Raw genomic sequence first — 72,089 nt, 5'->3', positions numbered from 1 at the left:
AACATTCATTCAACGTATTCATGCATGTGGTCATAGCACTTGTCATTAGGTTGTTTAACGGAATTCTCATTCATTCGGAATAAGAATTTGAATCCTTAATATAGATTATAGCCTAATCATCTGTTGAAATCGAAAGAGTCAATAGAATTTAAGAGTGAACTTAGCACGGAGTTATCCCGAATAATAGTTGATCACATATCTTGTCAAAACCCTTATTTCTCACATTCATATTCAATCATTGCTACTTAGCTACCAATTTCCATTATTCGTTCATAACTAATAATCTTAGTTTTTACTTTTAGTTCGTTGATAAATCAAAATCAAAGGTTTATTTTTCTGAATAATGTTAAGCTGAAGGTTTCTTTGAACATTATCTAAACAATTCCTATGGAGACGATTTAATACTATATTATCTTTGACTATCAAGCCTAAGTTATATAAACCGGTTTTGCGGGCATCAAATTTTGGCGCCATTGCCGGGATTGGTGATCAATAGTATTCAAAATAATTTTTTGTTCTAATTCGAGAATTAATTTTTTTTTTTTTTTATTTTTATCATTTAACCTTTCTTCAAGATTTATTTTTAGCACCTAATAAGTGACAAGGAGAAAGCTTGAAGAATTATTCTTCATATTGAACTCTAAATGTTGTGAAGATGGAACACAACCAGTCTAAGAAAACGGTTGCAGAGTTAGCAGCTGAACACTATCACAAATCTGCTATTTGTTTTATATGTAGTAAAAATCATCTATGGGTTGACTGTCAAGAAGGTAAGTATTCGTCGTATAGTTCATATTTTGAAAAGTCCCATTCTATTTCTAGTCCATACATGTATGACGTTTCATATGGGCATAATTTTAACTCTGGTTGGGATGAATACCCGTATTATAGCTTGAATAAAAACGAAGTGAGACAACCACCTCAAAAGGAGAATGGTAGTTTAGAAAAGCTTATGTATAAGTTCATGAATAATGTTGAAGAAAGATTTATACAAAATCAAGAAAGACTTATACAAAATGCTGAAGTCATTAAGAACCTAATAACGCAAGTGAGTCAAATAGTAAGTATACTCTCAAAAAGCTCATTTCATTGTGATGATGAATATATGGAGAAGATACCTTGTGAGAACAAGTCTAACCAACAGGATGAAAATTTACAAAGAGAGCCTTCCACTCTGCGAGAGGAATCTAATTCAACTGAAAGGATTGAAAATAAGGTTCTACTTGAATGTGAAGAAATGAAAAAAGAGTTCAAACACCCATCCACATTTTCACATTTACAATCTTTAGTAAAAGAGAATGAGAAACAAATGGTCTTGAGCATACCAGAGGAATATTCACATGACCTTTCCTATTTATTTTCATATTCTAACATTGATCATTTGGATTTTATTTTTGGGGATTTACAGAAATATGCAAGGTTTGATCCTATGAAGGAACACAGGAACAAGTTGAAGATCATCTTGAAGGAGCAATTCACCGCTCAAAATGAGGCCAACCAAGAAAGAAAAGAACGGGCCTTACACATATCCTCAAATGAATTTGGACTAATGAGATCTATAAAGAGTTCCAAGGAGCAGAAACGAGAAATGAATTCAGAACTAGGGGTTCATTTCGTAAGTTCTCTAAAGAGGAAACATTTTGGGGGAGTTTCCTTTACCTCCTACTTTTTACTTGTGTGTCATAGGGACATGTCACAATTTAAAGTGTGGGGGTGAAGGTTGTAAATAACTATTAAAATCATTCCAAAAATATTTTTTTATTTTTTTTAGGATAACTTCTTTACTTGTACTTCCATGGGTTTCTTGTTTGGTTCTTTATCATGATCATAATATTTTGAATGAAATACTTTCTAGAGTATATTTTTATTTCTTTGAGATAAGTTTAGAAAAGTTGTTGATGGTTGGCAAATTTAACTATGCCTGACTTGTGGGGTGCATGATCATGTCCTTGTGAGTCAAAGAGACCATTGGTGACTGCGGTCTGAATTGAGTACCTATCCAAAATACTATGTGTGGTGAGATGAATGTTTGCTTGGTAATCATGCCTGACAGGGTCTAGAACTTGGCTTGGTTGTGACTCAAGGCGAAATCATAGGTAATAGTTGAGTTGGAGATGATTGTAGGCCTTTTTTGATAGACATTTTTCTGTTGCTTTGATCCCTCCTAAGAACTAAAAAAGTTATCTGTAGTTAGCCCAACTGAGCCTAATTCTCTCTTCATTTGGCAACCACATTACAACCTGAACCTGTAGCCGTCCCTAAGCACTTGAATGCCTTGTGTGTGATTCTAAAAGATGAAAAGAGTTAAGTGTGGGGGGTGGGGGTTGGTTTTGAGTGAAACCAACGAGAAGTGAAAAGGAGTGCACCATCATGAATGTATGTGAGGTACGCGAGCAAGGGATTATAAAAAGCGGGGAAAAAAAGAAAAAAATCAAAAAACAAAAAGAGAAACGGGATTAATACTCTCATGTTGAGTAAAGAAATAAAAGTGAATATTCCCCTGCTCATGTAATGTCCTTGTATGTTGTGCTTAAAGAAATGAAAACTGGGTGTTATTCTGAATTGGAAGTTTGGGGGCAATTGTCACTGTAAAAGGTGTAGGTCAGGTGTGAAGTTGTAGGTATTAAAGTGCTTAGAAAGGTGCGGATACTCTTATGCAGATTATATCCAACCTATCTCATAGCCGACGTTACAACCAAATGCAAAGCCCTACATGATCTAGACGAGACTGTTCCTACATTAGTGCAGAGTTACATGATAGCCAAGCTTATGGTACTCTTAAATACATGATTCACTTATTTTGTGAAGGTGAGCGATTGTTGCTTTATTGCACTATATTTTTCTCATAATTAATGTGGGAATGGTCATGTTCCTTTCTTGTGAGGTGTGAGGATTTGACACCGATTTGACCACGACACTAGTGAGATATCATGACTGGGATTAAGCTTGAATGTGACCATAGGATGGTGTCCAGTTGATTCTGGCCGGCCGCTTATCTAAGGAGGTTATAGTGATAGGAGCAATTTATTTCTAGATTTGCTCGGGACGAACAAAATCTAAGTGTGGGGGTGTTTGATGAGCTTAATATTGAGGGTTTTATTTCGTTATATTTCAGGTGGTTATTAGATTTTTGGTGAGTAATTTGGTGATAATTTTATTAGAAAACTCACATTTGTATTTTGTTAATGTGCAGGCAAATTCTAAGTATAGATGTGAGAAGAAAAAGGTAAAAAGGTCCAAGAATATACAAAAGATAGCAAAGGAGAGTTTTTGATGATTGAATACGATGTTTTAGAAGTCAAATGGTGATAAGGAATAAAGATTCAAGCAATGGATAGTAGGATTTAGAGGTTGGAGCAAAAGTTTCTCTCTAGAAATATATGATCCAATTTCAACACATGATATCTCCCGATTTACAAGTATTTTTATCATTATTCTTATGGAAAAATGTATATTTTTGAGTCTAGTTTCTAACAGTTCAAACGGCTCGTCGTTTCGACTCCCCTACACAAAGTTATGGTATTTTTACTGGACACTGCCATAGATGCGTGGCCACATGCGCGCCCAAGCTTCCATGTGCGCGATCGCACACGTACATCTCCAGGAAATATTAATCAAGCCTATTTTTATAAATTGTGGGCAATACCCTTAACCTATATAAAGCCTAAGCTCGTCCCAAACTAGGTATCTTGGATTTTGGAGCAACTTTTGGAGAAAAGAAGGCAAGAAAATAACATAGACTTTGAATACTTCATCTGAGTCATTCAATACGATAGTTTGTTTGAATTCGTGGGTTGTAATATTTTCTTGTTCGCTTAATACTCTTGTGATGAATAATTTCTCTACTATGGAATAATCTTTCTTAGGGTTATTGACAGATATTGTAACTTGATTATTGTTTGTGGGTTGATTTATGTTAGTTTCTTGAATTTGTTAAACGAGTTTCTAATTAATTGCAAGGTTAATATTAGTTCTACTTTAATCGAAAGAGAAGTGTTACTGCAATTCACATTGTATTATCTTGTTTGGGTTAATTTCATGACTCTCATAGGTAATTGAAAGAACTTGTAGAGTTATCAATTGACCCAATTAAGAGAAATAGTCGAGTGACGTTCTTCGTAAGAACATTCATTCAACGTATTCCTGCATGTGTTTATAGCACTTGTCATAAGGTTGTTTAACAAAACTCTCATTCATTCGGAAGAAGAGCTTGAATCCTTAATATAGCCTAATCATCTGTTGAAATCGAAAAAGTAAATAGAATTTAAGAGTTAACTTAGCACAGAGTTATCCCGAATAATAGTTGATCACACATCTTGTCAAGGACCTTATTTTTCACATTGATATTCAATCGTTTCTACTTAGCTACCAATTTTCATTATTCATTCAAAATTGATAATCTTAGTTTTTACTTTTATTTCTTTGATAACTCAAAATCAAAGGTTATTTCTCCTGAATAGTGTTAAGCTGAAAATTTCTTTGAACATTATTTAAACCAATCCCTGTGGATACAATTTAATATTATACTATCTTTGACTAGAGATCCTAAGTTTTATATGCCGGGTTTGCGCTCGTCAGATATTCGACTTAAAGTGTGTATATTTATATGCATGTCGCCTCACATTTTACTCGTATTTTATGGAATTTGGATGTGTAATGTAATTATTTTTTTTAATTCAAGCTATTTTTTATGTGTAGGAGTACCCCAGTAGAAATATGGGATGAAAGTACACGAAGAGAAGCGAAAAGAGAACAAAAGAAGAAAACAGGGCAGTGTAGCGCCAAGGCTAGCACTCAGTGCTGCCTGGGGCTCAACTTTTAGAAGGAACAAATTTTCCAGCGCCCCGCGCTATCCTGGGCACTGGGTGACAGGAAACTATCCCACTTCACCCGGGACAAGGCTATTTCGGCCTACACACCCCAACACGTATAAAAAAAGTCTAAACCTACTTTGGAGGGAGAGACGCCACTTTGAGAGGAAAATACAAGCACAAAATACTCAGAAGCAAGGATTCTCAATTTTTCTTCATCTTTCTTAGCATGTTCAACTATTCAAACACTTGTGGAATTTTTTAACCTTATCATGAGTAGATAAAACCCATAAGTTCTGGGGTTGTGATTTAGCCATGAATATTGTTGTTTGAAGTTGACTTGACGTTAATTATAATTTGTTAATATATGGTTTGGTGACTTTGGCACCCCTTTTCTTTGGTATAGAAAACTTTGCTGGCCAGACAGAGTCATCTTCTCCATCCACTTCAACAACATGTTCCAACATTGCAACTTTCTTCTTAGGCTTCTTTGCACTTCTAGGCTCCTTTAGGATTTGTGCATCAACAGCCTTTCTTTTACTCCTTGTCAGGGGAGTTCTAGCAGGAAGAACTACTACTTTTCTTATTGAGACTGCTGACTTGGTAGCATTCACAGTAGTCTTCTTAGAATTTTTTCCTACCTCAGATAGAGGCATATTATCTTCATTACTGCTAACTTCTTCATCTCCAATGAAAGGAGTTAACAGAGACCCAGTTTCTTGAGCCCTTGTCTCTTCACTAATTTCTTCTGAAGGGGTTATGACAATGTTTCCAATTGTCGTGGAACCTTCAGATTCCTCACTCCCATTCCCCTCTTCTTCCTCACTTTCGTCATTACCTCCTTCACTCTCACTCATCTCTTCCTGATCCTCATCCTTACTTTAAGAAACCCCATCTTCTTCACTATGATTTTCTTCTTCTGCAGAATCATTAGCATATTCACCTGTCTTATCCTCTGTATCACTCTCCTTCTCATCTCCAGATACTCCCTCATTCTCACGCTTTTCTTCTTCATTGGGTATGTTTTGAGCATCATGTTTCTCATGATTGTTCACAGTTTCTTCTTCTTTTTTTACCTTCATCACCTTTCTCATCCCCAGTCCAACTAAAATCAAGGTCATTAAAAGCCTCATTTTGCACTGGTTCATTAAGTCATCCCCCCTCCCAAAACCACAGACTCCACATCCGTTGTATTCACCTCTTTTCCTAGATTCCTTGCACTCTTCTATTGTGAATTTCTCCACTGGTGACTTCTCACTCCTGGGTGGAAGAATATCTAGGGGTGCAACATCTATAGTAGAAACCAAAACATCTAACTTGGAAGTAGGATGTGGTACCTAATCAGTAGTGCCTAAACCTGATTCCCCCTGAATCACAGATTCCATGACTCGAGTGTCACCTTATGTAGCAGCCTCAGGCAACTTCTTGACAAATTTCTTGAAGTTGCTTTGAGCTTTGCTGACTTAGAGGTATTTTTTGTCGGAAGCTCAGGTGCATGGGTAGTTACTTTTGAAAGAGGGGGTACGGTGGAGGTGGGAATGATAGGAATAGGAGCAGTAGGAACATGGGAGGATATTGAAGGAAAAGGAGCAGGTGTGGGTGTGGGTTCTCTTGAAGGCTTATCATTTTTCTTCGATTTGGGCTTAAAGATTTTGGGTTTTGCTTCAGACTTGGTTGATGATTTAGCTTTAAAGGGTGTTTGACCGGCTTTAGGCATGGTTCAGATGAGAGACTCGAAGAAGAGAAAGAAAGGATTAATTCTTGATAATTGCTTTCGAATTTTTGCTTAGGGTTTGAGAGATACAGTGAGGTTAGAGAAGCTGAACATAAGAGACTTTTAAAGGCGTTACTCCTAATTTGACTGGCAAAGAGAAGGTGACTGAATTTGAGTTCTAACGGGACTCTTATAACGGTTACTTTGATCGGAAGGTTTGCAGAAGTAATTGACCTCTAATTGCACAAGGACTCTCCCTTACTCTTGGACTAGAAGACGATTAGAAGTGATTCCAACAGAATTAAAAGTCTCAGTATAATAATAATTTTAAAATATAAAGTCCTAGTGATTTAAAACAGTATGGCACATACCTGAGTCAAAGAACCAACTCATTTCCAACTCCTTATTTGATTATGCAATAAAGCTTCAGCACTTTATTTTAGTATCATGCAACACAGTTATCAGCCAGATTTTCTAAGCAAGTAGGTGAGCTTAATACAAGCACAAAGCTGAATCAAACGCATTGTACTTAATTATCTACATCTTGTTAAGCCTTTTCTAACTAATTACTGGGAGTCAACATAGTGGGAGGAGTTGATTAGACCTAGATCTAGTCTGTTCCTTTCAAAGTGATCCCTTTTCAACATTGTCTCTGAGAAAGTGATGTCTAATGTCAATGTGCTTGGTTCTCTTGTGCTGACATGGGTTTTCAGCAATGTTTATGGCACTGGTGTTATCACAGAAAATGCAAACACAATCAACAAATATACCATAGTCCCTAAACTGTTGTCTTATCCAGAGTAACTAAGCACAATAGGATGTTGCTGCCACATATTCAGCCTCAGCTATATACAGGGCCACTGAGTTTTGCTTCTTAGTTCCCCAAGACACCAGACAAGAACCTAAAAAATGAGTTGTTCCTGAAGTGGTCAACATGAAAACCTGCATAGTCAGCATCAGCATAACCAACTAGATCGAAGTTGTACCCTTTGGGATACCATAGACAGAAATCAGGGGTCCCCATGAGATATCTTAGTATCTTTTTGACAGTCTTCAGGTGAGATTTCTTGGGGTTTACCTGAAATCTTGTACATAATCCCACACTAAACACTATATCAGGCTTGCTTGTCGTGAGGTACAACAGTGACCCAATCATTCCTTTATATAGTTTCTGCTCCACACGTTTCCCTTCTTTATCAAGGTCCAACTTTGTTGCAATTGCAATGGGTGTATCAATGGACTTAGAGGAATCCATGTTGAACTTATTTAGTAGTTCTTTGATATATTTCTGCTAATGTATCATGGTTCCAGTAAGTATTTGTTTGATTTGCATCCCCAGAAAGAAGTTCAATTCACCCATCATGCTCATTTCAAACTCATTTCCCATCATCTCAGCAAATTCCTTGTACATTGCTTCATTGGTAGCCCCAAAGATAATGACATCCACATACACTTGCACAATCAGAATATTCTTCCCTCTGCTCCTTAAAAATAGAGTATTGTCAACCTTTCCTCTTACAAAGTTATTGGCTAAGAGGAATTTTGAGAGCCTTTCATACCAAGCTCTTGGAGCCTATTTCAGTCCATAAAGAGCTTTATATAGTTTGAACACATAGTCAGGAAATACTTCACTTTCAAATCCAGGAGGTTGTTTGACAAACACTTTCTCCTTCAGGTAACCGTTCAAAAAGGCACTCTTTACATCCATCCGGTATAAAGTGAATTCCATGTGGGCACCAAAAGCTATCTGCATCCTTATAGCCTCCATTCTAGCTACAGGTGCAAATGTCTCATCATAGTCAATGCCCTCCTCTTGATTGTATCCCTGAACCATCAGTCTGGCCTTATTCCTTGTGATATTTCCTTGTTCATCCAACTTGTTTCTGAATACCCATCTGGTACCTATGACAGTTCTGTTCTTGGGTTTCTGTACCAGGTGCCAGACCTTGCTTCTCTCAAATTGATTTATCTTTTCTTGCATGGCTATGATCCATTCTAGATTATTTAGTGGTTCTTTAATGGCCTCAGGTTAAACCTGTGAGAGGAATATTATGAGTGCACATAGATTTCTTAGAGAAGACCTGGTGTGCACCCCTGTATTTCGATCAGAGATGATATTCTTAAGAGGATGTGAGCTTTGATCCTTCGATGGTCTGATTTGTTTACCTAGAGAAGATTCACCTTAGGAGTGACCCTAAAGGAGCAGGTTCAGTAGGTGTGGCTTCATTACTCTGATCAGCAGTTAGAGTAGTCTTCTTCTGGTTCCTCGTGATCACTGCTAATTTCCTTGTGGTTTTCAGATCTATCTTCATCAGATTCCTTTTTATCTCCATCACCAGTGAATCCTATGTCATAATCTTCATCCTGCAGACCTTTCTCAGCCAAATTGTTAGATTCATCAAAAATAACATGAATATTTTCTTCCATACACTTAGTCCTTTTATTAAAAACCTTATAGGCCTTACTATGTGGAGAGCAACCCAAGAAAATTCTCCCATCACTTCTGTCATCAAACTTACCTAGAACTTTTTACCCATTATTATGCATAAAACATTTTCACCCAAAGGATCTCAGGTGAGTGATGTTGGGTTTTCTTCTTCGAAGTAACTCATAGGGAGTTTTCTCAAGAATGGTTCTGACCATGCATTTATTTAGCAGATAGCAAGCAGTATTGATTGCCTCAGCCCAAAAATTCTTAGGCAGTCCACTAGAAATCAACATGGTCCTCCCCATATCTTCTAAGGATATATTCTTTCTTTCTACAACCCCATTTTGTTATGGAGTTCAAGGTGCAGAGAAATTATGGTCAATGTCATGTGAGCCACAGAACTCAAGGAGTTTTGAATTTTCAAATTCAGTTCCATGGTCAGTTCTTATACTTAAACATTACATCCTAGCTTTTGTTGAATTATTTTGAAAAATACACAGAAAACATCAAAGGTTTCATCTTTGGATCCCAAAAACAGAGTCCATGTATACCTTAAGAAGTCATCACAATCACAAACACATACCTCTTACCTTATCTGCTCCTTATTCTCATTGGTCCACATAGATCCATGTGAAGGAGTTCCAGAGGTTTAGAAGTACTTACAAACTTCTTAGATTTAAAGAATGACCTAACATGTTTCCCTCTAACACAGGCATCACATACCTTGTCAGAGGTGAACTCAACTTTAGGTAGCCCAAGGACCAAGTCATTTGCTGCCAACTTGTTGAGTTGAGAGAGATTGGCATGTCCTAGTCTTCTATGCCATAGAAGTGGATCATCTTCCACTACACTCAAGCATGTGTGCTCACTCTGGGTGAGTGACATAATCGATATCTTGTAGACATTATTATGTCTCTTGCCCTTTAGCACAATTTCATCAGTATCAAGCTTGGTGACAGTGCAGATTTTGGAATTGAATTTTACCTCATTTCCTTTGTCGCACATTTGAGAGATGCTAAGAAGATTGTGTTAAAGACCTACCACATAATACACATCTTCTATAGCATGAGAGAGTGATTTTCCAACCTTGCAAATACATGTTATCTTTCCCTTTTTCCCATTTTCAAATGACACACTCCATCCTTGGAAGGCTGTCAGTGAAAAGAAATTTTTCTTTTCTCCAGTCATATGTCTTGAGCATCCACTGTCTAGATACCAGTACTAATTGTTTCCTCTCACCTTAGCTTGCACCAAAATTTACAAGTTAGTTTTGGGAACCCAGACTAGCTTAAATCCCTTTTTGTTAGAAAAGGGATGAATCAGATCCCTTCTTGCCCAGAAGGGGAGAGGATTAGAAGCTATTTTCATGTTAACCTTAATTCACTTAGTATGGACAGGAGGATTAACCTTTGGATCCTATTCCTTCTTCACATTTTGAGCAATACCAAAGGTGTTTCTAAACTGGGCATGAATTAAGGCATGACAAATGTCTCTAAAGTGTCATATTCTTCTACAATGAGCGCACATGTTATTATCAGAAATTCCTACATACTTTGGACTTAGAGACAGGTTTTTTGTATCCAATTCCATATTTGTTAGAGCTACAATGTTCATTCAGCCAATTCAACGCATCAGAAGATCTATGCCATTTGCTTAGTTTAGAGAGTTCATAATTAGCCTTTTCTAGGTTTTCATGCAGGATGTTATTTCTACATTCAGCATCACAAAGATTATCATTAGCAATTTTTAATTCACTTCCAAACTTATCCTGCATGTCACTCATTTTTCCTTTGCCATGTGTATCAGCAGACTTCTCATTCTCAAAAGTAAGTTCAAGAACCTGGTTCTTAAGGTCTTTTACATGTTTTTCTAAACTAGCTTTGTCAGACTCAAGCTCTTTGATATCAAGTTTGACACAAGAAAGGCTGCTGATTAGCTGATCATTTTCATTACTCATTTTATTCATTTCATTCATTAAGGTCACAATTATGGCCATCAGTTGCTTTTTGGACATAGCATGAATATTTTCTTTCAAGTCAGATATACTTACCTGGTTTGCCTTATCTTCAGTTTTTGAATCACTCATCGCCATCATTCCGATCACTTCTTCCTCAGTTTTTGATTCTTCAATCGCCATCAGAGCCACTTCGATGTTTTCATTTCCAAAGTCAATTTCCAAGGTCCTCCATATATCATGAGCAGAGATACAAGAGGACACTCTAAGGAGGGTGGTTCTAGACAGACTTTTGTAGAGCAAGTCCTTTGCTTGAGCATTTTTCTGAACTAGCTGACGATCTTCCTCATCATATTCCTCTTCACTTTTGTTGCGCTTGTTAACTTCAACATCCAATTAGGTTTGGAGAATTGGTCCATGACTGACAATTACCCATAGGCCAAAGTCAGTAGCCTAAAGAAATGTTTCCATACGTAGCTTTCATTCATCATAGTGGTGTTCATCAAACAAAGGAGGTCTTCCAATGTGCATTCCAAGTTGTACTGGGGGTTCTGTCTTCAGAGCTTGGTATTCATCAATCACAGCATAGATACTTATAGCCTCATCCTCCTTTTCATCCTCTTGATCACTCCCACTATCCTCATATGATGCCAAGAATACCTGCTTAATTGCTTCAGTAAATCCTTTGCCTAGGATTTTTCCTTTGTTGGAACCTTTTTTCTCTCATCTTCTCTCGTTTCTCCTTTTCAACTAATTCTTTCCTCTGCTCGATTTCCCACATTGGGCATTACTTTACCATATGATCTATCTTGCCACACTTATAGCACCCATCATAGTTAGCTTTGTCGATCTGCTTGTGCGTACTATTAGAATCACTCTTGGATGCACTTTTGGAATTCTTTATAAACCTCTTGAACTTGGCAAACATTGCTAGATCAAGATCATCATAGTCAGATTCATCATCCTTAGATATTTTAAGAACCAAGGCCTTATCCTTCTTTGGTTCTTCTTTGCGCAGTTCTATCTTTCTTATTTCATGAGTTTTTAAGTTTCCAACCAACTTATCAAGTGAGATTTTATCCAATTCCTTGGCTTCCTAGATTGTAGTGACTTTTGAATCCTATGAAGCTGGAAGGATTCTTAGAACTTTGCTAACCAACTCTTCTTAGGTAAATACCTTTCCAAGTGATTTCAGTTCATTGGTCATTATATTGAACCTAGTCATCATATCCTAGATGGGCTCAGACTCCTTCATGGAGAAAAGCTCATAATTTCTCATGAGTAGTTCAATCCTTGATCTCTTTACTTGATTTGTTCCTTCATGAGCAGTTTGGAGTGCATCCCATATCTGTTTCATATTAGAGCACACAAAAATTCTATTGTACTCATCAGGACTAAGTCCACAGATAAGGATTTTCTTAGCCTTTGCATTCTTCTCCATCATTCTGAAATCTGCTGCCACAAATTCGAAAGGGTCCTTAGGAAATATTTCACTTTGTGCATTTTGTTTAGTAGGAATCAAAGGACCTTGATTAACTATGGTCCATAGTTCATAGTGTTTAGTTATCAAGAAATCTTCCATTCTTGCTTTCCACTAACTGTAATATTTTTCATTGAACAGGGTTGTCTGGTAGTTGATTGTCCTTTATTAATTTCAGGTGGAGCACTCATCTTTCTTCCAAGATCTCTCTAGGTGTTAGCCGTGTAAATGAGAGAACTCGCTCTGATACCAATTGTTAGTTTGAGTGCCCGTATGGATTACTAAAGAACTAGGTTCTTTACTGTGTTCCTTAATCGTAAAGTAAATAAGCAATAAAATAAACATAGCGATTTTACGTGAAAAATCACCCGGCTCAAAAGGTGCAAAAATCACGATCTACCATGTAGGATTTTCAACTCCAACTCCACTAGAACAATGATCCAAAATATATCAATTACAAGACTGTAAGTCAAAACTCTCCAGTAATCCTACTACTCTTATTTGATTCACAAGTTACTCTAACTTGTAAAATAAAATACTCACTCTAACTTATCAACTATTTATGACGTTTAATTATAACTCAATTTCCTAAAACACATTCACTAGACTGACTCACAAGAATACAAAGCAAGTACACAATGCTAGAAAAAATAATTTATGACACTTTAGTTGATGTGTAAAAGGATAGTTCAGAAGTCCAAAATCAATCCTATTTAAAACACACTTGATACTTTCTAGGAGTCTTATTCATAATCAGCTTCCTCTTTGATAGGACTCCTATTGTTCCAAGGATACCACAAGCTTTGGGACTTTGAGATAAGGTTACTGTTTAGTACATACGTACAAGTATCAATCATGAGGAGCTGATCCTTTAACCTGAGGAGCTGGTTCTTCACAACAGTTAAGCAGCTACATTGATGACCTGGTTCTTTGAGTAGTTAGTCACACTTTGTTAATCATCAAAACTTTAATACGCAACAAAGGGCCTATAAGGTGCACTAAAGTTATGAAAAATACCACTATCCAATAAACCTTAATGTATGGAGTGTATGTAGAAAAAAAAAAGAGAAAACAAAATTGCAAGAAAAAAATATAAACAATGTTGATAGTCAAGAAGTAAACAAAACACACTTCCTAATCTTACTAAGCTATGCTAGTGGTAATATAGAAGTGCTTCATTGAAGAAAGAGCTATGTTGTGTATGGTTTGTGGCAAGTGAATTTATTGAGAAGAATATGTGCTCGATTCTTAAGTGTAGTGTATTAAAGTTCTTAGGAGTGTTAGTCACTATTCCTAAATGTATTATACATGTCCCTTAGCCTACATTACAACCCATAAAGTCCTAATTGATCCTAGATTTTGCTAGCTTAGATTAGAAGAGATGTACACTACGGGCAAGATTATGGTACGACTACGCGATGCACATTAATTTCTTTGTGAGAGTGAGCGAATTTTGATCAAGTGTGTGATGTCCTTAATTTATGCTCAAAGTAATATTTGAATATGAGGGCCATTTTTATATTCACTCTTTTATTTGTTGGTAAGGGCACATAATCTCATGACGGATTGGTAATGTTGTTAACTTCTCTTGTTGGGTGAGTGCGCGAGTTGAGAATGCTTAGTGGTAACTAGCTGGCTCTTGATGTAGGGTAGTTATGGATAGGTTGTTTGAATTGGTTAAATTGAAATGTTTATACTTGGTCATGTTTAAAATGGGAAGAATGTGAATTTCGTATGTTCATGCTTCATTGTCGGTATCGACCATATTCAAAGGTAGAGTGTATGGTTGAAAAATTGAATTGCTCCTTTCTAGTTAAGATGTACGTTGTTAGGGTGTATATTATAGTTCCATTGCTCGAGGGCGAACAAGAGTCTAAGTGTGGGGTGTTGATATTCGGCTTAAAGTGTGTATATTTATATGAATGTCGCCTCACACTTTACTCGTATTTTGTGGAATTTGGATATGTAATGTAATAATTTATTTTAATTCGTGGTATTTTTTATGTGTAGGAGTCACTCGGAGCAAATGTAGGATGAAAGTGCACGAAGTGAAGCGAAAAGAGAACAAAATAAGAAAATGGGGTTGTGTAGCGCCCAGACCAATAAATTTTCCAGCGCCGAGGTTAGTGCCCCGTGCTACCCTGGGTGCTGGGTGACGGGAAACTATCCCACTTCGCCCGAAACAATGTTATTTCTGCCCTACACACCCCAACTCGTATAAAAAGAAGTCTAAGCCTATTTTGGAGGGACAGATGCCACTGTGAGAGGGAAACACAAGCATGGAACACTCAGAATCAAGGATTCTCAGTTTTTCTTCATCTTTCTTATTATTTTCAACTATTCAAATACTTGTGAAATTATTTAACCTTATCACGAGTGGATAAAACCATAAGTACTGGAGTTGTGATTTAGCCATGAATATTGTTGTTTGAAGTTGACTTGACCTTGATTATAATTCGTTAATATATGATTGTTTCTTCAATTCTGTGATTAATTGCTTAAATGTTTGGCCAAAAGTTAGGTTTTATTTACTATTTATGTTATGCTTGGGAAAGCTACGTTGAGATTAGCGAAGAATTGAAGAGGGCATGATTTTAACTCTGTATGGGGTACGGATTTGTGGTTAGGATAGGAATATATCTAGTAACCATGCTCAATTTGAATATCGTAATATTAATGTGTTTTTAACAGATGGATTCCATAGGAATATAGGCATTAATCTATTTTGAATAGGCGAGTAGAAATTCGGAAAATACTACAAGAGCAATTACTCGATTAATTAGCAACCATGAGCGAATTGTTTGAAAGGGAGAGTTGATTAGAATATAATAGGATTAGTAAATCGATCACAACCCTGGAATGTTCATCTCTACTGAATACACAACAACAACATTCTATTTGATTAATTAGTTACTTGTTAAATTATTGCTTAGTATAATCACTCTCTTAAACTCTGATTGACTCGACTGAATAACAATCTTGGTGAAATTAGTAGGTAGTTAACACAAATCTCTGTAGGTTCGACACTCAACTTTATTACTTGTACGATTACATATGACTGCGTGTGCATTTGGGAGAAATAATGGAGGATGCTTTATTAAAGGCCATCTTTCTAGTTATATGAAAGCTCGTAATCCTGAAGCGTTCTCCCTTGGTAAAGTGCTTTCATTGCTTAATGGCTTAAATATTGATAAGGTAATGGTTGAATTTGATTGTCAAGAGGTGTTCTCTATTCTTAATTCAACTCATGCATAATTTAGGATGCACTCCTATAAAAATGCTAAGCTTTACAAGGAGAAAACCAAAAGATGGCATGACAGGCGTATCAAGCCGTACCACTTTGAACCAGGCCAAAAGGTACTATTGTTCAACTCTAGGCTTAAGCTATTTTCTGGGAAGTTAAAATAAAGGTGGTCAGGTCCATTTGAGGTGGTGAGAGTCACTCCATATGGTGCAATCTCCGTGCTTTAAATGATGAAAAATAATTTTTGGTGAATGGGCAAAGAGTCAAGCACTATCGGGGAGGTGTCATTGATTGCCAGAAGACTAAAATAATACTCGATGATGAGTAAGAGAGGCCTTATGTTGTTCCACGATATTAAATCAAGCGCTTGTTGGGAGGCAACCCAATGTTTATTGCTTTTGTAGCTTAGTTTTTTTCGTCTTTTTAGTTAGAGTAAACTAGAGTTTTTCTTGTTTCTTTGTAATCATAGAAAACATAGGTAGGAATGGTGTGGGATGTGTATAATGAATGTACTAAGCGCTTAGGAGGGGGTGATCGGGGATTTATTAAAAAATAATCAAAAAAAGCTCGGACTTTTCCCGACGATGAATCTTATGGACAGCTTTCTTTTGGGATTAAGGTCCGATTAAAAATACCAAAAATATTTTCTTTTCTTTTTTTAGGATTGTTAGGTAGTATCCCTTGGTTTTTTATTGGGCGCCTGTTCTTTTCCAAGGGTGTATCTTGAACCGGTTATTTTATTTTTATCTTTTTAGGAGTTGGATGGAAAGATAACTGAGTTGCTCTAAGATACTTGTTGACATGTTTGGTACGGGCACATTAGGCTACAGAATGCGCTTTGTCTTCCTGTTATATTTGAGTTGAATTATGATGCCTTAATAAGATAAATAGCCTATTCTGTGACGCATATTCTCAGTTGTTTGACTTGTATGTCACCTAGTGCATTATTGCTTAAAAATTTTCCAACTATATGTGCTTTCTTGACTTGAGAATTAAACAGAACCGTCTTGATTGAGTCATGTGCAATGTGTGTGTGAGGATTTGTGTTATTTTGTGCTATCCAATGTAATCTAGAACTTTTCTTGTGTGTTAATCAATGCGAAATCATTAAGTTTTGCTAGTCTAGGAGATGACGTAGGCATTTCTTTGCTTGATCATAGATGTGCTTGTCCCCTACAAATAAATATTTTCGTTGCTAACCCCTTTGAGCCTATAGGCCTTTTCTTTGGCACCAACATTACAAGTCATATCCCGATTTTGTTCTTAACTTGAGCTTGTTGAACCTTTACCTCCGAAGGCACTTAGGCGCTAAAAGAAGTATGGTGAGAGATTGGGAAGTAGCTTTCAAGTTGAACCATGGAAGGGCCCATAAGGTGCACTAAAATTGTAAAAATAATATCACTAGCCGATGAACCTTAATGTATGGAGTGTGTGTAGAAGAAAAAAAGGAGAAAGAAAATTGCAAGAAAAAATACATAAATAATGTTGATAGTCAAGAAGAAAAAAAACACACCTCCTAATCTTACTAATTCGTGCTAGTGGGAATATAGAAGTGCTTAATTAAAGAAAGGGCTATGTTGTGTATGGTTTATGGCGAGTAAATTGATTAATAAGAATATGTACTTGATTCTTGAGTGTAGTGTATTAAACAGCTTAGAAGGGGTAATCACTATTCCTAAATGTATCCTACATATCCCTTAGCCTACATTACAACTCATAAAGTCCTAATTGATCCTATATTTGGCTAGTTTAGATTAGTAGATATGTACACTACGGGCAAGCTTATGATACGACCACGCGATGCACATGAATTTCTTTGTGAGAGTGAGCGAATTTCGATCAAGTGTGTGATGTCCTTAATTTATGTTCAAAGTTATATTTGAATGTGTGGACCATTTTTATATTCACTCTTTTGTTTGTTGGTAAGGGCACATGATCTCATGATGAATTGGTAATGTTGTTAACTTCTCTTGTTGGGTGAGCGCCCGAGTTGAGAGTGCTTAGTGGTAACGAATTGGCTCTTGAGGTAGGATGGTTATGGATAGGTTGTTTGAATTGGTTAAATTGAAATATTTATACTTGGTCATGTTTAAAATGGGAAGAATGTGAATTTCGTATGTTCATGCTTGATTGTCGGTATCGACCATAGACAAAGGTAGAGTGTATGGTTGAAAAATTGAATTGCTCCTTCCTAGTTAAGATATACGTTGTTGGGGTGTAGTTTATAGTTCCATTGCTCGAGAGCGAACAAGAGTCTAAGTGTGGGGTGTTGATATTCGGCTTAAAGTATGTATATTTATATGCATGTCGCCTCATATTTTACTCGCACTGCCTGGGGCGCAACTTTCATAATCAACAAATTTTCCAGCACCAGGGCTAGCACCCCACTCTACCCTGGACGTTGGGTGACGGAAAAATATCCCACTTCGCACGAGATAAGGCTATTTCGACCCTACACACCCCAACTTGTATAAAAAGAAGTCTAAACCTATTTTGGAGGGAGAGACGCCACTTTGAGAGGAAAACAAAAGCACAGAACACTCAGAAGCAAGGATTCTCAGTTTTTCTTCATCTTTCTTAGTATTTTTAACTATTCAAACACTTGTGAAATTGTTTAACCTTATCATAAGTGGCTAAAACCCATAAGTTCTGGGGTTGTGATTTAGCCATTAATATTGTTGTTTGGAGTTGACTTGACCTTAATTATATATAATGCGTTAATATATGATTATTTCTTTAATTTTGTGATTAATTGCTTAATTATTTAGCCAACAGTTAGGTTCTATTTACTATCTATGCTATACTTAGGAAAGCTACGTCTAGATTAGCGAAGAATTGAAGAGGGCGTGATCTTAACTCTGAGTGGGGGACGGATTTGTGGTTAGAATAGGAATATACCTAGTCACCATGCTCAATTTGAATATCATAATCTTAATGCGTTCTTAATAGATTGATTTCATATGAATATAGGCGTTAATCTATTTTGAATAGGCGAGTAATAATTCGGGAGAATACTACGATAGCATTTACTCGATTAATTAGCAACCATGAGCGAATTGTTTGAAATGGAGAAGTGATTCGACGTGCGGGGTGAACCAAAAGCTGCAGTTGTGTCCCACGCCATCCTCGCTTCGTCGTGCGATGTCTAGGTCCATGACTAGTATGCTCGGACTCTCGGATTCGGTAAACGCAATGGGCATGGGGTCTTCATTGGCTCCTATCTGCCCAAAGAATGCTCCTTACGAATGACGGTCGTGCTCGTCTTGGACTTGGCCGTGGCCTTTGGGTCGGCCATGCTCATGCGGTGCCGACGTCAATGAGGAATGCTACCTGGTTGATCCTGCCAGTAGTCATATGCTTGTCTCAAAGATTAAGCCATGCATGTGTAATGTCATGGGCGGCTTTCCAGCCATGCCCCATGATCCCTTGGACGCGCCCCGTGGCGTCCTGGCCAGCCTCCCAACGCCCGTCGCCACGGTCGGCCCCGTGGTCTCGGCAGCTCCAAGTGACAAGCGCGCATGTGCCTCTGTCGCCCCACCGATAGCCATCGCCAGCGCCCAGCCACAGGCAAAAGCCAACAGCGCCGCGCGCGCAGACAATGCCGCGCGCGCAGACCCTGATGCTAAAGACAAAGTTGCTGCCAACGGACTTGCTGCTGCTTTGTAGAAGACTAAGTCCTTTTCATTGTAAATATAGAGTAGTTTTGCTGCATTTTCTTTAAGTGTGATTTTCCAGCTTTCATAGGTCTAGTCATGTAACTTTGGTTTATTTTTTTTAAGCATTATTAAGGGGGACCAAGCAATCAAAACTTTCAAGCAAGCAAATAATTCTCTGTACTGGTGTCTCTCCCCCCCGACACCGTCTTGTTTTCTGTAATAGCTTTCATTCAATGCAATCAAGCTTTCTTTCATTCTCAATTCTCTTTTCTGCTCTCTTTCAATTGCTCATGACATTGGTTTTCCCGTACGGCACTGACAATCTAGTCTAGCGTACGGAGGGGACCTCAGTTGGCGGACAGCAACCGTACTGACATCGGTTGCCTAGCCTTACGTCGCCCTTCCAAGGAACTTCAGGAAGGCGCCGCGTAACAGTTGGTATCAGAGCCTAGGCTCGACATCGGACGAGGGATCACATCGCAATTACCACCATTTCTGACCATGGTGAATTATGGGGATCGCATCGCGACCCTTGAGGGAACGGTTGACGCATTACGGCCCATCGTGGAAATGGTGCCCGATCTAAAAACCAGCCTAGTGCAAAGGTTGGACGACCTGGACCGCAGACTCATCCAGGCCGAAGTTGACATAGAAAACATCAGCCGCGACTCTGAAGGAGACCGGCAAACAGCAGCCACAGAGGCAGCTGAAATTTTTGGTAAATTTGAGGTCCTCCAGCAGGAGCGTGCCGAGGATTTAGCCAACAGGGAACAAGAGGCAGACAGGGTGACTGCCATGCAACAAACCATTGACAACTTGACAGGCCAGCTCAATGTTGTCAATGCTGCTTTACAAGGCCTACTTCGAGGAGGCGGAAACCAATTTGGGGGTGGTGTGAACCTCGCCCCCATGGCACAAAAGCTGAAAATTCCTGAGCCAAAGCCATACAGTGGAGCTCGAAATGCCAAAGAAGTGGAAAATTTCATTTTCGACATCGAGCAATACTTCGATGCCGTGGGAAGCCTGGAAGAAGCTAAGAAGGTAGCAACTGCTGCCATGTATCTTCAGGGTGATGCCAAACTCTGGTGGCGGGTGAAGTACGAAGCCATCAAGGCAGGTGAAGATGCCCTCGACACATGGGCGGAACTGAAGGCAGCCATACGCCTACAGTTCTTCCCCGAAAATGTTGAGTACAATGCCAGGAGAAAGTTGCGGGAGCTCCGCCAGACCAAATCAGTGCGAGATTACGTGCGGGAATTCTCCGCGCTCATGCTGAACATCCGTGACATGGGGGACAAAGACAAACTCTTCACCTTCCTGGAAGGGTTAAAACCTTATGCCCGGATGGAGTTGCAGAGACAAAGGGTAGACACGTTGCCTAAGGCAATCCAAGCAGCAGAGTGCCTTGGGGATTACCAAGTGGAAGCCCGGAAGGATAGGCCTCAACAGCCTGTCCGAGGAGGATACAAAGGGGGCCAACCAAACACTAGTGGCCCTAGCAGAAGTGGAGGAGACCGGAGTGCACCCAAATCCAAGACTCCCTCTTCCGGCAGTACTAGTGCTGCATCTAACAACAATGATCGGGGGAGGAAGCCCCCCTCAGGATGTCGCCATTGCGGCGGACCACATTGGAATAATGAATGTCCACATGCACAGATGAATGCCCATCAAGCTTTTGAGGATGGGACGGATGACGACGCCGATGATGCGGACCAGACCGAGCCAGTAGGTGCATTCAATGCAATTGTTGGCTCCATTTCTGAGCCCTTAGCGGGCACCAGTGCCGGTATCCGCAAGAAGAAGGACCCCTGTCCAATTGCCAGGAAAGGAAATAAGAAGGCGAATTTGAGGACTCCTCCTCATCAAGAGAGGACCCTAATGTTCGTTGACATGAAGGTAAATGGCAAGCCCATTCGGGCAATGATAGACACAGGTGCCACCCACAACTACTTAGCCTCGACTCAGGTGGAGCGTCTTGGACTAGTCGTAGGAAAGGGCAAAGGTCGTGTGAAGGCTATCAACTCACCACCTCAACCAGTGGGTGGAATAGCCAAAGAAGTACCAGTGAAGCTTGGCCCTTATGAAGGAAAGTTCAACCTGCGCGTAGTGATCATAGATGACTTTGAGTTAATCGTGGGGTTGGAATTCCTGAGACAGACCAATACCATGCCCGCACCGTATGCAGACATGCTGCTGATGATGGGGGCAAATGGGGCCAAGCCCTGCATTATTCCGTGCATTCCCATGAAGATGGCAGCCGAGAACATCTCGGCCTTGCAGTTGAAGAAGGGGGTAAAAAGACATGAACCCACGTTCCTGGCTACCCTCTGCATGGAAGATATAGAACGCTCCTCGGGTCCCATTCCTGCACCCGTGAAGGAGTTACTTCTGGAATTTGAAGACATCATGCCACAAGACATGCCAAAGCGTCTTCCGCCTAGGCGAACTGTGGACCATGAGATTGAGTTGGTGCCGGGTGCGAAGCCACCTGCCCGGGCGCCATACAGAATGTCACAACCCGAACTCGCTGAGCTTCGGAGACAATTGACGGAAATGCTAGACACAGGGATCATTGTGCCCTCTAAGTCCCCATACGGGTCCCCTGTGCTATTCCAAAAGAAACATGATGGTAGTTTGCGACTCTGCGTGGATTACCGGGCTCTAAACAAAATCACCGTGAAAAACAAGTACCCTATTCCGCTAATGGCAGACTTGTTTGATAGACTGGGTGGTGCGACGGTATTCACCAAAATAGACCTGAAGACAGGTTATTGGCAAGTTCGGATTGCCGATGGTGATGAGCACAAGACGACCTGTGTGACAAGATATGGGTCGTACGACTTCCTGGTTATGCCCTTTGGCTTGACTAACGCGCCAGCCACATTTTGCACCTTGATGAACCAAGTCTTCCGAGAATACATTGATGAATTCGTTGTGGTTTATTTGGATGACATTGTGGTATATAGCCAGACACTAGAAGAACACCTGGAGCATTTGCGGAAGGTCCTAGCCCGATTGCGGGAGCACGAACTATATGCGAAGCTATCCAAGTGCTCCTTTGCTCAGAAACAAATTGACTTCCTCGGACATGTCATCGAGGAAGGGAGGATCAAGATGGACCAGCAGAAGATTCAGGCCATTACAGAATGGCCGCCTCCTAAGGATATACATGCCTTGAGGTCGTTCCTTGGCCTATGCAACTTCTATCGGCGGTTTGTGAAAAGTTACTCCCTCATTGCAGTGCCGCTGACAGAACTTCTCAAGAAGGCCACCCCGTGGGATTGGGGCCCCAAGCGGGCAAAGGCCTTCGACGCATTGAAGATGGCTATGTCCAGTAGCCCAGTCTTGGCCCTCCCTGACTTGGCCAAGCCATTCGAAGTGCAAACGGATGCCTCCGACTATGCACTTGGTGGAGTATTGCTACAAGAAGGGCATCCCGTAGCGTACGAGAGCCGAAAACTGAAGGATGCAGAGCGACGCTATGCCGCCCATGAGAAAGAATTATTGGCTGTCGTTCATTGCTTACGCCTTTGGAGGCATTATCTACTGGGAGCCCCATTCGTGGTCAAGACAGACAATACAGCCGTTAGCCATTTCATGACCCAGCCAAAGCTGAATGGACGACAGGCTAGGTGGCAGGAACTCCTAGCGGAATTTCACTTCAACCTGGAGTACCGAAGTGGAAAGACCAATCATGTTGCTGATGCACTCAGTCGGAGAGCTGATCTAGCATCGATGTGTGTACTCGCCGCCCTAAAGGGAAGCGAAGTAACCACCACCATAAAAGACCAGATACAGGATCTACTCATCAAGGATCCTGCTGCACAGTATTTGGTTGATTTGGTAGGACAGGGCAAGACTCGCCAGTTCTACACCGAAGATGGGTTCCTGAAGGTGAAAGGGAACCGACTTTATGTTCCTAAAGGAGGAGATCTGCGACGGACTCTTCTTGCAGAATGCCACGATACTTTGTGGGCCGGTCATCCCGGCGAGGAACGCACCATGGCATTGCTTCGCCGTGCATATTATTGGCCTCAAATGGTCGATGACGTCGCTCAGTATGTGAAGACTTGTCTAGTATGCCAGAAAGATAAGTCAGACCGCTTGACGCAGGCAGGGCTCTTGGAACCACTAGTTGTACCAAAAAGACCTTGGGAAAGCGTTTCCCTGGACTTCATCACCGGATTGCCCAAGGTCGGAGATCTCACAACTATCTTGGTTGTGGTGGATCGGTTTTCCAAGTATGCTACCTTTATAGCAGCCCCACAATATATATCAGCAGAAGATACAGCTCGACTATTCTTCTCTCATGTCGTCAAGTATTGGGGCTTACCTAAAGACATTGTTAGTGATCGCGACTCACGCTTCACTAGCAATTTTTGGACCCAACTCTTTAAGTGCCTCGGGTCAAAATTGAGTCATAGCTCAAGTTTTCATCCGCAATCTGATGGCCAGACGGAGCGATTCAATGGCATGCTAGAGGAATATCTCCGGCACTTTGTGACCGGATCGCAGAAGAATTGGGTGAAGCTTCTGGATGCTGCTCAACTGTGTTTCAATTCACAAAAGAGCTCAAGTACCAACAAAAGCGCTTTTGAAATTGTTACCGGACAGCAACCGCTACTCCCACACACAGTGAACGCACCAAACATGTCAAAATCTCCTCGGGCTGCCAGCTTCTCAAAAGAATGGAAGCAAAATTTGGAGATAGTGCGGAGCTATCTTGTCAAAGCCCAAAAGCGGATGAAGAGGCATGCTGATCAGAATCGCCGCTTTGTGGAATACCAGGTGGGAGACAAAGTGATGGTCAAAATCCCAAAGCGGTACTTGTTTGCAGGGGTCCATGACCCTCGCCTATTGCAAAAATATATTGGACCCTTGTCCATTGAAAGGCGCATTGGGAAAGTTGCATACCGGGTGGATACCCCAGCTTGGTGGAAAATCCATCCTGTTTTCCATGTCAGTCTCCTGAAACCTTTTCGGGAAGATGTGGAGGATCCTTCACGAAGCCAACTCACAATACCAAGTATTCGAGGCCCCAATTCAACCGGAAAAAGGCGTGCTGAAGCTATTCTTGATGATCGAGTGATTCACGCCTCAAGAAAAGATCACCAGGAGTTCTTGGTGAAATGGCAGGGATGTGATGCAGAGGAGAATACTTGGGAGAGGGGAACAAACCTCAAAGCCTACAAGAGCCTGATTGATGATTACCTTGCAAGGAAGGCGCCGAGGACGTCGCCAACTCAGGTGGGGGAGAATGTCATGGGCGGCTTTCCAGCCATGCCCCATGATCCCTTGGACGCGCCCCGTGGCGTCCTGGCCAGCCTCCCAACGCCCGTCGCCACGGTCGGCCCCGTGGTCTCGGCAGCTCCAAGTGACAAGCGCGCATGTGCCTCTGTCGCCCCACCGATAGCCATCGCCAGCGCCCAGCCACAGGCAAAAGCCAACAGCGCCGCGCGCGCAGACAATGCCGCGCGCGCAGACCCTGATGCTAAAGACAAAGTTGCTGCCAACGGACTTGCTGCTGCTTTGTAGAAGACTAAGTCCTTTTCATTGTAAATATAGAGTAGTTTTGCTGCATTTTCTTTAAGTGTGATTTTCCAGCTTTCATAGGTCTAGTCATGTAACTTTGGTTTATTTTTTTAAGCATTATTAAGGGGGACCAAGCAATCAAAACTTTCAAGCAAGCAAACAATTCTCTGTACTGGTGTCTCTCCCCCGACACCGTCTTGTTTTCTGTAATAGCTTTCATTCAATGCAATCAAGCTTTCTTTCATTCTCAATTCTCTTTTCTGCTCTCTTTCAATTGCTCATGACATTGATTTTCCCGTACGGCACTGACAATCTAGTCTAGCGTACGGAGGAGACCTCAGTTGGCGGACAGCAACCGTACTGACATCGGTTGCCTAGCCTTACGTCGCCCTTCCAAGGAACTTCAGGAAGGCGCCGCGTAACAGTAAGTTTGTCTCGATGTGGTAAGATTATTTGGGATTGATTGTCTTTGAAGAATCAATTTCATAACTTGTAGTTCCATTGGACTAGGCAGGATGTTAATAAAGCGGCTTACAATGGTGTACTCAGTATTTTTTATAGGCGGTGTCATATTTAAAAGAATAAATAATAAATTTAAAATGGCGGAAAAATCAATTTAGATCCTATCAATCATTTTTAAAGATGTTTAGGGACTCTAAAACTTAAAAGAACACAAATGTGTTGGTTTGGGCCCGAACCCCAGTCCCAAACTCAAGAATTGTAATGTCTTAGCCAGCGGACCGAGCAATCTAAATTTACCAAGTAGTGTCATTCTATGTTATTTTTTGCATATTCTTTATATGTATATTTAGTGAAACGGTGTCACTAAAGTAAATTTGTCTCTCGCGGCTTATACTCTCTTGCTCGGATTATTTAGTCGTGTGCAGCTCGTATGACTTTGGATCCTAATTTCTTTATGTTTAACTTCTATTCTTTGTTGTGATGCTTCTCAATTAGAACATAAAATAAAATTTGTCGAATAGAAGTAGTGTTATGTCCAAAGAAAATGTCGCACAAGTTATGTGTGCAAAACGTAACTGTTTGAGTGATCATAAAAACAGAAGCAAAAGTCGGTCGTGAGCCACACGGTCCCCTCTCCCTATACATCTTCGTCTTCTCCTAACCCTCTAAAATTAAAGCAGCTGACCCAAATTCCAATTTCACACTGGCCAATGACTCATACTTCAAACACGTACGTTAATATTATCATCGACCCAACCCAAACATCCACCCGTGTGTGTATATATATATTCTTATCTTCATATCCCACTCACATGCATTTGTCTTTAATTAGTCATATTACGTGACAAGATAGCTATCTAGTCCAAGACTATTTTTCCAAAATTCAGTCCTATATACTTCTATACCAATCAAAAAATGGGTTTTACTGAGCCAGAAATGATATGCAAGAAGCATCCAAATCATAAGCAGCAACCAGGAGTTTGTTCTTCTTGTCTAAGAGAAAGACTCAATAAGCTTTCTACTTCAACAACAACAATAATGCCACTTTCTTTGGCATTATCCTCTACTTCTTCTTCCACTTTTGATTCTCCCCGCAGTGGCGGCCACCGCCGGATCACCTCCGACGTTGTGGGTTCCTTCTCTTTCGTCAGCATCATCGGTGCCGGCGCCGGCGCCGGAGGCGGTTTGAAGAAGAGCAGATCAATAGCTTTTGTTGCAAGATCAGGTGGATTGAATGGCCAAAAGAAGAAAGAAGGTTTCTGGTCAAAGCTGATCAGGTCAAGGGGGAAAAGATCCAATAGGGTTCTTGTGCATTGATCATCTTCTGCTCGAGAAAGCAGTATATATAAATATTACAACAACTGCCCAGTGCGGTCTCACAAATTGAATTTGATAAGAATAATATATAAGACACAAGGTAGATATCTGTTTTCAATCGACAAAGCTAGCATATATATATATATATATATATATATATATATATATATATATATATATATATATATATATATATATATTTTGTTCACTGTAAAATAATTTACACTATAAGTGTACTTCTACGAGATGTAACATGCTATATATCATCATTTGTACGTTGTCAATCTATACTTACTATAAAAGTTAACTTCAATCATAAATTTGATCACCACTTATAACCAATCCTGTTATAGTTAAATTCTCTTTTTAAAAGGAGAAAAAAAAAAAAAAGAGAGTCATGTATTCGTCTTATGGTTGTGAGTCGGTATTTTTTTGTCACTTCATACATCTAGTTTTCTAATTAGACATTTCGGACTTTTAAACTTTTGCTCGCGATACATTTCAATTAAAATATTGAAGGTGAAATTTCCTTTTTTGGCAAATTATGCCTAGCGCTTAAGTTAAATACTACTAGTAAATAAAAAGTTATACACAAAGCATAGAATATAAGAAAGATATTTCACTTGGACTTCGATTCTAACAACGTTGTCTTAAATACCACCGAAATCAAAAATATAGTTGATTTCTTCTTATCTATCCGAGTTTTGATGGATAGAGTTACTTAATACTTGTTACTGATGGAAGGTGACAAGTATCTCGTGAAATTAGTCAAGGTGTAACTGCCGAATATCACAATTATTTTTTAAAAAAAATTGTCTTAATCTCAAACATAAAATAAGATCCCCACGTGTAACGATATGCAACTTTAAAAAGCAGGCCCATGTGCATGCTAATTAATTGTGGAGTGAAATTCAAAAATAGTCAGATTTACAAGTATTAATTGAAAAATAGTCACAGTTTCAAAAGTAATCGAAATTTAGCCACTTTTCATGTAAAAATAAATCTGAACAAAAACACTGTTCAAAATTCGAAAAATATTCCAGCATAATATACTTGAGTTCGAATTTTTTACATGTGAACTTCCAGCAAAATATGTTGGAGTTCCAGTACATTATGTTGGAACTCCATTATATTATGATGGAGCTCAAGTATAAATATATTGCAACTCCATCAAAATATACTCCATTATATTATGATGGAGCTCCAGTATAAATATATTGCAACTCCATCAAAATATAAAGGAGTTCCAGTATAATATACTGGTCCAGTATAATATGTTGAAAGTTCATACACATGTGCTCCAATCTCCAGTATATTATGCTGGAACTTTCCGTGTGCTGGAGTTCCATCATAATATGCTGGAAGTTTATACACAGGTGCACCAATCTCCAATATATTAGGCTGGAACTTTCCGTGTTACAGCAAAATAGTGACTATTTTTCAATAAATTTACAAACGTTGACTATTTTTTAATTATCAGTCCGAAAACGGCTACATCATGCTATTTTTACTTAATTGTGGTGTTCGGCCAGTTCAACGCCTTCTTTGCGTTATGTTTTGCTTAATCGTTCTCAATCTGTATCGCACCAACTCATTAAAGACATCCGTTTGACCAAAATTTTGGAAAAAGAAAAAAGAAACAAAAATTGAACTAATATATAACCCCCTTTTCTTCTATCTTTATGCTTCCATATGGGGTTAGGGTGTACATGGACCGGGTTGATTTGGTTTTTATTAAAACCAAACCAAATTAACTATATCGGTTTGAATTGGTTCGGTTTTGTCGGATTTTTTAGATTTTTTTGTTACATGAATAATATGTCAATCTTACTGTGTTAAATTTTTTATGAGTAAATATATGTTTAATAAAAATTAAAAAAATTGACAAACATATTATCTATTAAAATATCCTTATGGAAGAATTTTCTTAGTAACACATGATAGTTATTTTTTTAATTGTCTGACAATAAATTTTCGTTGATGTACACTTTCAAAGTTAACCGAATTTAATAATTAAACATAAAAAATAATACGATGCCTAATTTTGATGTATGTTCTATTTAATTTTTAATTTTTAATTATCGAAAAACCACTTCAAATTCAAAAAAATATAAGAATCTAATAAATCTTGACATATGAATATGAAAAAAACAAAGAGATTGACGCATTTCAATAACATTTGATAAGAAAGTGATCATATAACACATTATTTAAAGTTAATAAAAATGGAGCACTTCATATTCTATTAAATATTACATCCCATAAGAGAATCCCAAAAATTTCTAGACATTTTTTAAAGAAAAATCTATATAAAATCTTAAAAGTATATATAAAAATTATATATTTATATGTCGGTTTGGTTTGGATTTTTTTATTCAATACCAAACCAAATCAAACCAAACCTCATCGGATTTTTTAATCGGTTTAGTTTGACTTTTCGATTTGGTGCGATTTTCTGGTTCGGTTTGTACACCCTTACTTCCATATATGTTACATGAATGTGATAGTTTTTTATTGGGCAAAGAAATTTGAAGATTGTAATACTTAATTGCTTTTAGTAAAATATCTTGACTAGTTTAAAATGCTTTTTTAACAAGCGAAAAATATGTATGAAATATTATTTATTTTTTTAGTCTGAATATATGACTGGTTTATTCTTAAGCTTGTAAGATTTTAGTATTAGAGAATATACATGTATACTCAAGCAAGATAAATATTAGTATTTACTAATTAACTTTATTCGAATGATTTTTTTGAAAGTAGATGTTATTTTCTTTGCATAAACAATTCTTTCCAATATGTAGAAGTATCGGACATTAAGTGGAGAAGTAAGTAGCAGAATTGATGCAATATAAAAACAACATTATATGTCCCAAATAGTTAACTGCAGTCATAGTGCAAATTGAGACAGTGTAAAAGCACATAAACGATAAACATAGATAACCCTTCGTAAAAAGTGAAATTAATAATTTGAAAATAATGCATGGTGTATGTTACATTTAATAAATGACATTGATACATAATGTAACAAAAAGACCATTACCGATATATGCGTAAAAATTAAGTTAAAAAAGAACAGTATTTTATAAGGAATACTTGCAAACATAATCGCTAGAATAGTCTACATTAGTTGGATAAGTGTCTTAAAAAATTGTTAGGAGCAGAAACGACCTATGTTGTAAAACTAGGTTACAACTTACCATTATTCGAAAATTTTGATAAATTATATATATATATATATATCTTTAAAATGTAGTAATATATTAATAATGACACTTATACATAAAGTAAATCACATTTTAATTAAATATAAAAGTGGACTAGTAACCTTCAAATATTAGGTCCACTGATTTTAAAAACAGAAGCAAAGTCGGTAACGTCGTGACCCACACACGGTCCCCCGTAAATCTACGTCTTCTCCTAATTAAACTCTTGAAAGCAGGTTACACAAATTCCAATTTCACACTGCTACCCAATAACCATTGGCAGAGCCACCTTCTAGGAACGAATGACGCCACTTCGCGAAAAAATATACCGTATGGATAGGTAAAAAAATTTATATGTATATATATATATTAATTTTTTTTAATTTTTTGATATATTTATTTTTATATATTTTGATATCACTTAACAAAAATTCTGGCTCCGTTATTTTCAATAATTCTGTATCATTGACACACGTTCCTTTGACTCCTTGGTACCCCAACATCCACTCTATTTTTCTGTGTATATATATATATACATCTTATCTTCATATTCCCACTCACATGCAATTTGGTCATTAGTAATTCATTACGTGAGAAGAATTATTAGCTAGCTAGCTAGTCCAACACAATATCTTAACCAATCCAAAAATGGGTTTTACTGAGCCAGAAATTATATGCAAGAAACATCCTGATCATAAACAGCAACCAGGAGTTTGTTCTTGTTGTCTCAGAGAAAGACTTTACAAGCTTTCTACTTCAACAGCAGTAATATCTTCATCTACTTCTTCTTCCACTTGTGATTCTCCTCGCGGTGGCGGCCACCGCCGTATCACCTCCGACGTTGTGGGTCCCTTCTCTTTCGTCAGCATCATCGGTTCCGGTGCCGGTGCCGGTGCCGGAGGAGCGTTGAAGAAAAGCAGATCAATAGCTTTTGTTGCAAGATCAGGTTGTAGATCAGGTGGATTATTGAATGGGCTAAAGAAAAAAGAAGGGTTTTGGTCAAAACTGATAAGGTCAACGGGGAAAAAGACCAAAAGGGTTCTTGTGTATTGATGTAAAATATTTTTATACTATCAATGAATATTTACCTAATATAACAAGGTATATATCATCTTTTGCAGGTTACCGATCTATATTTGTTTAAAAGATTGTTTGTAATTGACTTTTAAGTGACCTCATAGTCGATAGAGTGTGAAAATATTATTTATAAGTGTGCAATAGTTAAACTCTTTAAAAAAAGTTAGCCAATGCGTTAGGTGATACTTATACGCACTTGGTGGTGATTTGTAATTTAGGGGTAGTTTGGTAGAGTGCATAAGAATAATGTGGTATATTATTAATGCTAGTTAGGTTTGCATTAGTTATGCTGACATAATTCTTATTCATTGTTTGGTTTGATGTATTAAAACATTGCGCAAATTCTAAAAGAATTGTTTGTTTATAAAAATGCCCTTAAAACCAGTCCATCACTTTATCTTTTTAAAAGAAACATATGTTGAGGAATGTTTTTATATGAAAAAGTTTGAAAAAAAACTATTTGATTTGTCTACCTATATTGTAGTATAGAATTGAATATTTATTTATAAAAAATAAAATATGCCAAGTATTTATTTATTTACTACGGATATAATTTTATTTCTCACTATTTGGATTATTTTAAAATTGCATTAATACAATAGTATATTTTAATCAAGCATAAACTTTGAAGGACAATTTTATCTTTAACTAAGTTTATGCGTGTACCAAATAAAATATTATTAATACACAAAGATAATGTATATATTATTTTATCTAATCCATCCTACCAAACAACCCCGTAGTGTTAAAAAATATTTACACATGCACATTGTGCAAGGGGAGCTTAATTAATATTCCAGAATTTGTAAAGGTTACTTGCAGGATTTTAGAATTAGTACGTTGATATTTGTATATAGAATTTCGTATAGCTTTCAAATAGAAGGAAAAATTATGGCTGTTGAAATATGGAGAATTCGCTTCCATAGTTTTTAGTTTTTATTTGAAATATTTTTTAGTGTAAATTGTTGAAATATTTTTTAGTTTTATTTTTTTGCTTTCTGTCTATTTTACTAGTTTAGTTTTTATAATTATGAGGCAGAATGGCCTAAATTGCACTTATACTTGAGCCACTTTGTCATGTCGGTCCCCAAACTTAGAAGTTTGCCAATTGAACACTTACACTCATTCAAACCGTGAATAATAAATGCTTATCCTACGTGGCTGATCCTATGTGTCATATTTGGCTTTAGTGCGTGATTCACACGCCTATAAGGGGAGTAAAGGCAGTTTAAAAAGCCCTAGCGGTAATAATGTGGCTTATTTAACAGCCATCTTCTTTTCTCTACCTTATTATCCATTGTTGAACATTATATAAGATGATTTCTATCCAAATTTGATGCCTTCTTCTTTCTTTGTTAACTTCAACAGTGCAAAATAAAAAAAATGTTGGGATTCTTCATTGCCCATAAATTTTTTTCATCTCCTTTTCTTTTGAAAGTCGATTTTTTTCTTCTTCTCCGGCAAGAAATAAGCTACTGTCGCGTCTTCTCCTTTAGCAATGAAGAACGAACCTTTGTGTTATTGTGGACTTGCTGCATATCGTAAAATGTCACGAACACCCACCAATCCCGGAAGAAGGTTCCTAGGTTGCCGAAGATATGAGATTGGTGAAGGTTGTGGCTTTTTTCGATGGGTTGATCCTGTGATTGAGGAAGAACACTACAAGACTCTTCTTGCGGGTCTTATTAAGAAGAGTGATCGATGCCATTGTTAGAGAAGATAAGGAAGGTCGATGTTCAGAGTTGCTGCTATTATAATTGCGGTTGTAGTTGGTCTAATGTTAGCTCTTATGTTATGTGTTTAGGATTGATAGTGTACTTTCTTATTTCCTCGGTTTAGGCTACATATTTTGTGTTGATGTAAAATTTTGTTCATGGAATATATTGACAAAGGTTCCATTACGTCAACAAGTACATGAACTACTAATATCATGGCATGTTATAGGCAGTTAATAAAGCATCCAAAATAAGAAAGTTGCTTTATAAAATATTGTCTACCATAGTCAACTAAAACATCCATGATTAAGTCTTTAAAATATCAGTTGAGCACTTCAATTAATGTCTGTTGTGGCTTGGTTGCTTGGTGTAGATTGTGTCATTGGTGTGGCTTGAGTGATTGTAGCAGAGTTTGCCCTTCTGTAACTTTGTTCTTGCAGCTGCCTTTGTGTAACTACAGCTCGACCCTTCCACTTTAGCCCAGGGGGTTTGAACCTAAGTTCAATGTTGGTAGGGGCAGAACTTATGAGTGTAGAAGGATTGTATACTACTCTATCAGTAGTTCTAGACTGCACAAAGATAAAAGGTTGTGAGTGAGGGATTATCTAGTAAACCATATATGTTGATTATGTGATTAAGTAGAAATATTTACCCTCTGTATCACAGTGCTACTTGAATCAAATAGCACACCATATCTTGTTGCCTTTGGTCTCTTAGACCCTCCATTTGTACCACCTCTTCTAAACTCATTGGTCTTTCTTTTTGGACCTTCAACAACATTAGTTGATTGTTGTGTGCTTGGATCAGTGATTGGTTGAGTGAAGGTACCATTTTTCATATTTGAAGTTGTTGTTGCTGATCCAGTTGCTGTTACTGATGCACTTCCAGCTGATGTTGCTGCTGCTGATGCACTTTCACTAGTTCCAGCCCTTCCACCCGATATTGTTGATGAAGCATTTTCAGCAGTTTCATCTCCAACTGAACTAGTTCTAGCCCTTCCCCCTTGGTTTCTCTGCATACACATAACAAAACAAATACTAGTAATTGAATTCATCTGATAATGACCACAAAGAACATTAATACTTACTGTTGATGGACATCCTTTCTTGTTATGTCCAAGAGTCTTGCTCAAAGAATATCTCATTTGTCTCCCTATCTTTGTACTCTTCCCAAACTTCTTCTTTGGTTCATCAGCAGCTTTTCTCCTTTTTTTTTTTGGCCTTCCTGGCATTGCAGTTATAACATGTGGTTCAATAGCTGGCAGTGTACTTTTTGGCCACAAATTCATACTAGTTAAAGGTTGAATGAATCTGCTATATGCCTTAAGGTAGGTGTCCTTCCTATACCAATGGTCAACATACAGATCAACCTCATAGTTCTTATAATGCATTGTTGTAATTGCATGTGCACATGGAATTCCTTTGAGTTGCCATGGTCTACAAGTACAGGAACACCTCCTAAAGTCAACAACATGTTTATATGGTCCATCCTGGATCTCATACCATGTTTCACCATTAAATTTGACTTCACATTTGGCTGCCCTTTGAGCATTCTCTCCAAGTATCTCCATAGCCATAGGTGATATATCACCTACCCATTTTCCTGAAAACTCTCTCATGCTATTCATCCTCTCCATACACTTGATTCTAATTTCCTCTAACATAGTAATGATAGATTTGTGCCTAGCTACCAATATCTAACTATTGAATATCTCACATATGTTGTTCTCCACTACATCACACTTACTATGTTCTTTGAAGTCACCACCTTTCAATGTATTAAGAAACTTTAACACATCAGCATCTGTTTTTAAAATATAATAACTATCCCTTTTGTTAATTTTGCATCCAAACAAATCAACTTCTAAAAATCCGAAGTCCCTGGCAAACTTGTGAAACAACATAATATGCAGCGCATCAACATCAACTGTAGCTAATTGAGGACAAGGTAGTCCATTTGCATACCTTAGGTCAGGGTCCGATACAAAATTACCACTGTGGTGGATTTGTAGGTTAACTAGGCTTGAAACCATTTTCTTCTCATACCTGCAAAGTAACAAAAAAGCAGTGTTATCAATGACTATTTGTTATCAAAAGTTGCACCTTTACACAACTCCATAAACAAACCAACAAAAAAGACAGATTTTTTAAGTAAAAAAGCTTCCAAGATTTCTTTTTCATCCCCACAATACCCTATAATATTCAAAAATACTCTGGTAGACCACTAACAAGAAGGAGACCCAACAAACTTCACAAAAAAAATGTATAAACCTAAGATGAAATTCTGCTTTGACAAAAAAAAAACTAAAACTAAACGGAATAACCAAATATGCCATTACATGCATGACACTACATTAAAAAGGGTTTTCACTCCAACATGTAACGAAACACAGCAAAAGCCCAATATATTGAGAAAAATTAAACATCAATTATGACCTAACCCAGCCTTCCCCTAAAAACCCTAAACAGAACAAAAGCACCATATATTGAGAGAAATGAAGATCAATAAAGATAAAATATGAAGAACAGGTGAAGAAACTTACCCCACAAATTTCGATATCAATTGCGATGATGAAAATCCCGGCAACGATGACGGAGAAGAGAGGAGAGACTCACTGTTGTTCGATACTTTCTAAGCCTTAACTACGCGTGTAATTGTAAAATGAGGGAAAAATTTGGATTTGGGGGGTAAATAATCATTTCCCGCTTTATTTTTCTATGTGGCCATAATAAGTGACTTGGAGCCTACGTGGTCTAATTTTATTGATGTGGCGTCCAACGCGTAGGCGTTTGTATTGCACGCACTGACAGCCTCCTGTCATAAGCGTTTATTATTCACGGTTTGAATGAGTGTAAGTGTTCAATTGACAAACTTTTAAGTTTAGGGACCGACGTGACAAAGTGACACAACTACAGGTGTGGCTATTCCGCCAATTACGAGTGATGGAGATGCACGAAATTGTCAAGAACTTTCGAGTAGTAGTTGAGAATTGGGAGGAATGATCAGCCACTTGGGCAGTTAGGTATAACTTATACTTTCTAGCAATTTATCATAGAAATTGAGTAGTACTACTCTATAAATTTGTTTATATTAATGTGTTGTACTCCCTACATATAGGAGGATCGCTTTTTCTTCTTTTCGTTTTGAAGCAAGGTAGATGGGTGGTCAAAACAGGGTTAAGAAACCGTACGTGCAGAAGTTATATATATATATATATATATATATATATATATATATATATATATATATGAACAGTCAAAATTAAATGATATGCACGTCACTTTCATAAATTAAATTAAAAAACGTTTCCTTTTAGAATGACTTTTTCTAACGAGGAGAGGTTGAAAATAGACTTATTTTGATAGGGCATGCACTCTTGATTGACGGGGACTAAATTAAGACCGGAATCAGTGTGCTCTTTTAATTATTCAATTTAGATTAGAAACCAAAAAAAGAAAAAAAGGTCATCCATTTTACCAATTTTCTATCGCATTGACCATATTTAATTATATCAAAGTCAATTTAAACATTTTGCATTTAGACCCCTTGTTTTTACCCTTTCATTCTCTCATTTTTATTTTATTTTGGCCCTTTCCTGAATTTCATTTATGTGATAAACACTCAAACCCCAACTCTACCCTTTATCCTTTTTCCATCAAAATTGAAAGATCGCCTTGAGTATCTCTGCTGGCTCAACTTTGGCATGGTCCAATGACCCATTCATATCTCTATTCTTGATTACTCAAAACCCTAACATTAAGGTTGAGTATATATATTAATATCTACTGGATCTCTTTTTTCTTGCTTTCTTTTCTTTTTTTTCTTTTTTTTTTGGGGGGGGGTAGAGGACGGGGGGGGGGGACTTGACCCCCTAGCTTAGGTAGTTAGGTATGCCACTTTTGTCAAACGAGGGCTGAAGCCTACTCTTTCAATAGTAGAAATCCAGCCTCATATAATGAGTTGTAATGCACTTAATGCTTTAGGTTCGAATTGAAATATTTAGTTGAAACATTTTTATTAATTATACTTTACAAATTTGTACCTGTTCATGACAAACGAGTTCTATCACACTCACTAGCTTACAATTCTGGCCTGTCTCTGCTTTTCAGGAAATATCAATAGCAAACAAAGCTTGGTTACTTATTTTAAAAACTAAAAAGTTGGAAAGGTGAATTGATTGCAGAACAATTTATAACATACTCAAGAAAGCTATTCAAAAGCACTTAAGTTTTTCCGCAAAACTTAATTCTCAAAGATAAACATTTTTCTTTGATTAAAAACATACACTTCTAGTTTCGCAAAAGCTTGCTCAAACATGTTATATATATATATATATATATATATATATATATATATATATATATATATATATATATATATATATATATATCTAAGAAGCATATGACAGGACATGTCACACAACTGAACAGGCATTATACAATTAGCCTAGAATTTCACTTGGGGATAACAAGTAACCCTCAGACTTGAAACGAACTAGACACATTGAGCTACATAACTAGATATTGTAATCTAAGGAAAGTCTGATTTCTGTTAAATCAATGTAATTGGTCTTTAAAGAATCAGTCGAACTCCACAGACCAATAATTAGTTCAGGCCAATATGTCTTGCATTTTGGATGTAGCCCAAATTCTATATGAACTTCCTCCAATAAAATTCAAGTGTCTACAAGTTATAGAACAATGTAAAAAAAGAAAAAAAATTATAGAACAATGTACTCATCATATCATTCTCATGGGGATATGTTCTATTCAAAAAGAATTTACAGCACATCTAGCAGATACTAGCAGATCTAAAACAATACAGGTATTTTCATGATTAAGGAAATATCCTTGGATTTAATATCTAACCTTTCCTGTCAATAACCAATGTGACAGATCAAAATTCTATATAACCATCAAATTATGTCATCAACATCCCGCCCCCAAAACACAGAAACCCTCAAAATTTAGCAGTACATGAATTATACAAGAATCAACTTATACAAACTGAATACACTGACCTACAGGATTTCTCTTCATCAATGTGGATTGAATTTGTATCTCAGCTTTCCTATGACCTACACTCCTACAGTTCTGCCATTGGCCGTTGGGTGATCCTGGAATCACTCCCTGACCAGTTTTTTGGCTCCTATCTTATAGCATGGCCCTTTCAACTACATCAAAAGTCAGCTGTAAAGAATGAATAAGCAGCTGATAGTTTCTCAGAGTCCTGTACATCTTTGTTGGCTCATTTCTTCCTGATTTCTAAAGATATCAACAAGTATATTCCATCAAATGGGAAACAATTTACAGTATCACCTCCTGGGTATTCTCTCATCACCATCATCATCACTGTAATTTTCACTCTCTGAAGCAGGTCGTTTTAATTTATTGAATATATCATCAAGAGATTCGGATGAGGAGGCACGAGAGACATTGGTATCCTGAGCTTGACGTAAAGGAATAAATTCACCAACTTGGCGTAGTGGAATTAACCTTTTTGCTTCAATGTTTGTTTTAAAGTTCTGGAAACCTGCTTTCATAGATGCCCATCTTCCAGCCAAACCTGATGGAGCTGCTACTGTGCTGCCAGAGCGAGGGTTGGCAGAATCAAGTAAAGAGACCTTAGTAGAGCCTACATCCTCCATTGGCTTCACATGAGATGTTTGCTTGCCCTGTTCCCTCAAGGCAGCATATTTGCTGCTAATTGCTTCCTTGCTCCCTGAATACCTACGGGCATCATCTCTCAAAGGTTTTGAAGAACTTCCTCTAAAGTTGTCCTTGCTTGATTCCAAGGATGCCTTCAATTCAAAATCACTTGTATCCTGAAAATTTAAGTGAATGTAACTAGGCTGAAACATGACAAATTACTGAGATACGACCAGATAACTTGACAGGACATGGGCACAGAGATCGATGATTAGAGTAAACTTTACATGCATAAAATAAAATTTACATGCAATTCTCCTCATGAGAGGTGCATGCACCGGTTTGTCTCAACACTAAAAACAGAACAAACTAGCATACTTTAAGGATGTACTTATGAACTCAAGCAAAGACATAAGAGATACCATCTGGTTGACGCGAAAAGGGAAAGGATGTGGTACAAAGATAATATTGTTGCCTTTTTTTCCTGCTTAAATATATGGAAAAAGCAATTAAAGGGTTTCCCTAAAGTTCTTCCAAATTAAGTCAGTGCTGAAGTTAATAAAACTTTTGAAGGGAAGTTGAAAACAGCCACTATTTCTTTCTGAAACCTTCTTTGCCATTCAACTTATGCATGCAAGGAAATGTCATCTTGCTTCCTTTCCCTTATTGAAAATTTCTGAATACATGTTTCTGAGCTACTCGATATCCAAATGCAGTTTAAAGATAAATCACATACTATGGCATTGCCTTCAGACTCCAGATCCACTGTCACACCGTTGAAATTCCTTGCCAGTGGCAAAACATGTTCACCAAGTTTGCGTCCTTGTTCAAGCCAGCTTCGTTCTGCAAAGATAGAAGATAGGTGCATCATAATTGACAACATACTCAGTTCAAACTGATCCAGATGATTAAAAACATTAAAGCGACTTAATGGTCCAGTTCCAGCTGCCCTGTGGACCACAAGCTTTGCATTCCAACTGAAAAACCAAAGAACAAAAGAAGTTCCAGTAACCAGCTTACCTTTCTGCAAGATCAGTAACCCAGATGGATCAAAACCATCCATATCATCTGTCTCCGTCTGGAATCTAAATATCTTCCAGTTTCCGAAGAAACTGATTATCCGGTCAAAGAAATTGCTTGCAACTAGCAGTGTATATACAACCATAATAAGTGGATAAATCTTGTTGAATCCTTGACCAAAGAAAGGAACAGCCTTGTCAATAGTTCCCATTCGCTGCACTCATAAATAAAGCATAAGACAAAAGGGGAATGAATTATTTAAGGAGATTATATGTCACCAGGAAGGGGAGCCTTGAAGCAACGGTAAAGTTGTCTCCGTGTGACCTATAGGTTACCGGTTCGAGCCGTGGAAGCAACCACTAATGCTTGCATTAGGGTAGACTATCTACATCACATCCCTTGGGGTGCGATCCTTCCCCGGCTCCTGTGTGAGTGCGGGATGCTTGGTGCACCAGGCTACCCTTTTTTTGTTACATGTCACCAGAATGTCAAAGAATAAACCCATTTGTTTAATGAGAAATCAAACCCAAAACAGATAGTACTTGATTAAATAATACCATATGGGAGAGCACTCCCCACCGTCCTGGTCTCATGGCAAGAACAAGACCTTTTACCTTGCCAGAATGCAGTAACTAAGTTTAAGTTAGAATTACAAAAGCACCATTCCCAGTTTGAAGATAGAGATTTCCCTTTGGCATGTAAGAAGTGGTATTATACTATTTCATACTCCAACTCAAACCTTGGGGGGTGGGTGGGGGGTGGGGGGGGGGGGGGGGGAAGAAGAGATGATTTGTTTGATACAATATTCACATTGTTACAACCAGCATAATAAGGCATCACCTAAACAGGAAACCAAGCATATTTTTAGTATCAATAAGCATCATTTGGATATTATTCTAGACCAAATAAAGGATCACAAAAGTGAAGAATGCATGCCTACTGATATTGTTAAAAGACATACAGAATACATAAAAGACATACAGAATTCGGCAGCTTTCTTCAGCAAACTAGTGTTCATCATTTTTCATGGGTAATAAACCTGAGGTTGACCATAAGCTCACCTGCTCAAAAATGGTTTTCTTGTTTTCGCCGAGACTAATAAGGTTAAGGAAATTGTACGAAATTGGAGGTGCATAGCGAGCAATCATCCTGGCAGATACATCGAGGAAACTCAAAATTAATACGGAAAACCAAATTGCTTTTACTGCAATAAGATTACTAGGAAAAAATTAACTTACGAGCAAATCATTAACAAGCTCACTGAACTTGTCTGTCTCGGTGTCAATGAGTAGAACATATACATTCCAGCTTTAAACAGTGAATAGTAAGTGCAGACACACATATACATGAGTGGCAGAAACGCAAACACCTGCAAAATGAGGAAGTATTGGCTTGAAAGCTGAAGACTGAATCAACATTCAACATGCATAAAAGACATGCAAGCATAGAACATTGACAAAAGTCACTTAACAATCTGAAGAATTAAGACTCCATCCGTTTTAGCTATCTTAATGCAGGAAATAGAGCTTATCTCAAAACTAATAGTTCCGGATATAATCAAAAGAGAGGACCATCAATATGTGAGAAATAATTAAGGAAACAAAATCAAAAACGGTTTTAACGGGAAAAAGGGGGTGCGATTTTGCTGACAGTAATGCAAGCCGTCTGTAGAGCTTTTCAATCCAAACCATGTTTTAACTCTTTATTGCGAGGTCGAATACCATGTCATCCTTTGTGATAATACTTTGAATGTATTAGTTTTAGTTTGACTGTTCTGTGGCCTAGGAACACACATAGTACGGGTCACAAACTGTCTAGGGCAGAGCTTAAAGAAAATATCATTGAAACTGAACCAATCCTCTGGGGTTCCAAGTAACTGATCAACACCAAATACTCCAAAATCTAAGTGTTGAATACTAACTTAGAGAGTTAAGAGGTGGCAAGGGTCATCTGAGGAGATCAAAAATAAAAGAGGTAAACCTGGAAATGCAGTTGAATTGAACCCAATTTCACTTTACTGAACAAAGCACAATCATGACAAAATAAAAGGTGATATCAGCGTTGTCAAAAGGCGAAAAGTGTTAAAAAGCGCTACAGATCTACCAAGGCTCTAAGCACAAAGCTCAAATAAGGTGTGGGTTTTAGTTAATTAAAGATGCAACGAAGAAAAATACAAAAATATGTATATGTAATGCAAGAAAAAAGTGACACCCTCATTCATAATAATTTCCTTAACAATTACTATATCTTTTGCCAATCATATTAATCGTTTAGTACCGCTATATTCAAAATAGAACACATGGGCAATTAGGTGCATGTCCCAATGCCTTGCCTACATTAAAGCAGCCTAATTGAGGTGAAGCGCCTACCCTGAGCTTTGCTGAGCTTTAGGGGTTAAGCGCGCCTCAAATGAGCCTTTGACAACACTAGGTGATATACAAGTCTCATGAGACAAATTTAGTATTAAGCACATGAATAACGGAAGAAACAAGAATCTATACTCAGTTTCGTGACACCTCCTTGATTGGTATAACCATGAAGCAAGCTGCTAATGACAAAAAGGCATTAACAGGATACTGAAGGAAAAGTTTTATTAAAGAAGGTACCAGGATGGTACAGTTACAAGAAAGCAACAACTGATAGAAACATATCAACTACATATCAACTATCTCCTCTGGGAAATCTATGTACTGCTCCAAATTTTCCATAACACTCCTTTTGCACCAAGAAAACAAGTTCAAAAGACAGCTATTTTTAATCCTGAATACATGCTGTCTAATTCCTTCAAAGCATATTCTGTTCCTCTCCAGCCATATTGTGTCCATAAGACACGTAGGGGGATTGTCCTCCACACTCACTGATGAATTTTTGCCACTTTGATATCGCCATGTCTCCAACAGATTCTTCACATTTGGGGCATAACCCACTTTATACCATACATATTAAAGGAATAGCTCCCAACACTGTCTTGCCACCTTGCAGTGAATGAGGAGATGATTGACTGTTTCTAAATCTTCTTCACACATGTAGCATCTATTAATTAAAATAAATCCTCTCTTCTGTAGATTATCCTGGGTTAAACAAGCTTCCTTTGCTGCCACCCACCCAAAACATGCCTTTAACAGAAGCTTTTGACTTCCAGATCGCTTTCCATGGCCAATCTAATTCGTACCTCCCTTGTTGTTTCTGTAATAAAGCATAACATCTACTAACTGTGAATTTTCCATCAGTACTTGCTGCCCAAATCATTGAGTCCCTCCTATTGCCTTCCAAACTGACACCGTCCAGCAATTGCATTAACTGAGCTAATTCATCTAGTTCCCAATCATTAAGGCCCCTCCTGAAGATCAGCTGCCACCCATTACTTGAGTAAAAATCTGCTACCTTTCCATTCTTATCAGTGGAGCATCTATATAAAATAGGAAACTTTGATTTCAGACATAAATTCCCCAGCCATACATCAGACCAGAACTGGATATTATTTCCATTCCCCAGCTTCAACTTTACAAACTGACTATATTCACTCTATAAACTACTAATAGTACTCCATACTCCCCCCTTTGAAGAGGATTGGACTGCACAGGGAGTCCAAAAATCCTTCCTGCCATATTTGACATTTATGAGTGGTTTCCATAAACTGTTACTTTCATCATTATATCTTTTTTTTGATAAAGTAGGTAACTTTCATCATTATATCTCCAAAGCCACTTAAATAATAAGCTTTCATTAATGCAACCTTTAGTTCCTTATTCCCATACCGCCTCCTTTTTTCCCTTTCATCATCCCCTGCCATTTAACCAAGTGGAACTTCCTTCTATCTGCATTACCTTCCCAAAAGAAGTTACTTCTTACAGTATTCAGTTTTTTCTCCACTACTGTTGGCATTCTTCTTAGTGACATCAAAAAGGTAGGCATACCATCCAACACACTGTTAACTAGTGTAAGTCTTCCCCCAGATGACAAGTATTGTTTTTTCCATGGAACCAGTTTACTACTGCACCTATCTAGAACTCCCTGCCACATCTTCTGATCATTCTTTTTAGCTCCTAGGCCTAGAATAACTAGTCAGAAGCTGCTCCACCCTATAACCCATTATGTCGGTCAGGTCACTAATGCAATGCTCTGCATTAATACTGGACGCATCACTCTTAGCCAAGTTCATCCTCAACCCTGACACAGCTTCAAAAGCTAATAAAACTCCTCTGAGATGTAAAAGTTGCTCTCTCTCTCTCTCAGATTCACACAAAATCAATGTATCATCTGCATAAAGTACGTGTGAGACTGATAATTCTTCTCTCTCACTTCTTCTACACGTCAACCCTCTAAACCATCCCAAAGTTTCTGCTAAACAGGATACATCATAACTCAGTTTCTACATTAGCAACAACTTGATTTCTTTATTCAAAAAGAAGTCACCCTACCTCCAACCAATTATGGATCTACTTCTATATCTTTTCACTTATGAGTTACAACATTTCTCTTCTTTTTTTCTTTTCGGAAACTAGTAAATCCATTTCCAGCCCATTACTACTCATATGAGCACATTTCTTTACAGCTTCAAAAAGGATAGGCCCATCTTTACTTTTCCTTAAATGGATTGGTGATAAATGGTCTTGGCAGGTTGAAAAAGAGATGAGGGTTAAGAATTGCCACAACTAAGAAAAACTAACTGTCTGAACTCTCATGCATGAAGTAGTTCTAAGGTCTTCAAGTAACAAGATAACAAGCCAGGGTGAGCAAACAAGTCTCTTATGCACCCACTTGTGCATCCTTATGTCCAGGTATTGTACAACTAATTCAAAATGCTACAAAGATATCGTAGGTGCACTTTTTCTTATATAATAAAGACCACCCAGTACATCTTTGTAGTGATTAAATTGCTCCCTTTTAACAATGAGCAGAATCTCATCAAAATGATGATAAAAAAGTATAGCTAATGCAAAAGCAATCATGACTCATAATTATCCAATAAAAAATGCTAGAAACACTAGAAACATTCCAGACGAGGGAAAAACTTCCATATAAGAACATAATCATCTGAAAGTACCTGAACAAGAACCTCTTGATCTCCCACAGATTTTATAAGAATGGAAAATAGAGACAAATCAACTCCTCTTGGCAATAGAGTTGCCTCTGCCAATAGAATAGCAGCTGACATACAACCAAAAATCACAGCTGAGACTTTCTCTAATTGCTTCCGCAGGACACATCGCCAGATTAATTCTGGAAAAGAATATCAACCCTTATTACAGAAGTGGAGAAACCAAATACAAGCAGATATTATATGACAAAACTAATACTTCAAATAAATAAAATACTTGAGTACATATTAATTAGTCAGCTATGACTCAAAGACTAAACAACCAACCAAGACGCCGTCAAACAAATTATTAGATGGATAACCAACACCTTGGGATTGAGGTGTAGGAGTAGTAGTAGTACATGTGTCCACATCCTTCTATTCATGTGGGATAGAGGTATCAAAAGCTAAGGATGTCAATATTGGTATTGTCCTTGACACCAATAATCAAATAAACAAGCATGAACCATCCCTCCTGTTTGCATAATTAGTGCTCTATTGTCTGGAATATAATTGCACATTCAGTAAACCTCGAAGCACATTGGTATCAGTTACTAGTGCTTTTGCAGCATACATGTTACCAATTTACTCTGCTTGGAATAATGCATTCCACCAACTCTATAAGACCAGTTCTTGGTAAGAGCTCAAGGTACATATCTTGATAAACAATGCAACATTCTTGCCCCCAAGGCTTAGGTTTAGTGGCAAAAGCACAGAACGTAACGTGTGGCTTAAGCATACATCACAGGTCAGAAAATCGCCGTAAACAATAGCCTAGTATTTAAGTGGAAAAGGGTAGAGGGGGACCCATTATCTAACAGTTTTGACTGTGCATCACTAGTCCTGAAGCAAACAAAAAAAAACAATGCAACACTGGAAATCTGCACTTTTTGTGTTGTTGGATTCATTTAGCTAGAACCAAACTAAGGAGTCCTAAGGTAAACCTCTTGATTATGGGGGAACAGGCTGGAAGTTCTGAACTCATTTTAGTCTATTTCTAAAGTTTCTTTTCAAGATCTATAATCTAACCAAGACTCAGACGTCTTCTCCTTTCCACCTCCACTGGTTCTTTTGGTATAAAGGAGAACCCCAACCAGAAAAGAAAATTCAATTATAGCATATGATGCCATCACCAAAACTTCAATTATATTTTATGCAGCTGTGATGCAAACTACTTCTAATGATTTTGCTCCTTCTTTGAATCCATCTATGGCAGATGCATAAACTAGAAAACACCCTTGAAAAATACCTGCTGTGTCTAAGAAAGAGCCCAAAGTTCCAGCCCTTTCAGATCTCAAGGTTGAAACAAATTTCCTGCATAAATTTTTACGCTATAGTGAACATCTAGAAGCAAAGGGACAAAAATGTCAAGGACTCAAAGCAAAGGTAAAAGAAAAGAGAGGAAGAAAGCCAGAAAATATAAAACGTAAAAAGTACAAAGTAAAATCTAAAGGTTTCATCTTATGCCCCATAACTTATAAATTAGAAATAGCATAAAACTAGTGCTCAATTTAAAAATCAACACCTAACAACCTGAAGGAAATTTATAAAAGCTTAGAAGAATGTCAAAAGAATTTCATTTCATGATAATAGATTTCCCCTTACCAAACAAGCTTTTTCTAAAACCTATCCTAAAAGCCAATATAGTCCGTCAAAATTGAAACAAGTATTTTCAGAAACGAAAAGTGAGCAAAAAAAAAAAGAAGACCCCTGAAGCTTTAAGCAAGAAGTGATCTTCAAAATTAACAAAGCACACAAAATTACCTAATTTACAAGAACTTATAACATCATAATTCAATTTAATATCTAATTGCTTTATAGCAATTGCATCAATAGTTAGATGTAGTTGCATCATTTTTTATTCCAAAGAATCTTCCAATAAATCAAGAATTTGAAGAACAAAAAGGGGACAGAGAGAGAAGAGAAGCACAACGAAGCAGAAGTAGCAAATGAATAGGATATGCACACCAACAACAACTACAACGCTGCCTTAGTTGAAAGCTAGCAGAAGAGGGCGACTTACTCACCAGAAGAAGAAAATTCATTGTGAAATGAAAGAAAGAAAAACGAGAGAAGCAGATAAACAGAAGTAGAAAAAGAAGAGCAGTCGTAAACCAGAGAAGAAGAACAAGAGTTGCAGAAAAGAAACAGTTCCTAGTCCTCAGATAGCTATCCACCCAACTTTTTTTCTCATCTTTTTTTTTCTTTTCCATCTCATTTTTAAAAAGTGATCACTCCCTGCTGGTTTGCACCTCATTATCCGAAGTGTGTATTTCTTCGAGTCGCATCGTCTTACCATTAAAATAATGACCCAGCACTTCCCATCTCTCCATATCACTTTTCATAACATTATAGAAAAATTTGTATACTATAGTTTCTAAATGCATCTCCTTTGTAATATTTTTTATGCCCGGGCCAGTTTGCCCACACCTCGACTAATTTCACGGGATAACCTGCTAACTCCCACCAGCAATAAGTACCAGATAACTCTGTTCACCAAGGCGATGGGAAGAAATCACCTAGTGTTTTTGCCACCGCTGGGATTTGAACCTGGGACCTCATGGTTCTCAACCCACTTCATTGACCACTAGGCCACACTCTTGGGTGCTCTCCTTTGTATTTATACATACAATAAAGATCTTTAGGTTGGGGACTCCTGCTTGAATCATTTTCCTGGTTTCTTTTGGGGATCAGAGGAAAAGCAGGTGCTTATAACAAAACTGGTGGACAAATATAGAACAGCTACCAGAACACAAAAGTAGAATAATAACACATACCAACCAGTTGCATTGCGCTGCTCATAATTCTTAATTGTATCTTCCAGTTCAAGAGCCTCTGTTACGCATGTCAAATACTCGCTGCATGTTAGAAGGTAAAGTTATCAGTTGGCCCCTGGTAAAATCATTAAATTTCTACAGCCAGAAGATAAAGAAACCTTCACCGGTATGCTGCTGAAACATACTGATAAACAAAATGCGGAGATAAAAAAGTTCTAATTAGTTGTTAGAATAAGAATTTTTATCATCAATGTTTTTCAAACACAGATAACAAAGCAAAATAGGAGTTAGTGAACATAGATAACCAGGACAAAGTGGTTAGTCAGGAGCGTCAAATGATTAATTCTAGCTGCATTCAGAAGCTAAAAGAACAGAATCCATCTTTAGGTCATGATGTATAAGATGTTATTAAAGGGAAAGATCTACAAACAAATAGTACCAAAGTTGAATGCCTGGACAAAGGGACAGCTTTCCACAAACATCTAAACTAACGGGTAGGCTTTGTGAACTCCAAAAATGTACAAGAAGGAGAAGACCAGTCAAAGTCTAGTAACAGATTTTATTACGGAGGTAACAGACGCTTGTTAAGATCAAAACCTTCAGATATTGATAGGAGCTAGTAGATATCATCGAAAGGGTCCCGTGCTTTTTGACATTCTAAGACTGTTGAAAGTGTAGTAACAGATTTTATTACGGAGGTAACAGACGCCTGTTAAAATCAAAAACTTAATATATCGTAGGAGCTAGTAGATATCATCGAAAGGGTCCCGTGCTTACTTTCTATATGACCTGCTAGATTGGCATACTATGACTCATCAAGGAATAAGGAGACCTGGATCTGATACTTATTCTTGAACTACAGGATAATAAAATTGACTTAGATGAGGATTTTTTCCGGATGAATAACAAGTATAGAAGAATAGGTTCACATGGGCAAGCAGTGCAAGAAGGCACAGAAAAGTATGCAACCAGCAACTTGACATGCAGCATTGACTTCACCTTTTATATCTATAGTACTCCTCTCGAGCTATACGAAGATTACGCCTAAGTTTTGCCATTGATTTCTCATCTGTATCATAATCCATGTCATCTTCTCCCAATCGACCCCCTTGCGGTTTGAAAGATGGATCCTCCCTGAACTGTAAATGAAAAAAATATCATGCATGTATTCAGAAAGCAAAAAGGAGGAGAGAGAGTATAAGTCAGTAGGTAACAAAAAGGAGCCATACCATTTGAACTAACATCTTATCAATAACGTCCATATAAGGCCTCAAAGGATCACGCTTGGACATCTGCTTCGATGTTGCCTGAGCAACCTGATTAAGTTCACCATGCCCAACAGTAGTTTATAAGTGCACGAGAAGAAAACCAGTAAAAGTGATGTAACTTATTTCCTAACTTATTTCCTGAGAAACACAGATGGCCTAACAGTGGCAAATAGTGGGGTTTTATGAGAACTTATATAAAGAAGAAGTTAGTTGGAGGCCGACTTTGGGGGGAATAGAGTTCAACCATATAGGGGAGGGAGACAACGAGTGGCTAGAAAGGGTTTTCGAGGAGAAGGAGGTGCACGAGGCTGTGTCGTCTTGTGCTGGTGATAAGGCCCCCGGGCCTGATGGTTTCTCCTTGGCTTTCTTTCAGCTCTTTTGGGACACCATCAAGGGAGAGTTGATGGAAGCCATTGAATACTTCCATGCGAATGGTGTTTTCGAGAGAAGTATCAATGCTTCCTTTATTACTATTGTGCCTAAGAAAGAAGGTGCATCTTGTATCAGAGACTACAGGCCTATTAGTCTCGTGGGGAGCATTTACAAGATTATTTCTAAAGTGCTTTCCAACAGACTTAAGAAGGTTCTTGACATGACTGTTTCGTCCTCCCAGAATGCGTTTGTGGAAGGTAGGCAGATCCTGGATGCTGCCTTGGTGGCAAATGAACTTGTAGACTCCAGAAGGAAAAATAGAGAACCCGGCTTACTATGCAAGTTAGATCTTGAGAAGGCTTTCGACCATGTCAATTGGGAGTTCCTGGACTTCATTATGATACGGATGGGTTTTGGGGAAAGATGGAGGGGATGGATAAAGTTCTGCATTTCCTCAGTCAGATTCTCTGTCCTGGTTAATGGTAGCCCGTGTGGTTTCTTTGGCAGCTCCAGGGGTCTCAGGCAAGGTGACCCCCTATCCCCCATGTTATTCATTCTAGTGATGGATGCTCTGAGCAAAATGATGGATCGTGCGGCGGGCGGAGGCTTCTTGAGAGGATTCTCAGCTCCGATTGGGGTGCTCAGTGCCCGAAGAGTCTCACATTTGCTTTTTGCGGATGACACACTGGTTTTCTGTGATGCCGATAAGGATCAGTTGACCTACCTGAAGCAGGTCCTGCAGTGGTTTCAGTTAGTATCAGGACTCAAAATCAACATCGGCAAGTGTGAGATTTTTCCGGTAGGTGAGGTTACTAATTTTGATGCCTTGTCTGGTGTTCTCAGATGCAAGGTGGGCTCCCTTCCCACTACTTACCTGGGCCTCCCTTTGGGCGCTTCATATAAGGATACTACGGTTTGGAATCCAGTGATCGAGCGGGTTGAAAAAAGATTAGCAGGGTGGCAGAAATGGTATTTGTCAAAAGGAGGTAAGGAAGTGCTTATCAAAAGCACTTTATCGAGTATACCAACCTATTACTTATCCCTGTTGCAAGCACCGGTGAGCATCACAGAAAAACTGGAGAGACTTCAAAGGAACTTTCTATGGGATGCGGCGGATGGAACTAGAAAGTTTCATCTAGTGAATTGGCAAACAGTCACTTCCCCAAAGAAGTGGGGTGGACTTGGAGTGAAAGACCTTAGGGTATTTAACAGAGCTTTAATGGGAAAGTGGTTGTGGAGATTCGGGGTAGAAGAGCATGCTCTATGGAGGGAGGTCATAGTAGAAAAGTATGATTCAACGGGAGGGGGTTGGAGGACCAAGGCGATCACAACACCTTTCGGGTGTGGCATGTGGAGGAGTATCATGAAAGAATTGGGAAGCATTCAGTGGCAACATCACTTACAGGGTGGGAGATGGAAGGAGAATCAGCTTTTGGAATCATAGGTGGTGTGGAGAGGATTCTTTGAGGGTCTCCTTCCCCCACGTCTTCAGAGTTTCAAACCAGAAAGTGTGAGAAGGCACGGGAGAAAATATGTTATTGATATTGGATGATAAATACAATACAAGAGGTCCCTATTTATAACTATACACTACAAAGAGATATTACTCTTCTTCCAATGTGGGACAAGACTACACTATACATATCTATAAACTAACACTCTCCCTCAAGCCGGTGCATACACATCATATGTACCGAGCTTGTTACACATGTAACTAATACGAGAACCAGTAAGAGACTTAGTGAAAATATCTGCTAGTTGATCATTCGACTTTACAAACTTTGTAACAATATCTCCTGAAAGTATTTTTTCTCTGACAAAGTGACAGTCGATCTCAATGTGTTTAGTCCTCTCATGGAACACCGGATTTGACGCAATATGAAGAGCAGCTTGGTTATCACACACTAGTTCCATCTTGCTGATTTCTCCGAACTTTAACTCCTTGAGCAACTGCTTGACCCAAACTAACTCACACGTCGCCATAGCCATGGCCCGATATTCGGCTTCGGCGCTAGATCGAGCAACTACATTCTGTTTCTTGCTCTTCCACGAGACCAAATTACCTCCTACTAGAACACAATATCCAGACGTAGAACGTCTATCAAAAGGTGATCCTGCCCAATCAGCATCTGTGTACCCAACAATCTGCTCGTGGCCTCGATCCTCGAATAGTAATCCTTTGCCTGGAGCTGACTTTATATACCGAAGAATGCGAACAACTGCATCCCAGTGACTATCACAGGGAGAATCCATAAACTGACTTACAACACTCACCGGAAAAGAAATGTCAGGTCTAGTCACTGTGAGGTAATTCAATTTGCCAACCAACCTCCTATATCTCGTAGGGTCTCTAAGAGGCTCCCCTGTCCAGGCAGAAGCTTAGCATTCGGATCCATAGGAGAGTCAATAGGTCTGCAACCCATCATTCCAGTCTCCTCAAGAATGTCTAAGGCATACTTCCGCTGTGAAATAACAATACCTGAGCTAGACTGAGCGACCTCAATACCTAGAAAATACTTCAATCTGCCCAGATCCTTAGTTTGGAAGTGCTGAAAGAGATGTTGCTTCAGATTAGTAATATCATCCTGATCATTACCAGTAATAACAATATCATCAACATAAACCACTAGATAAATACACAGATTAGGAGCAGAATGCCGATAAAACACAGAGTGATCAACCTCACTACGAGTCATGCCGAACTCCTGAATAATTGTGCTGAACTTACCAAACCAAGCTCGAGGGACTGTTTCAAAACATATAATGACTTGCGCAATCTGCACACAACCATTAAACTGAGCAACAAAACCAGGTGGTTGCTCCATATAAACTTCTTCCTCAAGATCACCGTGGAGAAAAGCATTCTTAATGTCTAACTGATAAAGAGGCCAATGACGTACAACAGCCATGGACAAAAAGAGACGAACAGATGCTACTTTAGCCACGGGAGAGAAAGTATCACTATAATCAAGCCCAAAAATCTGAGTATATCCTTTTGCAACAAGACGAGCCTTAAGCCGATCAACCTGGCCATCCGGGCCGACTTTGACTGCATAAACCCAACGACAACCAACAGTAGACTTACCTGCAGGAAGAGGAACAAGCTCTCAAGTGTCACTCGCATGTAAAGCAGACATCTCGTCAATCATAGCATGTCGCCATCCTGGATGAGATAGTGCCTCACCTGTAGACTTAGGGATAGAAACAGTGGACAAAGAAGATATAAAAGCATAATGTGGTGACGACAGACGATGATAACTTAAACCGACATAGTGGGGATTAGGATTAAGTGTGGATCGTACACCTTTGCGGAGTGCAATTGGTTGACTAAGAGGAGACAAGTCCGCAGTAGGTGCAGAATCTGATGCGGGGCGTGAATCACCTGGGCCTGATGCTGGATGTGGACGACGATGATAAGTCAAGAGTGGTGGAGCTGCAGAAGGTTGAACTGGATTATGTGGAGGAACTGGAGCTATAGGTGGTGGAGCTACAACCGGAGCTGTAGGTGGTGGAACTGGAGCTATAGGTGGTAGAGCTACAACTGGAGCTATAGGTGGTGGAGCTACAACTGGAGCTGTAGGTGGTGGAGCTGGAGTGACTGAATCTCCAAAAGATGAAACTGGTAGTACCTCAGAAATATCTAAGTGATGACCCGAACCTGTGAAGTATGATTGGGTTTCAAAGAAGGTAACATCAGCGGACATAAGGTACCGCTGGAGGTCAGGAGAGTAGCATCGATACCCCTCATGTGTTCTCGAGAAACCCAGAAATACGCACTTAAGAGCACGAAGAGCTAACTTATCTGTTCCTGGAGTAAGGTTATGGACAAAACAAGTGCTTCCAAAGATACGGGGTGGAAGAGAGAACAAAGGTAAATGGGGAAACATGACAGAGAATGGAACTTGGTTCTGGATAGCTGAAGATGGCATACGATTAATAAGATAGCAAGATGTAAGAACGGCATCCCCCAAAACGCAACGGAGCATGAGATTGTATGAGTAGGGTACGAGCAGTTTCAATAAGATGTCTATTCTTTCTTTCAGCTACCCCATTTTGTTGAGATGTGTACGGACAAGATGTTTGATGAATAATCCCATGAGATTTCATAAACTGCTGAAATGGGGAAGACAAATACTCTCGGGCATTATCACTACGAAATGTGCGAATAGAAACCCCAAATTGATTTTGAATTTCAGCGTGGAAGGTCTGGAAAATAGAAAACAGCTCGGATCGATTTTTTATCAAAAATATCCAAGTGCACCTAGAATAATCATCAATGAAACTGACAAAGAAGCGGAATCCTAAGGTGGAACTGACCCGACTAGGACCCCAAACATCTGAATGGACTAAAGTAAAAGGTGACTATGCTCGATTATCAAGACGCCGAGGGAAATGGGAGCGGGTATGCTTACCGAGCTGACATGACTCACACTCTAGAGCTGACAAGTGAGATAAACCAGATACAATTTTCTGAAGTTTTGACAAACTGGGATGTCCCAACCGTTTATGCAATAAATCTGGTGAATCAGTAACAGGACAAGTTGTAGAAGGAAGACAAGATGTGAGTCCATGTGATTTAGCAAGGATAAGGTAATAAAGTCCGTTTGATTCACGCCCGGTACCAATGATCCGCCCCGTACTGCGTTCCTGTATAAAAACATGGTCATCAAGAAATAAAACAGCGCATTTAAGTGATTTGGCTAAGCGACTAACAGCTATGAGATTAAAAGGACTATTGGGAACATAAAGGACTGAATCTAAAGGTAAGGAAGGAAGTGGGCTTGCTTGACCTATTGCAGTTGCCATGGTTTGAGACCCATTGGCCATTGTGACTTTTGGAAGAGATTGAGAATACGAAATAGTAGTGAAAAGAGATTTGTTACCAGAAATATGATCTGATGCACCTGAATCAATGACCCAAGACTCAGAGGATGAAGATTGGGAGAAACAAGTCACGTTATTACCTGTTTGAACAACAGAAGCTATCTCAGAAGATGTCTGCTTACATGCTTTATACTGAAGGAACTCAATATACTCTGCTAAAGAAACCATCCGACTATTCAAAGCATCGGTTCCCATGTCGCTACAATTTGTAGTAGTATGGTTAACTTGAAATAGTGGAAATAAGTAACTCCTGTGAGAAAACTGAAGAAATAGCTTGAAAAACACTGTTTACAGCAGGAAAACAGAACATTGTTCTGTGTCGGAACACTGTTCACGCCGGAAACACTGTAGCTCGCCGGAAAATTCCAAAGTTGTCGGAATTTGTTGTAACCAGGATGGATAGACTCGGAATTCCTTTGCAAGCAAGCTGTCCTGAAGAAATATTTTCAAAAAATGGCCAGAAAGGTGGCCGGAACCCTCGCCGGAAAAGTTGTTGCCGGCGCGTGGAGGAGCGTGGCGGCTTTTCTGCCGGATAAAATTTCAGGGGTTGGTAGTCGGAGAGTGATCTATCTCGTGGTGGTGTTGGTTTTAGCACAACACCGACAGAAAGTGACTTCCACTTAGACAAGCCTTAGGTCACCGGAAAAATTACACGATGACTAAGTTCTTTCTTCCCGGTTAACGCTAGAATGACGCACAGCGATCTTTTCTCACTAATGCTCTGATACCATGTGAGAAGGCACGGGAGAAAATATGTTATTGATATTGGATGATAAATACAATACAAGAGGTCCCTATTTATAGCTATACACTACAAAGAGATATTACTCCTCTTTCAATGTGGGACAAGACTACATTATACATATCTATAAACTAACAGAAGGAACTGATGGTCCAACAGATTCGCAAGAAGCATGAAGGGAGGGTAGTATGGGACCTCTCATTCAGGAGGAACATGCAAGATTGAGAGATTGTGGAGCTTCAAGTTTTGTTGGCACTGCTATACGGGCAAGACATGCTCCAGCCATCCTGCGACTCTTGGAGATGGGGCTTGCGTGGCGATGGTTTGTTCACCGTAAAGTCCTTTTACCAGAGTATGTTGGTGAGAGAGGAGACCACTTTTCCATACTCCTCGATCTGGATTCCTAGGGCGCCCACGAAGGTGTGCTTTTTTGCATGGCTAGCGGCAAAGGGAGTGATCTTGACTGCTGAAAATCTCCGAAAGAGGGGAATTACACTTGTTAGTTGGTGCTACATGTGTAAAAGCTCAGGAGAAGAAGTTGATCACCTTATGTTGCATTGCCCTGTGTCCTTAGCTTTGTGGAGGGCAATCCTGAATCTCTTTGGTGTTCAATGGGTGATGCCAAGCACTGTAAAGGAAATGTTATATAGCTGGGGCGGTTTTCGTAGAAGAAGAAAGCAAAAGGCATGGAAATTCGCTTCGTTAGCTCTCATGTGGGTAGTATGGGGGGAGAGAAATAGGAGAGCTTTTGAGGAGATTGAGTCTCCTTTTTCACATCTTAAGAATAATCTTTTATCTTTGATCGCTTTTTGGTGTACTCACTTAGTCCCTACTTGTATAGAAGATTGGGCGTCTTTTGTAGAGAATCATGTTCTGATGTAAATTCTCTACGTCTTTGGTATACTTTGTGTACACGGGAGTTCTCTCCCTTTTGATTAATACAACTTGCCTTATCAAAAAAAGAGGAACAAACAAAAATCATTGACAATACAATTTGCAATTTCTTGGCCACTCTATCAACATTATTCAATAGCATAATATCTCAATTACATTTCAAATGCAAGCTGTAACCTGAGTACAGAAATGAGCCCAAAGCCCCAAACCCACCGAACAAGGTAGAAAGCATATTTTGAACACATAGCAGAATCATAAGCAAGACTTACCACAATAGCATTTGATAATTCTTGATGGGCATCATCAAGCTTCACAGCCATTTTGGTAATTTTATGAGAAAGCACCTTCTGACGAGTAGTCCAATCCGCATTTTTCCACATGCTCTTTGGAATTTCGCTCATACCAAAACCAAGAAGAAAAGCACCAGTCACAAGTCCAAAAGTATTTGAGCATGCCATAGCAAAACCCAGTGCATTACCATCCCTATGATTGACCAAAATGGACACATGATTATTTACTAAAATAATCGTACAGAAGATACAATGGTTGAGTTGCTTCTTCAACTTACTGACAAAATTCACTCTCTAATCCTTCAAAACATAAGCGACACACTATATACAATTTGGGATCTATTTGACTGACAATGGGATGTGAGCAGATGATAAAGCCAATGAAGGACAAAGTCATTCTGTCTAGTTTGGAGAGAGTAAATTAGGAACGGGATAAACAGCCTGTGTATCCTTCAATTTACAGTAGCAAAGGAACCCAGATTTATGATTTAAAAATTATTAGAAATGCTTAGAGCAAAAAGAACACACCAACGTTTCCGCATGGTAATGAGAAGAATAAGTCCAAGAAGACCGACGACTCCCAGGATGGCATAGAAGACCAAGTTGGCATGTATGCTAGTCTTCAATCGCTCTACAAGTGTAAAGTCTCCAGCATCTTCAAAACCCTGAATGAGGGGAACCACGAGCCTATTCAACAAATATAAATAATGTGTGTTAGGAAACACACGTCATAGAAATGTGAAAATGGAGATAGCTCCCAAGAGAAAACTGACAAATATAATACCAGCCAACTAATAGCAAAAGAATGTTGCCTATCTGTGACACAAATATCTACACAAAGCACTTTGTTACGAACAACAAGCAAAAGGTCTGAGTGAGGCGATCTAGCATCAATGTAATTCAATTTTATTTTAGACAAGATACCAAATTCACATTTTTTGGGCAGATTATAATAGGTTGTGTCAATTAGTCAATCATCTCACAGGGTTGGCTATACTGCAATAACTGGTAATGGAGATAATTAACTGTTCAAGCAGACTGAAACAAAGAGCATCGAAAAACAGATATGACATGAGCAGAAAAAGTTTAAGCATTTGCCATCTTCAGCAGATACACATCCAGAAGCAAACAGATACAAATGGAAGTCCATCATACCATGTAAGTAGGAATGTACTCCAATACGACCAGCTCCAAAAGAATGATATGCCTCCATTACCATGTCCACCTATTGTCTGAACAAAAAGACAATACAAATCAACACGAAATAAACATCATAAACTTTTGTATGAGCATTTACATCAAAGACAACACAATTTACTAATCTTAATTTCACTAAACTTTGTAAAACTCCTGACATTAGTTAGATACAGAGAGAAAATCCATTCACTATATTAGAAGACTGGCCAAATATGTTCTTTCAAAATTCAGCTAATGCAAGACACCAGACAACGAGAATCCCATTAGACATGCACTAATTTCATGAACAAACTTGTCCGGCACCATCAACATGCACAACATACATAAATATTAAAAAAATGTCTTTGAAAATGAACCATAACCAAAAAAGAGTATTCATTACAATACTGACCAAAGATTAGATTTAAAACTGTCATCATGCAGAGCATTTGATGAGACAGAAAATTCCTCACCCCAGTGGAACTACCTCAGGAGCGTGAAATGGCTAATAGTTCCACACACAACCTACTAGTTCCACACGCAACCCCCCCCCCCCCAAAAAAAACAAAACCCTGGGGGACCTATTTTTTATGATTGTGGTATCCGTGGTAGCTTGCATGCACCTTAACTATTTCACCGGATACCTGCTACCTCCTATCACATGTACTCGGTAACTCCACCTACTAAAGTTTAGGCAGATGGAAAGGAAATCACCTAGCGTTGTGATTAGAACATGATAACTTGGGATTCTCCTCCCACTTCATTGACCACTAAGCCACACTCTTGAGTGACACCCTTGGTGGACCTACTTCTCCAATACTCAAAATTATCTTTTAGGACAAAATTAGAGGTGCTCTAAAGTGCTTCAACAATAACTAGGCTTTAATTCCAACGAATTGGTATGACCTACATAAATCCATGGCTTTGGAGTTATTATAGTCTTTCAAGACAACTCGCATGTGACTTTAGCTTTACTCCAATATTTCAGGTCAGCAAAACATTAAAATCAATTTAAAACTAAAATGACATAATAGGAGAAGAAGAATGAAAGTGTACCGTCCAAATATCAGCAGGCACAAGGATAATAATGGAGATAGAGCAAAACCAGGTATAACCAACAGTGAAGAATACGTAACGAGGCACGTCTGGACCAGAAAAGTACTTTAATGTCAAAATCACCATGCCTAGGGTTAATGGCAACGAGATCAAATAAAATACCCACATTTTCGTGCCTTTTTTAAAATACAAATTCTATATATGAAATCGCAATTGATATGATATGACCGGAGAATTGGTCGGAGACGATCAGAAGGAAGTGATCGGTGACGGTGAGTGCGGGTTTTATGGTTATTTTCTCCTTCTGATCGTCTGCGATTTTCCAATTTGGTGAAGAAGGGAAGATGGTACTAGCTAACGTGCGCCGATTGACTTTTCTTTACGTTTGGTCTAAGTCTTCTCTAACGTGAGCGCGGTGTGACGTGCGCGTCGTCTTCTTGAACAACTTTTGGGCGAATGTTGGGTTGGGTTTTAGACTTTGTGCATCAGTAGCCACTTTTAAGGTCGTTGTTTAAAATATATCATATTTTACAATATATTTAATAATTAACCATTTTATCCAAACTTTAGGACTAAGTAGTGTCCTAAATTTATAGTTGTTAATTTATAATTCAGGACTAAATGTAGGGCTGGGTATATATCAGGTAAAACCGATAACCCGAACCGTTAATTATTTATTGGGTTATCGGTATTGGGTTATTGGGTTAACGGTTCGGTAACGGTTTAGAATTTTTTTCACTATTGGGTTATCGGTTCGGGCCTCGATTTGCCAATTTTGTTAATCGGTTAACCGATAACCCAATAAGAATTAATGAAATTACTACTTTATCTTTAAGTAAATACATATGCTAGAGCTTCACTTCATTCTTTCCTATTCTTTCTCATCCGCATTCTTCGGTCTTCAGTTGCTCCATCTTCATTCTTCATAGACCTTACTAGTTACTCCTAGTGTAAGTCTTTAGTCTTATGCATTAGGCTTTTAATTTCTATAACAAAATTCTTCTTCATATAGGGATTTTTTATTGTTAAAGATTCTTTATTTTTTTATTTTCGTTTTTTAATTTTGTTAGCTCACATTGTACAGCTTATACCTACTACCAGGTTTTTTTTTCAGGTTAGGCATTTGACAAATAATATCCAGTTTATCTTGTACTATTTGGAGGTAATAATGTTGGACTAATTATTTATTATGTCAGTTAAATCTTTCTATTTGTGGAATCTTTAAGTGAATGTTCAAGTTCTTGCTTAAATTCATTCACTTTCATGTTTTTGTATGGCTAATTTATGTTGTGCTTTGCTTTTAGTTGTAAAAATTATAATTTTTACTATATTTTGGTTAATTTTAGTTTATATAGGAGGTAATAATATTTAATTTAATTATTTGTTTAATATTTCTTTATGAGTTTGCTTTTATGCTTTGATTAGTTTTAGCAATTATGACACTAAAATGTTTCTATTTTTGGAAATTTTTAGTGGGTGTTCAAGTTCTTGTTTAGATTCAGTTCTGAAATTTTGGGGTCTGAAATTATTTCAGTTCTGTTGTGGGTTTCCCAAAGCATTGAACTTTAAGTTAAGAATTAGTGGCTGAGATTTTTATTAGTGTTGTCATTACTTATATAGCTATGTTAATAATGATATTGGTAATTTGGGGTTTCGGTTGATTTCAGTTGACAATGAAGGCAATAATGTTGAAGTCGATTGTGTTTCTATTGTTTACTAATCAATAATGTTGAAGTCACTGTTTTGGGGTTTAATTCTTTTTATATACGAGTATTTGGGTGTTTATTGATATCTTTTAGAATTAGGACATATATTCTTTTACCGTTGAAACTTTTGTAAGTTCATTATTCAACTTCTATAGTATGCATTACTAAGAATTTATATGACTTAATATTTTTTTCTTTTTATGTTTAATAGGTATAATCATGCCTCGACTTCGTGGTCACAAAACTACCTCACCTATTTGGAGTTATTATGAAAGGATTGAAGAGGGTGATGATGAATGGCGGAAAGCAAGATGTAGTCATTGTCATCTTATTTTTTATTACAATTCACAACAAAGTGGTACTGAGTCCTTAATGAGGCATGTTGGGCGTTGTTTGGAACGCAATTTGGTGAAGCCTATAAGGATTGAGTAGGTGTTGTCTTGTTAACTTTAATTTGAACTATTAGTATTATATGTTTGGACTTGTTAATTTTAAGGTGAAATTGCGATTACTTTGTATTATTATTAAAATATATTTGGACAATTGCTGTTGAAGAATTAGTACTATTCCAGTTGTGGCCACTTGACAGAACGCAGAAATGGGTAGTATACTATACGTGAATTCTTCTCTTTTTTGCTGAACTCTAGTGAATTGTCTTCTCTTTTTTGCTTAACTCTAGATTGAGTCATCTCATCGGGTAAATCAATAACCGAACCGATAATGATCGATAACCGATATCTTATCGGTTCGGTTATTGGTTTATCAAATTTATAAACCTATAACCGATATGCTAAACTGATAATATTCATAACTGAACCGAACCGACCGATGCCCACCCCTAACTAAGTGTCTTGAATTTCTGAACTGTTAATTTAAAATTCAGGACATAATATTCGAACTTCCTGGCACAATTTTTGAATTTTAGGATACAATGTCCTTAAGTTTGAACTTTTTGAGATTTAAATTTCAGGACGTCGTGTCCTGGAGTTTCAGTGAATTGGATAATCTTTAAATATATTATAAATTGTGGATATATTTTAAATAGCATACTTAAAAGTGGCTAACCCAGTGTCATTTCCACTTTGTTCGAAGAGAAAAAAAGAAAAGGAAAGCTTAATCCAAACTTCAACGGTTGGGCTTTATAAATTTACAAAGCGCGTGGAGATGACACCAGGTAACCACTTTTAAGCATGTTGTTTAAAATATATTCATAGTTTATAATGTATTTAAGAATTAGTCAATTCGCTCAAACTTCAGGGCACTGTGTCCTGAAGTTTAAACCTTAAAGTTCAAAATTAAGGACATCGTGTCCTAAAGTTCTAAAATTGTGTCCAGAAATTCAAATATCATGTCCTAAAATTTAAGCTAGCAGTTCAGAAATTTAGGACACTTGGTCCTGAATGTCAAACTAGCAACTCAAAATTATAGGACACTAAGTCATGAATTTTAAATTAGCAGTTAAAAGATTTAGAATACAAAAATTCATGATACTTAGTCCTAAAGTTTGGGTGAATTATTTAATATTTAAATACATTATAAATTATAAATATATTTTAAATAGCATGCTTAAAAATGACTACTTGTGCACTTTGCCATCGAACAAACGAGATGAACAAAAAAGTTGTAACACATTCTATTATGGTGCATTTGAGAGATGAGGATCGAGGAGTTTTAACAAAGAGGTTGAGTTTGAAATGTGCTCAACACGAACTCTGAACAACTAGTACATTATGTACACCTAATAGAATTTGTTACCAACCTTTTTTTTCTTTTTTTTCTTAGCAAGAAATATAAGGAATTCAAGTGAAATATCGTGATTTATAAAAATACGGTCAATGTAGATTTGTGTAACCGATTTTAACTTGTTCGATATTGTAATGTAATTATTGTTATTGTAGTATTGCAATTTATGATTATACTTTTGTGATCGCCATGTTTTCAAAAAGTAATGCTACGCATGTTGGGGTGACTTTGGATTCATAAGCTCGGTAAAGAATGACTTTGGAATATCAATTCTAGCTAATCTGAATGGCTTGAAATTATATTCACTGGCATCCGTCCTCAACCAGTCTGTAAATCTTTGCATCAATGCATTGTCTTGATTAACATAATGGAAGGGACACCTTCGTGTAGTCTTTCATACTTTCCAATATTGCCCCCTTCGCTTTTGTTTAGGAATGACGTAAGGAGATTTCAACCAAATACTCTCCATACGAATCATTTTTCTTATTTTATCTGGTTTTCTTTTTTTGCTTGCTCTTCCTGCTGTTCCGTCACAACTAACTGCTGCGGTTCAGCAACAGGGGAAAAATCCACAACCATGGTGGCAGATACTTGACCAACTCCCTGTTGTTCACGATATTCTTGTCTCTCTTCGCCAACAACAATAGCAGTAGAATTACCTTCTGAACTGGTCCCTCCTGTACTGCCCAGCGAAAATGAACATAACTTGAAGTTGGGGATATCACCGGTGTCACTCATAACATTAGGAGAACTGGACATCTCCCTTCTCTTAGGATTTAGAAGAAGTTGTGATGCATCAGATGAGATCTGCAAAAGCAAGGAAAATTTATACATAAAATACAATTGATATAAAATACACATTAGGCAAAAAAAATCTTGTAATCGAATTGCAAAAGATAATTACCTAGTCTAAGTGTTGCGATACATATGGTATTTGCATTCCAACGGATCCACTTCCATTACCTTCAGATACGCCTATATCTTCATGCAAGAAAAAAAAATATACTCAATAATACTGACTAAATTTTTTTTAAAAATACAAACACACTTCACACATATCTGTGAGCCAACATGTGTGAATAGATGTATTTCTCCTTTTTTATATGGCCAAATGATCTCACCAATTTTCTTTTCAGCTACATTGAGTCCTTCTGAATAATCATCAAAAACATAAAAAAGAAAAAAAAATATGTAAAATTTCAAACTGAAAATATATAATTGGATCAAATATAATAAATTCGTGATCTATAGAATACCTTGACGTTTGTCTTCCACTGCGATTTCGCCAGACTGCATGCCTTTGTCAATCTCAGCAGTTCCAATTTCATTCAATTGTGCAACAACGACGTCGAGTAGCATTTGAGTATTCTCTGGAAGGATTTTCTCAACTCTATCTTCATGCAATACAGTATCGTCAAAGAGTTTTTGAGTTGTATCTAGGGGTGTTCATAAAAACCCGAAAAATCGAATCAAACCGAAAACCGAACCAAACCGACCAAAAAACTGATATTTTTAGATTTGGTTTGGTTTTGGTTTTAAATTTTAAAAACCGATCAAATTTGGTTTGGTTTTGATTTTAATAAAAAATAACCAAAAAAACCGAACCAAACCGACTATAAAAGTAGCTATTTAAATTTATTATTACACCTATATAAATATATATTTTCATATAAAGTTTCTAAATTTTTATGGTACATATTAGTCATTTGTATTTTTAGTCTAGTTTTTTGCTATTATAATAATATAATTCTTTGCCTTCTTTTTCTTTTACTAAGTACAAAAATTCATTTCATGTAAATCGATTTTTAATTGAGTACTTAAGTTATTCGTCACTATTTGAGCCAATTATCATCAATATATCTTGGTAAATGATAGATTTTTCAAAGAGCAATTGGTTTGATAACGTTACGTTGAAAATATAGTCGCCGAAATATGCGTTTGGTAGTGTATGTCTCATGTTTAAGAAAAAACTGACAAATAACCAAAAAACAGAAAAACCGACAAAAACTGAATCGATAAAAAACCGACTTAATTGGGTTAGTTTGGTTCCAATATTTGAAAAAACTGACTTACTTGGAGGGTGTTTGGCTAAGCTTATAAGCCGGTCAAAGTAGCTTATGGGCACTTTTCGGCTTATCTACGCGTTTGGTAAAGTTAAAAGTACTTATAAGCCAAGTGCTTATAAGTCAAAAACAAGCCAAAAGCCATAAGTTGGTCACCCCCAGCTTATAAATTTTTAGCTTATAAGCACTTTAAGTTTGACCAAAATTTTTACTATTTTATTCTTAAATATTCTTTTTTAGAACAAAACTCTTGCATCAATACTCACTGCCTCAAGTACTATTTCAACCTAACCCCCTCCCTCCGCCTCTTCAAGTCTGCAATGCTCATTGACTATATAAGATAAGCAAATTCTCTATTCCTTTGCATATTTATATCTATGTGATTGTTTATTAATCTTTGAACTATATATAATAAATGAGGACATGTCAAATATTTTGTTATGTTGCTTTCTAAGTGTTGTGCTGATAAAGACAGTGTTTGTTTCTCTTCAAATATTTTGTCCTATTTAGGTTTATTTTTTACAGAAAAACTTTTATCAATTTATTAATTATTATAACTTATGATTATATGCTTATCATAAAATAAATTATATTTATCATAAAATTTATCTTATCTAAGCACAGTTGTATTTAAAATAAAATGACAAATAAAATATTTTGTATTTGGATCAATTTGGAATCTAAAATTTTGACAATATTACGCACTTATAGGTGTAAACACTTATAAGGTTATTTAAGTCATTTTAACAGAAAAAAAGCTTATCAGCACTTTTTTATCAAATACTGTAGCAGCTTATTATCAATTGCAGCACTTGTATCCAAACGTGTAACTACTTATTTATTAAATCAGTTTCAGCACTTAAAAGTGCTTTTCAGCACCTAATGCTTATCAGCTACTTCAAATCAGCTAATCCAAATGGGCTCTTGGTTTGGTTTCTTTTTAGGAAAAAATCGACCAAAACCGAACCATATATATATATGTTATATATGTATATGTATATAACATAGCAAATATTTATACCTGTAGTGAAAACTTCCTGTGTCTCGACGCCTAAAATTTCTTGGCAAATAGACATTGCGTCCGCAAACGGATTGCCTTTCCCAATAGTGGTACACGCATCACTCAGTGTCAGTTCTTCAGTACCAACAGGTTCATGATCTCCATCGCCACACACATTGCCTTGTGCAATATCACTACCCAAAGCACAACTCGGTGCATGTTCTTCAGTATCGACAACTTCATCAGCTGCACCTTTCTTGCTTCCTACATTCTCGGTTGATAACTGTTCATCATATCCATCTTTTCTTAGTATATCAACACTCGTACATTCCTCTTCAACTTGTTGTTTAACACGTTGAACTTCCTCGAATACTTGAACATCGCCTTCAAAAGCCGCTTCCTCGCCTGTTACATTTTCATCTGCGACTTTATGCAGTGGATCATGAGCGATATTAGTATCCGATAGAGGTTCGAACAAGTCGTTCATCTTATCATATTGTCGATAGTTCATCAAATCAAAATCTGCATCACTATCGCCCATTCCTTTTGATTTATCGACAATCTTAAACAACTTTTCAAACTTGTCATCAAAATATTCCTATAAAAAAATTACTATAAATGATTAATCTGAATAACATTAGCAGAAAAAAAATTTCTCTATAAATAAGCTTACCTTGACTTTTATCATAACCTCATCCACATTAGAAGATCGCTCATCTTGTTGAAACTCCCCAATAACTTTTTTCGCGATCATGCGTCTTTCTTCTTCTGCATGTTTTTTAACCTCCCTCGTTACCCTCTAGTATAGAGACACAGAACAAAACTCTAGGTCTAAAAAAATGCTGAAGTTCAGTAAACACATAACAAAACTTCAGCTAAAACATGCTGAAGTTCAACAAATACAGAACAAAGCTTCAATTAAAGCATGCTGAAGTTCAGCAAAATACAGAACAAAGCTTTAGCTAAAACCATGCTGAAGTTCAGCAAATACAGAACAAAGTTTCAACTATTAGAATGTTGAAGTTCATCACAAACAGAACAAAAAACTTCAGCTCAAAACTTACACGACATATTATGCTGACTAATTCATCATTGTCAAACGCCATTGTAGAATGGTTAGAACGACTCTGGGTACGAGGTGATTCGCCAATTACAGGAGTTCGATTAGCTTCTTTTGATAGACTCTGACTACGTGATAATTCACCAATTACAGGAGTTCGATTGGCTTCTTTTGATCGACTCCGACTACGTGGTGATTCACCAGTTGATGGAACCGGATTCAGTACCTTTGAACGAATCCGACTGCATGGTAATTATCCAATTAAAGGCATCCGATTCAATTCCTCTTCGGTAGGAATTATATCAACTATCCTAAATGTCCGATATTTTTGTTTAATACAAAAAAGTATATTATGAAAATAAAATAAAACAGATACGTCAACATATTAATACAACTACAGAAAAAAAAAAGGAAAAATAAAAAACATTAACTTACACCATGATTACTAAAGTAATTCTCATAAAGTTCTTTATATTTAGGCTATCTCAAAGATACATAACGTAACATCCTGGGAACCTGAGGGGCATCAAGGAAGTCTTCCTCTTTTAAATACTTCTCCCGAATATCTGGAAAGCGCTCATAGAACCAAACACATTGTGGAAATGGAAATTCACCTACAATATACTCAGTTGGTTTCTTTTTGTCCTAGTTGTCCAAAGAATATTTTACTGAGGTAATGAGCTTCTCATAAGACGCATTACCCCGAGGATAATCAGCACAAGCCTTATCGTCTCCAACAATAGCTGCATAATCCGCCGACACAGCCTTATCATTCTTTTTTCCAAACAAAATAGACTCAACAACAATAATTTTCATAAGTTTCACAACATTTTCATCACTCTCGCATGCGTGTTTGAAATTCACATCATCCTTTTGAATTTTATTCAGGGTCATATAATCTCGAATGTCCTTCAAGGTCACACCCTTAAACTTGCCAAAATAGCGCTTTAGAATCTTGCTCTCTTGTTTAACTGGTTTTTCAACATTATGTGATGTGATCCTCAAACCGCACATAATATGAAAGTCTTCAAGACTGGACGACACATTATGACCAAAAATCTTAAAACCAATGGAGTCTCGATCATTGGTGAATACGCGAGAAGGAATCAAACAATGAACCAACTTCATGTTGCAATGAAAATTCTCCATAGCCATAATATACCGAAATGTACCATTATTCATCTTCTCCTGTTGTGTAAGAGTCAAGAAAGTTGCAATATAACCCTTCAATATGTTGTTCCCCTTCCAGTAAGCACGACAGTTAAACCAATCTCCAAACTCATAATAGTTGTCCCCTAGTTTTGTATGTAGAGCAACAGGGACTGAAGGAGATTTGCGTATTCTACGTGCTTTAGGTGCTTTAGGATTCGTAGATGGCATCTGTTAAAAAAAAATAAAAGATAGGAAAGCTAACGTTAGAATATTATCAAAAAAATCAGTTAAAACTTCAGGTTTAAGAAGGCTGAAGTTCAGCAAATATAAAACAAAAACTTCAGCTCCTAAATGCTGAAATTCAGCAAATACAAAACAAAACTTCAGCTCCTAGAATGCTGAAAGTTCACCAATTACAAAATAAAAACTTCAGCATAAACTCGAAGTTCAGCAAACACAAAAACAAAAACTTCAGGATTATAATGCCGAAGTTCAACAGTTACAAAACAAAAACTTCAGCAAAAACTCGAAGTTCAGCAAATACAAAACAAAACTCCAGCTCCTAGAAATACTGAAGTTACAAATACATAACACAAATTCAACTCCAAATAATGCTGAAGTTCATAAAATATTATAACAAAAACACAAATTAAAACTTCAGCTCATAGAATTAAGTTATCATTGAAGTATTATAAACCTCACACTTTAATAGCATAATCTATTTTACTTTCAAAATTGTTAAAAATATCAAAGTATCCAAAAACCACTGAAGAATTTATAGAATTTTTATCAAAAAATACAAACACACGTTCAAAAAACCTAAAAACACAATCGTAAAAGTAAAACCTAGAAAACTAATGTACTAATCAAAGTAAAATCTAAGAAACTATTTTATCATAAATTAAAAAAGGAAAACGATTCAACTAAAATGAATATAAACAAAAAAACCAAAAATCAAATCGTAAAAATAATACTAAAATAAAACTCAGAAAATTAATGAAATGTACCCGTGATTAAACGTAATGTTATTGGGGAACAAACAATTGAAAAATCAGGAAGAATCGAAAACCGTTTGATTTCAGAGAGAAACAAATAAAAAAATGCGAAGAACGGGAGAAGAGAGACAAAGACAGTAGAATGACGTATATTTGGAGAGAAAGTAGTCTTTTAATAAAGAAGGGCAAAATCATCTTTTTAAAAGACTTTTAACAAAAAAACGGGTACGGATGCAAACAGAAAAATAAAGCGGATATAAGTTAAAAAGGGGCTACCAAATAGGGCGTCCCATGCAATTTTTACACACATATTTCATTTATGTGATATTCTCTTATTAAGTCATTTAAAAAAATATTTTATATATTTAAAAATAATTTAGCTTTTGTTAACTATAACAGGAGTAACATACTTTTATAATACATTCCTACATTTCACAAAGAAGTTGGGTTTGAACCTATGCTCAACACGAATACCAACTCTTTTTTTCTTTTCCTTAGCAAGAAATACATGGAATTCATTTGTATCACATTGACTTTTCAACTTTCAAGCGACTTATAAAAATATAGTCAATGTAGATCTGTATAATTGATTTCAACTTGTTAAATACTATAACATACTTATTATATTGTTAATGCAATATTGCAATATATGATTTAGTTGTGTGATCACCGTATTTTAAAAAGATATTATTACATATCTTTTATTTATATAATAATCTTTTTTTTAGTCGGTTTAAAAAAAACAATACATTATACATTTGAAAAGAATTTAATTTTTTTTTAAAATTTTAACATCTATTGTATTTTTTTTACAAATTACTATGATTTTTGCTTTCTTGAGTCGAGAGTCTATCGAAAACAACTTGTAGAATTACATTAACAGCATGCCTTTATAATCATATATTAAAAACCATAAATTTTTAAAAATAATATATTTTGCTAAACTACTTGTCCAATCTAACAATGACACACAAAATGAAACGGAGGGAGGGAATAACAGTTTAGTTACTTTATAATAATTGTAAATTTGCAATAAGTTAAAGATTAAAAGTTCGTTTGGATTGACTTAAATTTTTTTTTTTTCAGTAAAAAATAATTTTTAAATCAAAAAATAATAAATTGGATTTTTTGGCTTGTTTCAAACAGTAACTTAAAAATTGAAGCTTAGAAGTCAATTCAAAGCTCTGCCTAAACTTATTCAAAGTTCCTATTAATCCGCCAACGCAGACATATTAATCAGCCAATGAAAATCAAGTATAGAGGCCTCTGAATCCGGCACGAACTTCAAACTCAAATCTTAACCGTCCAATCATTTTTAGAAAACACAACTAACACATTTAATAACCGTAGATAGTGGATTAGAAAAGCACAGGGATAATCATTCTGAACCGTCAGATACACAATTTTGGTAATACGAACACCCTACAACACGTTATATATATAAATATAATCCTTAACCCTTTCCTTGTAAACTATTTCATTTACAACACAAAAAGAGAGAAGAAGAAGAAGAAAAGAAGGAAAAACAGAGATATCATAAGAGGTTAGTCAAAATATTCCCGTATATATATTTGAATTTCTCTTGTGTATATGATAAATGAAGAAATTGATCGGTTATATCTTCGTTTTTTTTTTTTTTTTGAAATTTTAGGGTTAGGGTTTCTGATTATCTCTTAAGTTAGAATTGTAGGTGTAGCTGCATAAAGTTGGGGTTTTTACGGGATGTTTGATTTCTATAATATTTTAGGGATTTAACTAACCTTCTACTTTGGTCCCTGCAATAGTTTTCGGAGTTTGCTCCCTTTGTGTCAGAAAGAGAATGCTTGGCTCGGAGTAAATACTTCATATTTTGTTGCAAACTTTGAATATGTTTTTCTCTGTTTTAGTTGAATTTGCTAAATATTAGGACTAGTCAGCTGTTTTTGATGCTCATGCTACATATCTGGAAAAAATAATAGAAGAAAAAGATGTTTCTCTCCAAGTAGCTATTATGATACAACCTTTTGGGTATATAGGGAGTATACTGTAAGAAGCAATCTTATGTGCTTTGGATTTGTACAATTTGGGCGTCAGTGGTTAATCATCAAACTCAATTGCTATGGATTTTGTTCCCTTGTTTAGTGCAAAGTTGAAATGCTTCATCTTTATTTTGTGGGATTCATGGTATGTTTTTCATGTATGTGTGAAAATTTAAGTATTACTCGAGTTTGTGTCAATAAGAGAATGCTAGTTTGAGACAACACATAGTTTTGGTGCTAATTTCAACATGGATTTCTGTTGTCTGACCGTATTTGGAAAAAATCATTTTCGAAGTAAAAAAATAATGTATCTCCCTCCAAATAGCTAATGCAATGCCATTCTTTTTGGGCATGGTGAGTATATTAATATTGCACGGAGCAATCTTATGTTCTTCAAATTTGCACAGTCTTAGGGGTGAGACTGTTTTAATCATCAACTTCCAATTGTGCAAGTTGAAAGTTGAAATTTTTTATCTGGTTTCCACCACCTTGTATTTAGTGCAAAGTTGAAATTTTTCATTTGTCTTTCTTCTTAATCTTGTGAATTCTCGGTGTGTTTCTTCTATAATTGCAAAATTAAGTTAGTCTCTTGGTTTAAAAAAAACAATTGTTAAAATTGTTGACTGTTGTTTTCAGATGGCTCGTACCAAGCAAACTGCTCGTAAGTCTACAGGAGGAAAGGCTCCAAGGAAGCAACTTGCTACCAAGGTCTATTTCCTTCTAGTTTATTCTTGGTCTTCACTAAAATGTTTTTTCGGTATGTATTAGTTTTTAATTTTGTATCGTATGTGTATTAGGCTGCTCGTAAGTCTGCTCCTACCACTGGTGGTGTGAAGAAGCCACATAGATACCGACCTGGTACTGTTGCTCTTCGGTAAGTACATTTTTTAAAAATTACTTCTAGTTGTCTATAGTATTTATCAATGTAAATTGCATGCTTAATTAGCATTATATGTATGCAGTGAAATCCGTAAGTACCAGAAGAGTACTGAGCTCTTGATCAGGAAGCTTCCATTCCAGAGGCTTGTTCGTGAAATTGCCCAGGACTTTAAGGTAGATTTGTGGATTAATTGTATGGTTTATTGGTTCTGAATTTGATACTGTTATGGTAAGGAGGATGTAGCCTATGTTGTTTTCTGATCGTTCTTTGTGTTCTTTACTTTTCAGACTGATCTGCGTTTCCAGAGTCATGCGGTGCTGGCTCTGCAGGAGGCTGCTGAGGCCTACTTGGTGGGTCTCTTTGAGGACACTAACCTTTGTGCCATTCACGCCAAGCGTGTGACAATTATGCCTAAGGACATTCAGCTTGCCAGGCGAATCAGGGGCGAGCGTGCTTAATTTGATCAACTCTAGCTAGTAGCTTTGTTGGTCCTTGTCTGGCTTTTCTTTGTTAGACTTAAAGGCAGTAACTAAATCTAGTAGTAGGGCTTGTTGCTTTGAATTTGTTGGTGGCTGGTGGTGTGCTGTAATTTGTTGGTATTTTTGTTGGAAAAGGGGAAAACATGATGGTATTTTGTTTGGATCTCTAATGTTTTGTTGTCACACCGCTGGTGTCGAACAATGTTCAGTGTTTTCATCTAATGGTTAGTTCACGTTACTGTGGATAGTATATCTTAGTAAACTTAGGATGCATTTGTCCCAGTTAAATGGGATGGCTTGGATTTGGGTATTGTGGAAGTGTGGGGGCTAGTTTTTTTGATGCATCTGTTGTACTAGTCACTCGCTCACTATTTTTGAGATATTTGCATCTGATTCTACATGTAAGTGAATTGAATTTGTACTCTGGTTAGAAAGGGTCAGATTACAAAAAATGTATATGTATCCTTCGTTTAGGATCTGGTTAACGCACAGAATTTCTACTTCTCTCGCTACCTCTATTACATATAGATATAGCTTTTGACCGTAGCATATCCTGAATTCATTTGAGAAAATACTTTTATACTTGTGATGTAAAATGAGCATATATATTTTGTATGATTATAAATTATTGTATAAAGTTAAATTATTTTTAAATAAGTAAATGTTATTTTTTTTGGTACGAATTAAAAAAGAAATGAATTCACGTAAATTGAAACGGAGTGAGTATAATTTTAATATATTACTATTGTCAGTATTAAAACCTGCCGTGTTTCAGAAAAAGAGCGTGCAACATTTGTTTCTTCAAAGCTAAAGGCTTTATGTTAATCAATAGTTATTGGGGATTATAGTAGAAGTTGTTTAATCTTAGTGTTGATATTAGTCCAAGCAGTGAAGAATTTATTAAATGAAAGAATGTCTGCCGGCTCTTGGATAGCGTAACTCTTTCAAATTCTTAGCATTCCCCGGACTGTTTCCATGGGGCAATTACATCACATTAATTCACCATCATAAATTAACAGGAGGCATAGAATTACAGCTATGCACAATGCTATGAAGCATTGGGCTCTCTTTTTTACTTTTTATACTCCATGTTTTAGCATTTAGAAACAAGGATGATTCATAGAAAAGGGACATATTGCTCATCTTATGTCTCCTCCCTTGTCTATTTGGAATGTTTCAACCCCGCACCC

At 37.3% G+C, this 72,089-nt stretch overlaps 5 protein-coding genes across 5 annotated transcripts; 3 read left to right on the top strand and 2 right to left on the bottom strand.

Annotated features, from left to right (window-relative positions):
- Positions 1-12,138: 12,138 nt before the first annotated feature.
- Positions 12,139-12,489, bottom strand: LOC138891959 (uncharacterized). The gene has a single exon (XM_070175649.1). The coding sequence runs from the start codon at positions 12,487-12,489 to the stop codon at positions 12,139-12,141; it is 351 nt and encodes a 116-aa protein (XP_070031750.1).
- A 13,593-nt stretch (positions 12,490-26,082) lies between these two features.
- LOC104086750 (uncharacterized) lies at positions 26,083-26,724 on the top strand. The gene has a single exon (XM_033653548.2). The coding sequence runs from the start codon at positions 26,197-26,199 to the stop codon at positions 26,596-26,598; it is 402 nt and encodes a 133-aa protein (XP_033509439.1). The 5' UTR covers positions 26,083-26,196; the 3' UTR covers positions 26,599-26,724.
- A 3,728-nt stretch (positions 26,725-30,452) lies between these two features.
- LOC117274297 (uncharacterized) lies at positions 30,453-30,912 on the top strand. The gene has a single exon (XM_033653547.2). It carries the CDS (start codon positions 30,453-30,455, stop codon positions 30,855-30,857), a length of 405 nt encoding a protein of 134 aa, XP_033509438.1. The 3' UTR covers positions 30,858-30,912.
- A 6,404-nt stretch (positions 30,913-37,316) lies between these two features.
- On the bottom strand, positions 37,317-58,253 carry LOC104086752 (uncharacterized). The gene is made up of 14 exons (XM_009591083.4): positions 57,804-58,253; positions 56,727-56,803; positions 56,100-56,258; positions 55,551-55,764; positions 48,351-48,437; positions 48,121-48,260; positions 47,122-47,202; positions 45,594-45,658; positions 44,312-44,487; positions 40,503-40,633; positions 40,326-40,413; positions 39,265-39,478; positions 38,981-39,087; positions 37,317-38,420 (listed from the first exon to the last, which is right to left on the bottom strand). Exons 1-14 carry the CDS (start codon positions 57,969-57,971, stop codon positions 37,911-37,913), a joined length of 2,217 nt encoding a protein of 738 aa, XP_009589378.1. The 5' UTR covers positions 57,972-58,253; the 3' UTR covers positions 37,317-37,910.
- Positions 58,254-68,915: 10,662 nt separating this feature from the next.
- LOC104086753 (histone H3.3) lies at positions 68,916-71,146 on the top strand. Its single transcript, XM_009591084.4, has 5 exons — positions 68,916-69,065; positions 70,177-70,248; positions 70,338-70,414; positions 70,503-70,593; positions 70,708-71,146. Exons 2-5 carry the CDS (start codon positions 70,177-70,179, stop codon positions 70,876-70,878), a joined length of 411 nt encoding a protein of 136 aa, XP_009589379.1. The 5' UTR covers positions 68,916-69,065; the 3' UTR covers positions 70,879-71,146.
- Positions 71,147-72,089: the final 943 nt, after the last annotated feature.

The sequence above is a fragment of the Nicotiana tomentosiformis genome, chromosome 5 (genome assembly GCF_000390325.3).
Source record: "Nicotiana tomentosiformis chromosome 5, ASM39032v3, whole genome shotgun sequence".
NCBI classification, from domain to species: domain Eukaryota; kingdom Viridiplantae; phylum Streptophyta; class Magnoliopsida; order Solanales; family Solanaceae; genus Nicotiana; species Nicotiana tomentosiformis.
Note: the sequence above shows the minus strand (reverse complement) of the source record. Positions and strands in the feature narration are given on the sequence as shown.

What these genes read in the sequence shown, in the direction of transcription:
- LOC104086753 (XM_009591084.4), top strand. Translation starts at nt 70,177, where the DNA reads ATGGCTCGTACCAAGCAAACTGCTCGTAAGTCTACAGGAGGAAAGGCT. An exon ending in GGAAGCAACTTGCTACCAAG is followed by an intron (nt 70,249 to 70,337) that starts GTCTATTTCCTT and finishes TATGTGTATTAG; the next exon opens with GCTGCTCGTAAGTCTGCTCC. An exon ending in AAATTGCCCAGGACTTTAAG is followed by an intron (nt 70,594 to 70,707) that starts GTAGATTTGTGG and finishes TTTACTTTTCAG; the next exon opens with ACTGATCTGCGTTTCCAGAG.
- LOC104086750 (XM_033653548.2), top strand. Translation starts at nt 26,197, where the DNA reads ATGGGTTTTACTGAGCCAGAAATGATATGCAAGAAGCATCCAAATCAT.
- LOC117274297 (XM_033653547.2), top strand. Translation starts at nt 30,453, where the DNA reads ATGGGTTTTACTGAGCCAGAAATTATATGCAAGAAACATCCTGATCAT.
- LOC138891959 (XM_070175649.1), bottom strand. Translation starts at nt 12,489, where the DNA reads ATGGAAGATTTCTTGATAACTAAACACTATGAACTATGGACCATAGTT.
- LOC104086752 (XM_009591083.4), bottom strand. Translation starts at nt 57,971, where the DNA reads ATGTGGGTATTTTATTTGATCTCGTTGCCATTAACCCTAGGCATGGTG. An exon ending in ATAAGATGTTAGTTCAAATG is followed by an intron (nt 48,261 to 48,350) that starts GTATGGCTCCTT and finishes TTTCATTTACAG; the next exon opens with TTCAGGGAGGATCCATCTTT. An exon ending in GTTACTGATCTTGCAGAAAG is followed by an intron (nt 39,088 to 39,264) that starts GTAAGCTGGTTA and finishes CTATCTTTGCAG; the next exon opens with AACGAAGCTGGCTTGAACAA.